The sequence below is a fragment of the Melopsittacus undulatus genome, chromosome 5 (genome assembly GCF_012275295.1).
Source record: "Melopsittacus undulatus isolate bMelUnd1 chromosome 5, bMelUnd1.mat.Z, whole genome shotgun sequence".
Taxonomy (NCBI): Eukaryota; Metazoa; Chordata; class Aves; order Psittaciformes; family Psittaculidae; genus Melopsittacus; species Melopsittacus undulatus.
Window position 1 is genome coordinate 39,735,627 of NC_047531.1, and position 72,089 is coordinate 39,807,715.

The window sequence follows — 72,089 nt, forward strand, 5'->3', positions numbered from 1 at the left end:
GTTCAAAGACCTGGCAGTAGCCCATTCGATGCCTGCCATAAGGACCAGTGCACTCCTGATTACTGCCATGAGATTTCCAAGCCCACAGATGGCATATATTCCAATGTATGCCAGTCATCAAGATAGACTGTGCACAAATAACAGCAGGATTCTCTGAGAGAAAGAAAAAAGCCATCTCCTATTTCCACTTTGAACCCCCCCATAACAGACTGCTAACTTGAGGACCTTGCTTTAATCACAGTAGCCACATAAAAGAGTTTATTCTGTTTATCTTGGTTCATTTAGAAAACCAGTGATAAGCCTGCCATGAAAAAAATCCATCTCCTCCTGGAAGCTGGCATACTTGTCCCAAGATATGGGCTTTGATTTCATTTTAAGTGCAGTTATTTACAGTCATACCACAGAGTGCATGAGTTTTCTCATTCTACCAGATGACTACTTTTCCCTAATAAGCAAGCTGTGAATACTTTAAAATTCCTCTCAAGTACAATGGCATCTCTGAGTGGAAGTGGTAGGAAGAGGGCAGCAGATCCTCCTACAGCTTCAGGTTAAGTGTGCAAGCTGCACCCTTGATGTGCGCATCCAGCCAGGCTGTAAGAGCAGCTGAAGGAAGAGCTGTGGCCCACACATAGGAGGGAACAAGATGTGCGATATGACTAAACTTTCTTTCTCCCACTAGGCTTTCTGAAGCAAATAAGACAAGTGCAATTGTAAATAAAGATATGGGGCTGGAGCTCAACAACTGAATATGGAGTATTAATTTGCCATGAAATAGCAATATCAGAAAAAAAAAAACCAAAGTTGCAGACTAATTTCGGATAAAAACATATAATCCTCTTCTGCATGAGCGAACTGCATTTTTTCAGCTGTGGAGTATTGTGGATAACCAAACAGATAATCTCATCCCTGTAAATCAGAGCAATATATGCACTTTTAAATTTTGCTACCATCTACAGACTGCTGGCTTCCCCCAGTGCTGGTTGTGGTATAGCCAGATTCTGTAGTGCTGTTGCTTTAGTTTTCTGGGCTCACTATGTACCTCATAGGGTTTCAGTGTCAGTGAATGCAATTCTCTCTCTGCTAATAAGAAGTTTTAGAAGGTGTGAAGTGGTTGACAGGTTCTTTTGAACCCAGTGGATGCAAGGTAGTGGCTGTTGATGATGGGAGTACGCCCTGGAGACTATTTAGGCTCAGGTTGCTAAAGGATTTCAGAAGCTGTGACTGAGTGGAAGACATTTATGAACATATTTGATTTCTGGACCCTACATGAACCCTTAACTTCTGGCAAAGACAGAAATGAGAATGAAGAGAAAAACTCTTCTTGTATTTGGAGAAAGATGTATTATTTTCAAATTCTGAAGGATCATTATCTTCAGCACAACCATTTTTCCTCTTGAAATGTAGGTTATATTACTACATTTACTTCTGACTTCTCAGCCCTTGGCACCCATAATTCTATTTTTCCATTTAAAAAATTGCTGAGGTCTCGTGCTGATATCTCAGCAAACACAATATTTCATCTCTGACTGTATCCTGTTTAGTCTGGATTTGTTCATATTCACAAGCAATAGATTTGAAATACAGCCTTGCAGAATAATCAGTAATAAACACACAAAAGTGACAGGCAATAAGTTCATAGTTTTCATAAGAGATAAAGTAAGATATTTTACAAAACTTAGCCATATCATGTGAATATGCCAATTTACCTCTCACAGTACATTAGATACATTTATATTGTGAGATATTAGGAGATGCTACTATAAATCTTGCAGTATCTTGCAAACGTACAATTACTCTTCACAAGTGCCCAGATGGGGATTATATCTCATTATGTCAAGTGCTACGCAAAAAACAAATGTCAGCTGTAATTAATGGGGTTGGAAACTTCAGGAACATATCTGCTGATGAAAAAAACAAAAACGGTCAGAGTATCTCTTTGAATAACAACTCAGATGACTGGCTGTTTACATTAACCTTGTCCAAAGCATGTAATCATCCTGAGAATGCAAAACTGGACTGAATCACAAGAGTCACATTCCTTGCAAGCTTTCTGCTAGGTGCTTTGTCTGTGTGTCTATGCATTACAATAATGTCCAAAATTGTTCTTTTCTAATGCTATAGTAGCTTTCAGATTTCTGACCTTTTAAGAAACAGAAATAAAACCTTCAAAAATAAAACAAAATTTCAATTGATTCACGCGAACACCTAGACCTCTTGTTTTTTCACATAAGTGTAACATGGCTTTCCCAAATTCCAAATTGTAAGCCCTAACCAAATTTTCCTCACGCGACATTCCTATTCCCCCTGCCTGGAACCTTAAAGCATGTCATTGAATAATCAGTTCCCTTCATGTACCACTGTAGTGCTTTGCAAATAGACATCATCCCTGGATTATCCTGCTTAAGACCTGCATGCAGTCCATTGATACACTTCACAATATTTCAATTTCACTTACCCCAGTAACTGATTTCCCCAAAGAAACATCCTTGGATGATCTCAGGTACATGCCAGAGATTGATAGTCAGCTATACAAGCTTGGGTTTTTCCCTCAGTTTAGCATTATTAGCTGAACAGGCTCAGCTGAGCATGTATTCAGATATCTTTTATTAAAATTGACTTTTAATGTTAGTCATGAACAGATATTCACACTAAATATTTTTTCCACTTTGATTTTCCTTAGTGGTACCCCTGTTAAAGAAAATCACATCTGAAAGAAATTATTCTCATTGTCTAATAAACTTTTTGATTAAACACACCAAGTATTGATCCATCTCTACAATATTTTTAAATGTTTTGAGATAGAAGTTTTCAGTTTTATGCTTCCAAAGGAAGCATGGAACAAGTCAGGTCAGATTTTTTAAGGTGTCAATTGAAAACAGATGAAGTTCAAGAAAAATGACTTTTTAAGAAAAGAAGGCTTCAAATTTATGATTCTACCATTTTTTTTCTCATTCTCAGAACTGTTGAGAAGCAAAGCCAAAAGCAGTTCCTATACCTTTCTAATGGAAAAGGAGACAAAATTCATAGTGAGGTAAATTCCACTTACCTACCTTTAATTTTGGCCTCAACAGTGCCATTTGCCAGCCAAGAACCAATGTCAGGATTGCACATTATTAACTGAGTTCCTTTTACAGAATCCTTGCAACCTTACTAATGTGTAAGCTGTAAAACATGAAAGTGTGCATTCATTCTGAGTTCAGTTCGTAGAACAAGTAACCAGGAGAACCGCTGCTCTGTCTCCCTTTCCCTACAGCTCCCAAACCTGTCTTGAAAATGCTTAATGACAGCAAAACTGTTGTGCAAACGGATGCCACTTCTTAAAAAGGCTGATATAAACGCATGATGAACAAGGGGAGCTGTACTGACTATTTTTAGGTGGATGGCACCAATTTCAGAGAAAACTAATTTTTCTGAAAAGAAAAAAAAAAAAAAAAAAGATTTCGGATTACATTTCCTCATATGCAGCTACATCAGTCCACCTCAGCTTCCTCTACAACACAAAATGAATGAGTGATGGCCAGCATCATGCATGGGCTTTCTTCTAGACAGAGGAAACATTCTGCAGGCTCCACAGACCAGCAGCTGCCACTTAGCAATGTCCTAGGTGACTGGGAAACTGAAACACATTTATTCTCTTGACTTACTAGTTTGTTTTTCTGACTTTTCCTTGCAATTGCTTCCATCAAATCTGTTAATGATCAGCTTTTCTGTCTAAACAGTGCTTAGGATGTGAACCTCTGGTTTCTTCTTGCTAGAATTCCTGCATACATAGTTCTGCTCGCTGTGAGTTTGTACTCGTTATTTCTGTCTAACAATATGCTCTTCTTAGAGAACTGAAACGCTTGCACTAATTGGCCATAATAGTTTCCCTTGAAAGACTAGTGCTGGTTTATGTTTGGAAATAGCAACTCTGACAAGATAATGCCAACATGTAATTTGCAATTGAACCATTTAGTAGAATCATAGAATAGTTAGGGTTGGAAAGGACCTTAAGATCAAGATCATCTAGTTCCAACCCCCCTGCCATGGCCAGGGACACCTCACACTAAACCATGTCACCCAAGGCTCTGTCCAACCTGGCCTTGAACACCACCAGGGATGGAGCATTCACAGCCTCCCTGGGCAACCCATTCCAGTACCTCACCACCCTAACAGTAAAGAATCTCTTCCTTATATCCAGTCTAAACTTCCCCTATCTAAGTTTTAACCCGTTACCCTTGTCCTATCACTACAGTCCCTAATGAAGAGTCCCTCCCCAGCATCCCTGTAGGCCCCCTTCAGATACTGGAAGGCTGCTATGACTTCTCCACGCAGCCTTTTCTTCTCCAGGCTGAACAGCCCCAACTTTCTCAGCCTGTCTTCATATGGGAGGTGCTCCAGTCCCCTGATCATCCTCATGGCCTCCTCTGGACTTGTTCCAACAGTTCCATGTCCTTTTTATGTTGAGGACACCAGAACTGCACACAGTACTCCAAGTGAGGTCTCATGAGAGCAGAGTAGAGGGGCAGGATCACCTCCTTCGACCTGCTGGTCATGCTCCTTTTGATGCAGCCCAGGATACGGTTGGCTTTCTGGGCTGTGAGTGCACACTGAAGCTGGCTCATGTTCATTTTCTCATCAACCAACACCCCCCCAGTCTTTCTCCGCAGGGCTGCTCTGAATCTCTTCTCTGCCCAACCTGTAGCTGTGCCTGGGATTGCTCCAACCCAGGTGTAGGACCTCGTGCTTGGCATGGTTAAACTTCATAAGGCTGCCATCAGCCCACCTCACAAGTGTGTCAAGGTCCCTCTGAATGGCATTCCTTCCCTCCAGTGTATCAGCTGAACCACACAGCTTGGTGTCATTGGCAAACTTGCTGAGGGCACACTCAATTCCATTGTCCATGTCAGTGACAAAAGATGTTGAACAAGACTTGTCTCAACACCAATCCCTGAGGGACACCACTCGTTACTGGTCTCCATCCGGACATTGAACAGTTGACCACAACTCTTTGAGTGCGGCCCACCCAAACACTCAAAGAAAACTCCATCCCCAAACCCCTCAAATTATAGACTGAACAATGTGAATAAATATGCTGAAATATCTCTGTATTCCTGAATTGTCTTAGCTTGCTTTTTGATCTGTGGAACTCCAAATAGCATAAGAGGCATTCTGTGCTATTTATATGCAATTTGTCCAGGAGAATCTCCCTGCAGCTGGAAGAATATGGAAGTGTATATTTACTAAGGAATACACAATACTGAAATGTTGTTCTGAATTTTTCATGGGTAGGGAGTTAAGAAGACAGAGCTCTGCCTACAGATTAACTAAGAAAGTATTACCTGGATCTAATGATATGCTCTTGCTTTCACTAAAATAGTATAATTCAAACCAGAATAAAACTTTAGCTCTACAACCACAAAATGTTGGTTTTTTTTTTCACCAGAAACTTGAATAGTTTTAGTGGTTGATTTTTGCATCCTTGTACACTCCTTTAATAAAATCAGCCTGGAGTTTGGAGGGCTTCGCCCTGGTATTTAAAAGGCATTAATGTCCATATTGTAAATTTGACCCTTTCTCCCTCCAGCCCTTAACAACAAAATATTACAGGAGAAAGAAAAGAACCAAACTGTGCTTGTTAACATACTTAAATAATTTTCAACCTAAAAATCCTATAGGTTTATATAGTCTACTAATTCTTCTACTAAAGCTAGCAGAACACACTTCTAGCAGCTGACTGAGGTTTCTTATCCAACAAGGCACTTAAATGCATAATTTAATTGTGTGTATGATCTCCATGTTGATGCTTTGACATCAACTGAAATATATAGGAGCAGAACAGAAACAGCAATACAAATATAAAAAAGTACCAATAAGATCTTCCAAAAAACTTATAAAAATTAATCCCAAACCTGTACCCCCAGAAACTCCCCAAAATATTTATTTTTTTAATAGAATTCAGAAACAGACAGAAAATTCTGGTCTCCTGAATGCATGCCAAGAAAGCTCTTCTCATCTGCCAGAAAGCTAACTTACACATTCTGCCAGAAGCAGGGAAAAAGGTGACTTCAATAAGCCCAACAAGGGAGCAATGAAAGCAACAAATTATTATGAACAGCCTGGTAGGTAGTAATTACGGCCATAAAACCATTGCTATTTACTCACTCTTTTTTATAGCTATCATGGCAAAAGAAATGGGAAGAGGATGAGATGGTTGTGAGAAGTTTCAATCGTTTAAGAAGCTCATCATGGTAAAGAGAGTTGTTATGAGTGAAAGCACGAAAGGGCTCACTGGGAAATTTGATAACTAGGCAGAGTCTACTCTGTTTTTTGAGGAAACCTGATAAAGACAACTTTATGTGCTGCATGGGGGAAAAAAAGTATTATTTTTTTCTGAGTGATGAATTTAGAAAGGCCTCTTGAATGAATTAAAACATCAGTAACGTTGGGGGAGTTATATAACCGAACTCAAGACTTGTATTGACACTTTAGACATACCATTACTATATCCTGATAAACACTCTGCTGTAAGCAGCTTCACAAGGTCAGGGTAGAGAGTAGTTTTTAAAATTTATGACAGAAATGTAACCATAAATTTTGTTTGATCCTGTGGTACAGAAACTATAAATCTGGATATTACAAATTTAAGTTTTGAAACCCAAACAAGGCCACGGAGTACAAATTCTTACCCATAAAAATTAGTACTTTGAAGACCAAAAAACTCCATTGAATATCTTAACAAATTCAGTACTTCTAATGATTCCATAACACTGTGAAAGATATAGATTTAATGGGAATTTCATGCTCAAACTTGCTCTGATATTGCATAGAAAGTTGTCAAAAATGAAAAATTCTTCCTAGAATATGAGTTGTGAAAGTTTAGATCAGAAAAATTAAAACATATAATTAAGAAAAAATAAAAGCTTATTAAAAAATATAAATCATAATGATATATACCTAAACCTAAATGTAAAATAAACCAAATTTACTATTATATTAAGATTAAATAAAAATTATATAGTTGTATCCTTGAAGCAAATCAAGAAAACAAGTCATTGAAATTTTCTTGTATTCAAAATGTTAAAATTAGTACCTTCTTGGGACCCTTTTAAATTTCTATGAGATTCCTTATTCTGATAAAAATTTGTTCTAGAATTTTGTTTTTGAATTTGCACTGCAATTTAACAAACATTATAGAAAGAATTTAAATGTTGTGAAATAGAAGTGCCAGACAGAAATTTTGAAACACCATCATGATGCAATGATAATGACCTGACACCAAATTTGAAAATCAGGTGCTCTCAGCTTATTAAAAATCCTGTGCTCATGTTAACTTCTCAGTTAGAGTTGGGCTTTTCAGAGGCTAATTTTCAATATAAAATGGCTGTCTAACTCTCTGAGATGAGCTCATGAAAATTAAAACTGTGTAAGTAAGGAACTGCTGAAAGTTTTTATTACAATAGCCTTGATGGAGACTAGCCAAACAATTAATAGACATATTACAGCACAGTGTGTCAAATGTATTAGTTACATGTTTCAATGGATTGCTGAATCCTTCACTTCCATAGCTCAGTTTCAAATACGATTGGATCAAATGCAGTCGCCACTGGTAACTTTACAGTGACTACGGAAATGCCTGTAAACTAGCACCTTGAAAAATAGAGCTAATTGTTAACTCTCTATTTTTTATTTATTTATTTTTTAATAATAATTCAACCAAAAGTCTAATTTTACTTTGGCAAGCTATATAGGTAAGAAGGTAGTGCTACAGGTTCCTTTTATTCACTGTGGAAATTTTTATTGCTTTTGGAATTCAAAACCAAAACGAATAATTAAGATACAACTGTTGCCTGAAATTGATGTTCAAGATTTGTTCCAAGGTAATTCAGCCCCCTTCTTAAATCTTTTGTTACAACATCTCACCAATTTGGTATGTTGACTTTTTTTTTCTGTCCACAATATGGTTACTGAAGCTACAAGAACTTGAATGTAAAGACCCATCCATATGACTAAATTGCTCCATGAACCTTGAATCATAATGATTCACCTGCATCAAGACCACCACATGCTTCCCAACCCAGGATAGACCAGTGACCAACTGCAGCTGCAAAGTCATCTTATATAGCCACTTTGCTTTTCTGTCTTTTAAGGCAGAAGTGTCCAAGGACTTTAAGGCTATTGCTTTGCATTCCTCCTTAGCTTGCCATAACTGAGATAGTAACAACATATTTTATTGTTTCAAGAGGACATTTTAAAGGACTACTCTTGTTGTTTCACCCAGAGGTGCTGGAAAAGATAATACATGAAAATAGCATACTTTTGTAATGTGTGTGGTTGAATAGGTTAAAAAAATAAATAAATAAATGTATACCTACCCATCTGATTAGATACAAATAACCCATGCATTCTTCCTGTCCTAATGTCATTACAGAGCTCAATGCCACAATAGAAGAATTATTTAATGTAACAGCCATATCCATAGCCAGGAGCTTCCTATGCCATAGTAGAGCTGTACTTGAATGCTTTGCTAGTAGGAGTAGAGATTAAAAGGAGATCAAGGAAAATGGTGCCCTGGAAGTATATACTAAGGGCTTCTTTTAGTATTTTTCATATATAATTAATTTAACTAGGAATTAGTCTAGAAACGAAAGCAAGCCTAGTTCAGTAATGACATTAATATCCAATAACTAGGTCACATTATCCACAATTACTATACAGACTATAGAGTTCCTTGTGAAAAACAACCTTATCTAGTATCACGGAACATGAATAAAATCTGGGATGTATCTAGTTCAATAATGGATTCAGTTAAGCAGAAAATCAACCAACATGCTGTCTAGCCACTAATCCAGTAACTCTAAAATTCCTTCAGTATGTCTGGTATCTTTTTCAATCAAACCAATGGAGAGAAAATATCCAGAGAGTTGTCTCATAGAGTGCTAGAAGAAAAGAGAATTCCACTCAGAAATGAAAGACTAAATATTCTTTCATCTACTAAGCAGTACCCAATGCAGCAGGTGGGCAGAAAGGATATAAGGGGCACTTCTTGACTCTAATGATTCTTCAGGTTATTCTAGATTTGCCAAGTGTGCCTCATGACCATTTGTTGGGCATACCCTCCAATGTATTTCCTAAGCCTAGTATGGGAAGTCTTGGCAATTAGCAGAAGAGCTCTCTCTGGCAATGGTTTCTGCATGTGGGCTAAGCAAATCTAGGAAAATGCAGATCACAGAAGTCCTTATTATTTCAAACGTCTTGCAGCTGTCAAACGTAGTACTTCAGTACACTATGAAATCACCATGTTGCTGAGAACCACCAATGCTGCAAAACATCTTCAGAATGAAGAGCAAGAATCTATTAGAAAGGATATACTCATACCCCTTAAGAAAAATTTGAAGGAAAGGCTATGCCTGATCTGTCTAATCTGCACACAAAAGGCATTATGGTCCTGATGTCACAAATTTACAACACGATCCAAGTCTACAGTACAGCCACCAGGGCTGCCCTGTTTTGCATGGAAACAATATATGAGAAGGAGGAAGAAAGCTAACATTGGTTTATTCCCCATCTGTAGTCATAAGCAACCAAAGTACCACAGTTCAGATAAAGCTAAGGATGACTTATCTGAAATGAAGGTATGGACAGGTATAGGTAAACCTAAGAAGCTGGCACAGGAATCTCATAAGTACATCAGATACCATACTAGATCCACCTAGGTATATAGTAGTCAGTAGCGCAAAAGACTTAAAGATCTGTTACAGTTTAGCAATATTGTATAATTTTTTCTCACATGAAGAGAAACAAACTTAGAATAACAAAAGCATCCAAAGCCAGCTATCACTAAGCGCAGAAATGATGGCACACTTACTTTCACTGATTTACATAGTAGACAAGACACCAGCTTCTCACTCAGTGGGAAAGAATTGCTTGGTTTTTACACTAACGTAAGATGTTATCCAGGCTTGAGAAATACTCCCTTCTTTTTGAAAAATATTTAAATAAGCTACCTCAACTTTTAAAAATAATTGTTATGAACAAAACAAAGAAAAAAACCCATAACTGAAATTGTTAATCTTTAACTGATTTATTTCTTTCTTTTCAAGGCCTAGACTACCTGTGTTGAAATGCCTAACTATGATATATGCAATCAGACATTGGCATGCCTGTTCAGCACCTCTGGGAGATTACGTTGTTATGCATTAGACAAATGTCAAGTCTGTAAATCTTCACTAAGGTACATTCCCTGTGGTTTCACTGCACATGTCTACCAGAGGCTACACTACAAGAGGCTTAAAGGTGGACTTATGTATTTATAAGTCTTTTCATTGCGGTTTACTCTTTCTTGCAATCAGCATTGTTAAGAGCTCTAACAATACATAGTTTCTTAAAAATAACCTTTTTCTTTGTCATCTTTGAAAATGTTTGGGTTTTTTGTTTTTTTTTTTGCAACTATTCCTTGTGTTCATAAGGTGGTTATAAGTCAAAACTGCATGCATCAGCAGCCTTTCAGAATAAAAATAAAGCTGTTTTTGAAGCTGTTTCCCTCATAGTAAAGCATAGTTTGAGAGAAATGTAGTTTTCAATTTGCATGGTGGAGATGCAGTAACCAATTGGAAAGCAGTTGCTGCCAGGAACATTTGGTGTCAATTACAGTAGGGCTGGAGGAAAAAAACACAAATTGAGAAAAAAAATATTTTAGAGAAATGTTTTTCTTGGGTTTGTCAGAAGTGAGCATTTCCTGCATTTTCTGTTCTGTCAAAAGGCAGTTTGTTGCAGAAAATGTCAGGATGTCTTTATCTAAGTAATTGCTCCACTTGCATTCTCAGCAGACCAGAAAGTTGTACTGTTTTCATGAGCAATAATGAGCATACTAGGACATGATTATTAAATGCAGACATCTGAGGGATAGAATTTGTAAAAATGGAGGACAATTTTCCATTTATTTAAATGGCTGTCACTATTATTCCTGAACCTGTCCCATGATTGCCTCTATTGGTGGCTACATACCCCAGAGACCAGATTTGGTTTTATATCATGAGTAACCTGTCCCATGAGTAGTCCAAACGATTTCACTCCCTACCCTTCCAACACAGCTATGGGACAGAATCAGGCCCTTATGATCTAACAAAACAGCTCTCACAGTAGACAAGTAGAGGTATTGCCTTTTTTTAAAGGTATTTTTTAAGCTTTAATAAAACATACATGGACTGGAGTTTTCAGTTCATAAAGAAAACTAGTGCTTTCTGGGTTGGAAAAATGACCTCCAATGAATAATAATGTCCTTACTTGTGGCTTCAAAACTTAAAACCCACAGGTTTTCACCTCTTTTCATTCCATAGAGCAATTCCTTCCCACATAAACTAAAGCTCCAGCCCACATCAGTTTTATTACATACCTTTAAAATGCCATTTTAGGCTAAAAAAATGCTAAATGAATTTTAAGTATGTTCTACCAATCATAAAAAGAAAACTATGTATAGAGGACAGAAATTGTGTCATGTTGGGAAAGAAAACAGTTATAGCTGTTCACAGACTGCAGGTGAACTAGCAGCTAGTCAATCAAGCTGTTCTTGGTTCCTTCGAAGAAAATCAGTGGTTTTCCTTTCACTCTGTGCCCTGGTGCATGGAAGCTGCATTGCTGTGTGTACAGCCAATATAACCCCACTTGACTTTTGGGCATGCTGGGTCACCCACTGTATAGCTAGGAAGGCACCTCCTGGTGTGAACTGGGAGATGAGAGGGTGTCACTAGGAGTTAGTTACTAGGGAAGCACAGGTTTCCCTGCAAATGATGAAAGTCTGTGGCCTGGCATTAGCAAACTCCAAGAAGATAACTTCTTGTTGAAAAAAAGCCTAACCGAACAAAAAAGAAAAAGAACACCAGATTTCTTATATTGGCACAGTCTCTCATGCAAGTGTTGCAATCTTGTCTCTCACCAGAGCTATAAACAGAGGCCCAGAACATGATCTCATTTCCACCACATCTGGAGTTTTTCCACTGGAGTCACTAAAATCCCTCTCTTGTGCCTCCAGAACAGACTGCAATTACTTCAAAAACCATTAGCCACCAGAAAGAGTGGTAGGAATTCTCCTCTTCTAGGTGCACATTTGGCTAAAATATGCAAATATCCTACATATCAGACTGTTAGACTTCTACCTACTTGAGCAGGCTACTAGGTTTTAGAGTTGTTACACATTCCCACCTCACTCCACTGAAATTCAGACAATTTCAGTTTTAGACGCCTCATGAGTTGACTGCAAAGTACAAAGTCACTGAAATGTTTGGCTCTTGCTTCTAGGCATAAGGTGCTCAGTATTAATGCAAAGCTTTATTACACATTAAAACCTACGGAGAGTAGGTTTCTTCACATTATTTCCTTCCCTATCAGACAACTTGGGTCCTAGAGCAACAAGGGAAACTTACAAATTCATTAAGTGCAATGTGACAAAAATTATTGCAAAGAACACCTTTTTTTTTCAGAAGTCCCTAAAATTTTCCTCAGAAGAAAATGCAATTTAACGTAACTTTCTGTCAGCTCTGATTATCAGGATTTCCACTACCTTCAAAAGTAATTGCTGCTTTTATTTGGAAGTCTAGCTAATGGGATACATTCTCGCATAGTAAAATAAGCATTAAAATTAAAACAGGATTCCAGTCTCCTATTTTACTGGCACAAATCAAGCACAACCAACACAACCCATCAGTCATCTCAAACTAAACACCAGTAATAAACCACTATTTACTCACACTATTTATGTGTGTTTCTAGAAAAACTTCATGTATTTCTCTGTGTGGGACACATTTCTTGGTTCAATTAACATCCCTTTAATATTTTCTGTTCTATTCAATACTTTATCAGAAGATGTGTGACAAAAACTTATTCTTGATTCTAATGTCTTAATGAAATTAAAAGTGCTAATTCCATTTACAGACAAGAATATTAAAATGACAGGAACCAACGTGACAACTTTTCTGGTTACCCACCGCCAAGATTGCCTCTAATTTCACCTTGGTGAAAGCTGGGATATACATTGTTAGCACTTCTCTGTCTCCTTCTCCTGGCATTATTAGAGAGGATCTGGCATAGCCTCATTTTATTTATTTCATTCAAAGACCTCCTTACCTTCCCTTGGTTTATTTTTTTCCCCTTTTTTCTCCTCCCACCCACTCCCAGTCATAAAGTTTTCTATAAATTATGGTAAGCTTCACAGCTCTGTGGGTTTTTAAAAAAAAGCCCTCATAAAATAAAGTTCTTTTTTTTTTTTTTTTAAAGCAAAACACATGCAGGGTGCTTAAGAGAGATGTGAAAATGCTCTCATTTAACTACCCTCATTTAAGGGTAATTTTTGGCAACAGATGAAATTCATAAAGAACACAAGGAATAAATTAACAGGTCATCAACATCTTTGCAGCCACAGAACATAAAGAGAAAAAAGATGAGGAATAGTTAGATTAGGTGAATCAATGGATAAGATTTATGTGTATCTATACTAAAAAAAAAAAAAAGACAAGAAAGTCACTGTTTGTTTCATCCCCCCAAAATTTTTAAGTTAAATTGTTATTTCTTTTTTTTTCTACATCTCCTAACTTTCAGTGTCTTATTGCTGAATGCCTGCATTGCATCTCCCAGAGCCTGCTCTCAGAGTTAAATACTGACAGTCCCAAACAATGTGTTAAAGCACTGTCTCACAGATTTGATAGACCTCCAAATCACCCAAAGTGTGTCACCCAGCACTAGTGGGAACATTCGGAAATTATGGTCTAGTACAAGACACTCTGTGAAAGAGAAAATAACATGAATTTTTTACTTTTAAATGATTGTTTGCATAAAGTATATTATTTTATAAGCTGTTGTATCAGATTACTAAAAATGTGAGGGATTTGTCCGTCCTTTGAGTAGAAAGCAATGTTTCCTGCTTTCAACTGTCTTATTGTTACCCGATCTATTATTGCTGCTGCAGAAAGAAAGTGAATACATCAACAAATCAACAAGAAAAGATTTATTTTTATTAATAAGTTAAATGAATAGAAAATGTCCCATCTACATTGGCCTCATGCCAAAACTGGGAATGAAAACCAACTAAATAATAGGAATATAACACCTTGGTGCTACAATTTAATCATTCAGAAATTCATCATGTGCTTGACATATGTTAAAGGTCACAGGCAACCAATGGCAAAACATAAGACAGTTTCTAGACATAAATTCTCATCTTCAAGCTAAAAAGGCACTGAACCCAACACATAATAGATTTTAACACTGGAAGGACCTAAACTATGGTTGTCTTCTAGTCTGATCTACCACAGTATTTGGAGTGGTTGTAACCCATAAAAGATATATTACCCAGTTTTCCCTATATCATCCAACCTCAGAAACCAGCATCCTCTGAAAGAATAGTATGCAGATAATCCTCAGATAATGTACAAGTTAATGCAGAAAACCTTGGTTCCAGACAGTAGGCAAGAGCTATGGCAGATTCCCTCCGTATCAGCTGTCTCCATAGGACCCTCTTCTCCAACCTATCACCCCATCTCCCACATGCTGTTCCCTTCACCCTTCACTCCTGACACTTACAGGTTAATAAATTTAGTGTAGAGAGCTGTGATGGCTGCTGGAGGCATGAGGAAGCTGGGAGCACAAAAAGAGGGAAGAGAGCCATGGAGAGGGTGGGGGAAGGCAGCACCAAACACCAACTGAGACAGCAGGACATGGAAAGGGAAAAGATTTGTCCCCAGAGGGCAATGTGTGAAATGCGGGAAAAATCACACTAACTTACTTTTGGTGGCATATGAAAGGAAACTCTGGAATCAAAAAACTCCTTGCTACTGTCATGTACATAATGACCTGTGCTGCAGTGTAACTTCCAAGTATGTTAAATACATACGTATGTGTGACCAAATTTATTTATATAAGTAAATGTCTATAAATATTGGTATTTCACATAAAATGTCAGAAATTCACATTTTCATAATACAGTAATTCCAAAATGAGCCCTGATTTACTGTTCTTTTGTGTGCAATAGTCTTCAGCACTTGACCCCATGTTCTCTCTCAGCTCGTTTTTTCCATAGTACTTTTAGGTTTCTCCCCACTTTCTAATTTTACCCTTTCTATACCTACAGATTGTTCTTTTTATTAATTAAAAATTGGTGCAGAGTTAATTTATACTAGTTGGCTGGCTAATATGGCATTTAGGTTGATCAGCCCATGAGACCAGTCAGACATGATAGCTGCTGAGATCAGAATCAAGGAAAAAGAAAAGTCTCTTTAAGCTCTCTCCTTTACATACCCACCAATTTTTACCTTCTAGTAAAAAGCAAATTTTCCTCTGAGAACTTTCTACCACTTTAAAATGTTCTTGAACCTGACAAACAGGTCATAGATGGATGAAGACAGATAGCCCAATAGCATGGAAAATAAATTTTGTTTCCTCTAGCTCTCACTCCTTGCCCAATGCAAAGGTACTGCCTTTTTCTGTTTTGGTTTTGAGTTTTTTTGTTTGTTTTTTTTTTTTTGTTGTTGTTTCGTTTAGTGTGGGGGGGGGTTCTGTTAGTTGTTGTTGTGGGTTGTTGTGGGTTGTTGCTGGGTTTTTTTTTAGTTTTTCTTTTCTCATATCTACCTTCCAGTCAGGAAAAAATCAGTCTGGCATGTGCTTTGCTCTTTATTTTGATTTAGCTCATCCTTATCTGATGAAGAACCAAAGTCCATTCCTGAAACACCTATTTTAGCTATTTTGAAGCTCAAAAGGAAATCATCTATGTTTAAAGGGAATGCATGAATTTTCCCACATCTTATTTTTCAGTAAGTGGGAAGGAGAAAAAAAAAAAGATGAAAATAGGAAATATATTTTTTTTCTCAGAACTTCTAAATATTTTTAGTAATTTTGGATAGCTGTATCTTTTTATTATTTCCAGTAGATTTAAATGTTTTTATCCTTGCATCCAAATTGCAAGTAACCTAATATCTAAAATAATCTTCTAGAATTCTAAAAGAAGGATTTTCAAAAGAGAAATCTGCTCTTCGGCAGTTCTATTGTTTTTAATTATAGCCCAGAGTAAGAGATAACAATTTCTTGCACCATCCCTCCTTTATGGGAAGAGGGATTGAATGAATTAGTTATGCTCATCAAAATAAACTGGTCATTGGAGCAGAAAAGGGCCACCTGCATACAAACACCGAGATTAAAATACAAACCAAACCAAACCCATACACATTTGGCTGTCATCTAGCACTGAAAATTCACCACTTACAGCCATGTTTGACCAGAAAGCGCTCTAAAAGTTTGACATCTGCCCAAACTCTGGGTTGACCTTTATCCACTAGACATCCAATAGAAACTCAAAAAACATTTTTCATAGTATAATGACAGGATACAACAATCCACAAATACAATTAATGGCCGATGCTGCTATACCACAAGTGTTATGCCACAGCCTGGGAAGGTGAAAGTCTCAGCCTGCAGTTTCAGAGCAATTGGAGACTCAGAATTGAAAGGATGAAGGATGCTAAAGGGCATTTCTGGGTACTCTTGTTGATGATTTATTCTATTGTGGCAGACAACTGAGAAAAGGAAAGCATACAGCTGGGATGGGGACTACCTGGCATCAACTCAAAGCCTATTTTTGTATCCTATCTAAAACCAGCTGGATGCTAAACTCAGAAACAGGCTTGGGGATGGGAACTAGGATGGGAACATAACCTTCCCATCCCAAAGTGCCACCACCACAATGCTGCAGAGCTATGCTCCCTTTTAAATGCAGTTCCACACAAATGCATACCCTTCCATGCTCAAATGAAAAATGGGCACCTATAGGGAGTCCACTCTTTAAAAATCAATTAAATACATAAACCCACATTTGACAGAATTCTAACTTCTGACCGAGTTCTAGGTGTCTGAAACTTAAGGGAAATATTCAGGGTCTCTGTAAGTGAACCGAAATACCTTCAACAAGAAAGAAACACCTAATTACATAGCATCCTACAAATTGGGCAGAGTGATACAGCTCTTGGGTTGCAGCATGCTTTCTTTAGAACATACTCTCAAGGCCCTGCTCCAGCTGATCACTGTGCTGAGAGCTCCCTGCTGCAATGACACCCTGCACAACAAGAACCTCTGCAGAGCTCCAAAGTCCTTTGTCAGTTAGCTTTTAATGAACATCCCTGGGGGCTCACAGCCAGCTGCTTTGGCTCGTAAATAAGTGAAGTGAGCTTATGAATTGCCAGCCAACTTTGCTTTGTCTTCAGCCACTAACTGACATTAATCTGGGAAAGAAATAAGAAAGGTCCAAGCTACATACAACTTCTCATTAAAAGAAATCCCATCTTAGAGTTCTCCAGAATGTGTCAGAACCACATTTCACATTATAGGCAAAATGTTTCTTATTTGCTCTACTACTAATGCATTTACCTAGCTGCCCACGAGGACTAACGCTTTCACACATCCACTGGGATAACTACTTGCATGTGCCTTTCTGATAACTTCAGTGAGGCATATGCTTTTGTAGAATTATGATTTAGTGATTAAACCTTTTTCTAGTTGATGTTGTTGCATTAATTTAAATGAGTTAGGAATTTAACATAACAAACAGCAGCTATTCAAACTTTAATTCTTAATCTAGTTACTTTCAAAGATCACTGTTATATTTGTTTTACTCTAAGTAAACATACCCCCCTCCAATTTTGATTTTCTATATCAGAAGTAAATTAAAAGAAAGTAGTTCAACATTTCCTGGTGGTCTTTCAGAAAATGGGCATTATTTTCATCATCCAAAATGAAAAGGCAAAAAATAGCTTGTTATTTTGAGTACCTTCATCCCATCCCCATTCTGATTTTTAGGCAGAGTTTTTATTGCTCCTCTTTTCTGCAAATTAGAGTAAGTGCTTTAGCAGCACAATCAACTTCATGTATTATGGAAAGTGGCCTGGAATACTGCCAATTTGATACTTCATTATAAAAGCAAAAGGACTTGTACAAATACTTAGTCCTCATGAACTGCAAATTAAACCCACATCAGCCTTTTAATACTAAACCCTATGTATTTTTCAATGCATCTTGTTGAAGCTGCATACGGGCTGCATTTTGGCACTGTTTTTCTGGTTTGTTTCATTTCATCACATATGTCACAAGTAATCATCCAAAGCTATGAAATGGTCAATAACAGATTACTGAAGGTTTTAAACAGTGGCTTTTAATACTGAGACAAATCAAACTCCCTTGTAAAACATTACATTCAGTGAAGAATTGCATGGGAGAAACTCCAGCAGTCAATAAACTATAATGAAATTAAAATCTACTGGAAATGTACCACTCCCTTTTTGATCTTATTTCTTTAACTGCCATATCCAGGACTATGTGCACACTCCTATGGATTAGACAGAATTCTGCTTGCCCCTCACAAAACAGAATCATTATGACATTTTTTAGGCTGGAAATGTGATTATGTGTAATTTATTCTTTTTCATATGTGTAACTTTTTTTTTTTCCTCATGTTAAAAATGGTATAAAGTGAGATCAAATTGGTAATGGTGTTCTTTAAAGAAATTATGCCATTGCATTAACTTTGCCCACCAAACGGACTTGATGTCCCACAAAGATCTTCCTCACTGACTCTGTTTTAGGCTGCCAATTACAGCCCGGCTGTATCTTGAAGATAATTGATGAGCACAAAAACTTCATTAAGCACTATAAGAGTTCTTCAAATTTGCATGTGAAATGTCTGCCAGCTGCTAGATTCAGGTAATTGCACTATTACCTCCCCAAACTAAACAAAGCACAGCTTTATTTTTCAGTTAAATCCATACTACTCTTTTAATTTGACTGTATTCAGAGTCACACACATGCAGCACTCCCACTGTAGCCCCCTCTCCAGCAGTTCACCAAAGTACAAAAACTGGAGTAAATACATTACTAGAAATAATACTGTACAGTTCTTTTGTGAAAGTAGATGTCTATATAATAATCTCAGATTTCTTAGTAGGTCTTAGAAAAAATAATTTTTTACTACTCAATGCTTATATTGTAAATCATTTTGACCCTCACCATTATTAAAACTAATTTCTTACCAAAAAATGCACATATTACAGTTATTATGCCATTTTGGTTTTTGTTTTTAATGGAAGATCTTTTTTTCTCAGTCTTGCTTGCATTCTAATAATGTATGTTCAAAGATATTCAAACTTTAACTTGGTTGACACTAATCCAAATCACTGTTTTTATTTTTGAAAGCTGCTTACAAGTTTTTAATCCTCAGAAATTCTCTTGACAGCAATGATGTGATGGAGGCAACCATAAGGACCTCTGTCTTCCACAAAGCAATTATTTACTCAGCTTGGAGAAGGATTTTCTTGTTCTATTTAAGAAGAAAGAGAACAGAAACCGAAAGCTAACAGTATATCATGGCCCAGTGGGATAGTGTTTACACAGCTTAATAAAATTCAAATCCATAATGTATCAGTATCTCTTTTTTTTTTTTACCCTGAGGTAACTGAGTTCCACTGAGGTTAGGGGAATCATCCTTCATGTGCAGCACTGTCACAACAGTGCTTCTCTAACCCTGCATTATGTGTGAGATTTATCAGCAATACAATTTTTTTCTTCAATCGCTTCAAGCACTTCACAATCATTAATTCTGTTTTCTACTCAAATAAATCTCTGCAAGAAATTCTGAAAGTGCCAGGGGTCAGATTTTCAGCAAGTATGAATGAAAGTAGATCTGCTGAAGCATCAGGGAGCCACGTCTACTTACACAACTGAAGATGCACCTTTTTCATGGCTCCTGTCAGTTTCCTGACACATTTTCTGCCCCTTGAATTATGAAAGCATTTCAAGTCCCATAAAACGATATCATGCTTTTGCTTAGCACATTCAAATTACACTCAAGATGTAGCTCTTACTACTTTGCCTTTAGACAGGCCTCGCTAGACAGAAATTTTGGCCAATATTACAAAAGGCATTAGTTATCAGAAATCTGTGTGGTTTTCTGTTTCCTAAACTAGATATTTATTAACTGTGAGCAGTCAATTCTGCATTATTAATTCATGCTCTGTTCATTTCTTGCATTTGTTACTATGATCTTTCTTAACTATTTTCCTGGTTCTATATTTTTATTTGGGAAGATTACTAAACTAGTAATCTAATTTAGGTTTGTTTTATTTCCATTCTATATACACTTTCTGCTGCTGTTTAAATAAAGAGTCATTCTTAGGAAGAATGTTGTAGGGGTTTTATCCTTATGATACCTAGCTTATCAAAGTCCATACTGATTGATAACTGTTCTTTAAAAAATTACTAGTTCCCCTTTGCCCCACCACAACTATCAGAAAAAAACCTTATCACTTTATAAATTCAACTAAAGCTCATTTTATTGCTGAACAGCTGCTTCAGAATGTAGCTCTTTTACATTACAAACTTAAGAGTGATTTATACTATTTAGCATTAAATAATGGGCTTATGTTACATCAAATGTATGGATTAAAACCTGAGCACAAAGAACTCATTTGACTTGCAAAAAAATCTTGGAAATCATATGTAAGGTGAAGCATGCTTGTTTCATGTTGTAGAGGTTTTAAATAAGAAGTGATATTCTAACTTGCACAAAGCTCTTCCTTAGGATCTAATATTTACAATAAGCAGCATGCTGTATATTCAAAGAATGTAAACTTTTAGCTGCAGCTACAAATATTTACTATATATATATAAGGAGAATGATCTAGATACTTTTTTTACCAATTCCTCTCTTTGCATGGTCAGCATTGACACAGGGCACAAACTTATCCTCACAAGTAATGTCACAGTTTCTGTCACTGTTCTTCATTACTGTAACAGAGTAGTTTCTTGCTGATATTATATACTCATGTATAATACAGCCTAGGAAGTGAGATCTGTAACTTTTCTTGACCATACTGTTACAGTAGCATGCAAGATCAGTAATCACATGTGGTGTGATTCTCACCTGAGTTGTACTGCACTTTACAGGCAGTAACACACTGTACACCAGGAGACTTGCTGAAGCAGAGAATTAGAAAGATGGCCACAGCAGTGTGAGAACTGTGCCTATAAAAAAGAAAGAGAAATGATAATGCGGACCACGGATAAGTAAGAGGAGAGCAGGCAGACATGCCAGCTAGCTGAGTTGGCAGGGCACTTGATGTGCAGCATCCTATCATATAAAGAACTATACCCACCACCTCATTTCCTGAATTCCTGTGGTGGGATAAGGCTCTGAGAGTAAACACACTCTGTTCAGTTGGCTCACATGCCCTGCTGTCTTACATCAATGCTTACTTGGATCAGGGTCCTTTCGCAAACTCACCACAGCTCCCTTCTTGCCCAGGTTTTCTCCCCAAGGATCCAGAACATTGTGAAAGGTGCCATGAGGTATTGCAGTGGTCTTATCCTGAGCCAGGTCCAGGATGTGAATCTACAGCCTTGGTCTCTTCTGGGCTTGTCACTAATGAAAAAAAAAAGATGAAAGAAAGGAAGGAAAGCAGCCTGTGTGCCACAGGTTAGACATAACCTCTTTGGAGCAATGCACAGGGCTATTGCTTCAGAAGGTACCACACTGGCTATAGTAGTGACATACCCAAATACATTAACGTTTGTAAGACACAGAAGGAATTATTGAGAGCGTAATTACCCTGACTTTCATGACTTCCCACCTTTCCTGGCACCCACTGGTTCCACTGACAAGCTTCAGCTGTAGTGAAATAAAAGCTTCCAGCTCAAGAAAAATTATGCTCTTCTTGTAGGTTTTGTTGCCCCAGTATGACCTGTAGGTAAACAGGAAAGAGGAAGACAGGAACAGGAAAATTTATACGGTTTTGTAAAAATCCTCTTACTAGGATTGTCCTTGCCAAAATTACACCACCCTGTCTTTCCAAAAGCTGTTTACAGCCATTTCCAAAGCTACTTACTGGATTTTTTTCTATTATGTCTACAATTACACTGTTCTTGCTAAATGGAAAGTTTGATTTTAAACATCTGCTTTCACTTCGTGGAATCTCTCATTTGTATAATCCAACTGCTTCTGTTCCTTGGAAAGCATCCTGTTGGGTTTTATTTTTTTTTTTTAATTTAGTGTCTCTATGTTTCACCAGATCTTTGTTGGAACAAAAGCTTGCAGCTGCTTTTGAAAGAAGGAAAGTAAAAGTAAAAGCCATATATGCTGAAATAACTGTGGAACAGAGCTGTTTGGTCTTGTTCCTAAATTCTGTTCAAGACATTGCCACATCATGACACAGACCTGCTCAGGAAAATTTTCATCACTAGCACCCAAAACCAACAAATAATGTACCACTTTGTGCCTTTCATTATGTCTGGTCTCACACTCTGTCAATTCATATCAGGCCAAAAATTAGGCCCGTAGGCCATCAGGGATTATTGGGCATATATGAAAGGTTCATGTAGATTTATCCAGAGATAAAGAACTCATCATGCAAAGAGATCAGGATTTTTTTATTTTATGCCATTAATTCTTGTACACATGAGAAAGCATAGAAATGAGTCCTCCTAACTCTGGGTTTAAGGATGTGTTTGTCTTTCAGACTGCTTCTAGGTCTAGACTTTTTCATGGAAGGTGGGGGGGAAAGCAGGTTGGGAAAAGGAATCTCCACTGGAAGTTCACCCCTTTTTTAGGATGTTTTCTGTGCAAAGGCAATGCAGCCTCTAAAAGGTGCCTGTATCTCACCTTTAATAAAGAGAAGGCTTTGATAAATGTCACAAATTTAGGTGGTCAAAACTATGTCAAATGTACCACAAACTAAAGCAGTACTGTGGTGCTCTACTTGTAGAGTAAGATTCATCCTTATGAAGCAACTATAGCTCTTAAATTCCATTTACACCTTTATGGTTGAGGACTTAGTAAGCTGATAATTTTTTCTTAAACTGCACCCTCCCACTACATCATTCCTCACACTGTGGTATACAGATAACTGCCTAACAAAGTTTTCCAGTAGAATATATAGAAAGGAGAGACACCTTGATATAAAAATCTAAGGTTCTTTTTACCAATGGAATAATGACTATTCCATAAATTACTTCAGTCCAATTGCAGTGCAATAGCTTTACTCCACAGCTGATCCAGCAGGATATACTTCTTTAAAAACCCCAGGAAAGCTTTTTATCTTGTATTCTAAAAATACACCAACTGCTTTCATAGACTGGAAAACAAAAGTACTCCCTTCAGATTTCAGTCACAATTTAGAAGGGTACAAAACAGCAAAATGGAGTCCCATTTGAAAACCACATATCTTTGAAGTCTGTGAAGTATTTCCTTCGTTTTAAAGGTTTTCAACACAGTGCCAACAGTCATCCCTTGTACAGCTACTTCTCTGAAGTAGCTCCAGTTCCAGTAGATGTAACTTCCTCCATATATCTCTCTCTGAAAAGTCTGATGAGGCATTCGCCAGAAAACCTCAGGAGCCAAGGGTCCAGATCCTCAAAGATGGATCAGAGGGAGTAAGACATCTTAATAGGAATTGGGTGCTTTTGCAGATCTGTGTCTGAATTGTTTATCATTTATAGTAACCACTTCTTGTGAAGAAGTCAAAGAAATTGTAAAAGAAAAACATCACACTGATATGAAAACTTCCTGTTTGGAGTAATCTTTTACTACTCAATACTCTTGTTAGGCAAAAACTTTTGCAGAGCATGACAGAAATAGTCAGGTTTGGTGATTTGTAATTTTTTTTAGCATGGATCCATTTATCAAGTAAAGTTTTCAGGTCTAAATTCCCATATGTCAGTGCAAGGCTAAATTTCTCAACTTTGGTAGCTGGTGATGGCATTAAGCAGGTAGAAAACAAGTGGAATTAATTCAGCTCAGAAGTTAATACTCCTTATACAGAAATATGCCTAGAGAGCAGAGTGGAACCCAATCGCAGCTGTCGAAAAGAAAATTCTGTTTCAGCTGCCATTACTTTATATCCTGCTTACATACACTGAATTGTTTCCTAGGGATGAGGTTCCATATCTAACTTACCATCATTTGGCACTTAAAGAGCATGCTGGTTTTAAACCATCCCTGAAATTTTTAATTGAATTTTGGCACTTACAGCAATAATAGAAATATTGATTTCTAAGCTATTTACATGTCACCATACTAGAGCATACAGTTCAAAAAACTCAGCAGACAGTCAAAAAACCAGGGTTGCACTGGTGCTAGGCATGTTTCATGCCATGCTTTCTTTACAGGATATTGCAGAGGAGTGCAGAAAAGACTACTACAGTGACTCCCACTGTCTCAAGGAAGAAGCCTCTCCAGGAGCAGCTGCAACAACCCAGACAAGTACAGTGGAAGCCTCTAAAACACTCTCCCATCATTTTTGGAAGGGCTAAAAAGACAACTCCTGTCTTCCACCCTTTAATTTACAAGTTAATTTCAGGGGGAAAAGAAGGATTCTGAAGGGTCTTCCCATCTGTCTTGTATAATTTAATTTAATTTTCACTTCACATGTGAAGTATGGCCAAACTCCTCACTTGTTTACAGCAGTATATTCCCCTGTTTACTCAGTTATAACTAAATCAAGGTTTTCTGCTACAGCATTCTGTTTACTTGACTCACTTGGCTTCCTTTACAGTGCCTTAAGTGACACATCCAAACAGTTTGTGGCTGGTAGCTGTTGTCTCCTAATCTTTAGCGACAGCTCAGCTTGATCCCTGGTGTTTTCCAGGCTTGGAAAGAAGACAGAAATGAAATAACTTATTTTCTAATCCCCATTGACGTTTTTCCTCTTTTGTTTTTCTTTTATTTTTTTTTTAACCAAAGGCCTTTTTCAACAGAGGCTTTCCATTTTTCACTTTTAATGACTGAGTTTTCTAACTCTGAATTTTAATTGTTCTTCTCTGTGTCCTGAGATCATAGAATCAAGTAGGTTGGAAAAGACCTTTAAGATCATCAAGTCCAACTATTACCCCAGGACTGCCAAGTCCACCACTAAACCATGTCACTAAGGGCCTCATCTACACAGTTTTTGAACACTTCCAGAAGCAGTGATTCCACCACTGCCCTGGGAAACATCTTTCAATGCCTGATCACCCTCTCTGTGAAGATATTGTTCTTAATATCCAATCTAAACCTCACCTGGTGCTGCTTGAGGCCATTATCTCTTGTCCTATCACTTGTTACTTGGGAGAAGAAACCCACCCCCACCTCACTACAACTTTCTTTCACATAGTTATAGAGAGTGATAAAGTCTCCTCTAAGCCTTCTCTTCCTCAGTCTAAATACCCCCAATTCCCTCAGCTGTTCCTCATAAAACTTGTGCTCCAGGCCCTTTACCAGCTTCATTGCCCTTCTCTGGATGCTACTCACCACTCACACACACTTAGGAGAAAGCTTTGTGGTGATATAGACTTTAAAGAAATTTTTAATGTATTTGATGCCTGATGTACTAAAACTGCTCTAAAAAGAATTTTTCCCCCCTTGTTTTGCCTCACCTCCTTTGCTTTCCATTTTAGAAGGGAAAGACAGCTAGAGACAAGGGAGCAACACTGAAGGAAAAACATAATAAAGAATACTCATAGAAGATGGTCTGAGACAGACCACCGGTGGTTTTGAACAGCTCTGGTCACTTGTACTCATACAACCAAGAAGAAAGGAAGAATTTATCAAGCCAACACTAGCCTCCTTGGTCCGAGTGCAGAGACCTATCAATTTCTGTCTCTTGGCTAGTCTTTGTAATAAATATAGGCTTGGTGTGTAATGAAAACCAGCTGAGTGTTTCTCAAGGTACAGATGCTTTCTTTTCTTCTGATTCCAGCTAAGATTGTTCTTACTTTTCATAATCTCTCACAGCTGCCAAAAATCCATCTTATCGTTGCATGAGGTGGAGTTTCCATTAACAGCTATTATGGTAGCAGAGGTCAGGCATCCAGTGTCAAATGAGCTGCTAAAGAGAAAACACTGTGCTAGAAAATGCTGTACTAGGGAGAAAACCTCAGCTGAGGTGTGTTTTATTATTAATTTGAATAGGTTTTATGTGCAGACATGGCTGCACTGTGATGCTGACAGGCTGGTTTCCGATGTCCCAGAAAAAGAAAGGGAAATTTGGGGTGTGGAGGAAGTGGAAATATACATCCACTTGGCTGATTGTAGAGATATTTTAATAATTCTGATGATGCTCTGATGATGTCTGCCCCTTCAGGTTGGAGGGCTCAAATGAAAGAAGCTCTGACTGTAAACACCACTTGCAATTTCAACACTCACATTGCTGTAGATGAGGTTCCTGACTCCCAGTCATCACAAGGGAAAAAAATAAAAGCAATAATAATAATAGTCCTTAGTTTCCAGTCACTTAATAAAGAATAAGAAGTTTCCAACCAGAAAAGAAACAACTCCATCTCAGATCTTTTCCTTTTTAAAAGATCTTCTAGCAAAAGAATCAGAACTGAACACATTCTTTGTTGATAATGAATGACAGTATTTTAATACCCATCTAGTATGATGAAAACATAATTTTCTTTTGAAATTACCTACCTAGAAATGCATATAGCCTGGAAGACATTTTGAATATGAACACTACGTGTCTTTAAAATTACCTATCTATATGATATCAAAGGTATAATCATCTGGGCGTATGCACTGTGCAGGTGCCAAATGTTAATTGTCAGTGTGCTACACTCTGAAGAACTACAGAAGAAAGCAGATCAAATAATAAGGGTCAATAAATTTAGGGCTTGTTTTACAAAACCCCTCAATTTAAAAATAATGAAATGCATAATTATTTGGAAAACCATTACAAAAACATTGACTATCATGATATATTTTAAAAATTAAATTTGACATTTGAAAACATAAAGGAATTCAATATTTGCAGAAACTGCTGCCTATTTTTCAAAGTATCACAATATTATTCTTTCTAAAGTACCTCAATATTGAAGGCCCTCTGTGTGTTCCAGCACGCAACAATTCCTACAAGCTCCTTATCATCCATGCTGAAGGCCTTAAATGTACAGCTATAGACAAAACAGATGCTAAGTTGGCAAACACTGCTCAGGATTAAGGGACAGAGCACAGAGAAAGCCACAACTTGTCTTTAAATTTCTTCTTCATTGTGTGGGTTGAGCAAAGATGTGGCCACTTTGCTTAAGAGTAATTTACAATTACTCTTACTTAAGAGTAATTATAAGCATTGTGCATGGGCACAACGTAGTGTGTGAAATACACATTGATACAAATGGGTATTATCTTCAGCCAGAGGGTCTGTATTTTTCACACAATGCCTGACTCTCTCCTTTCCCTTAATAGGTTGTCCAGGGAAGTGGGGGAGTCAAAATAGGCCTGGAAGTATTTTAAAGAGTGTGGCACTTAGGGACATGGTTTAGTGGTAGACTTGGCAGTGCCAGGTTAATGTTTGGTCTCAATGATCTTGAAGATCTTTTCCAACCTAAATGATTCTATGATTCTATATGGAACTGTTTCCCTCTCCCCCAAAGACTATAATTCTACATATGGACTCAACCAAACAAAGCCAAAAGCATCAGACACCAACACTATAACAGCATGTCAGCTGAGCCAAGGGCACCCTTCCCTTACCAAAAAGCCACCTTGCAAGTTTGTGGACCAGGTTCTATGGAGAATGGGACTTCTTTTATAATCTACTCGCATTTTTATGTAGTATATGCAGTATAGTAAATGATTTGACATACAGAGATGTGAAGACTGCACTGTATTATAAAATTCCATGTTATGCAGCTTAAAAAATCCCTACAATATTTAAACCATCGCAAAGTTTTTACAGAATTACTCACAAAGCAGCACATCAAAACTCAGCTTTACTGACTTCATCTGCCACTCTGTCAATAAACTGGAGCAAACCACTACCGGTACCCAAGACTTGGGCAGACATTACACCAGGACCTGGAGAGTAGTTTATGCTCAGGAGCAAATCCACAGGTACTCTGTGACGGTGCAATTCCCACAGCAACCCTGACTCTAGGGTTCCACAGGTGCTATCAGAGATGGGGTAGTATGTGAACTGGAGGATAACTAGGAAGTGAAGAGCATACCTGTAATATCTTCCCAGAGCCCCACAAGCCTAACTCTTACCCTGTATCTTCTGCAGTAAAGAAACTCTGAAACAAGACAGGAGCAGAAGATCCAGTATTAAGCTGGTTTTGCTATCCATCTCCCACAGAAGATACTATGCTGCAAGCAGAGGTGGACATTTCTGTGATGAAGACAAATCATCTCTGAAGTAATGTGTAGCCACTCCTTAGCACAAAGTCTTCCTTAACACTAACATTTCAAGAAAGCCATTAAGTCATGGATCTGAATCAAAAGGATGTTGATTAAAAATCTATAGTCTTTTAAATGTATTAATGAAAATGTTTTTCATTTGTGTCAGCTACACAAAACCTTGTTTTATAGAATGGGTGGCTGACTACAGACACCAAAACATTTGGTTTTATTTTTTTTCTTTCCCTAACTGGGAGAATTACATATATGTTAGGATTTCTGGTGAAAATCTGGTCTCTTTCAAGTTATATTGATTATAGGAATACCAGATTAATGAGCATCTCAGTTGAATTAATGGAAAAAAGCCATGAAAGTGAAAATGTACAGTGCTGAATGCATATACTCTGCCATTTAGAATGGCACTTTGAGTAACTGTGAGTGAGAAATACATCACTAAGAATATTTCTCAGGATGTTTCTTACATTAAAACCAATCTTTGTAACCTGTGTCCTACTTCTAAATCCTGAGGTTCCTCTTAAATGTAAGATTGAGATTATGCAAGAGTTAAACAGTTAAAATGGTAAAAAGGATTTAACAGTTGCACTTGATAACCTTAAAAGGTCCTTCCAACCTAAATGATTCTCTAAAGAATTCTATGATTGTAAAACATCAGCACTTCTACTGTCCTCTCAAAACTGCAAGCAAAAAAGCAGTATGTATGCATGCATCTCTAACAAAATAATTTTCAAGACTCCTGCAATATAGCACACATCTGTCTTCCAAAACAGGAAGCCAAACCCAGCCTGAAGACAGAACAAGATGGGACTAGGGTTGGCTGAGGAAGACTGCCACAGCCTTTGCCATCCAGTCACTGCTTCCTTTACTGCTGGCAATCTTAAAAGTTGCCCTTTACATCCCAAGAGGACAGAGTGAATTTGGCTTTGTTGCATTCTCTTCTCACCCTCTCATTCTCTCCCTTATCCCCTTCATACAAAAGGGAAGATTTTATCACCTTACTTGCAAACAGATGCAGAGAAAGGTTTAGGAAACAGCATCTAAGGTGAACAGGGCCCCTGGGAAACTGATATATAAAACAGTGATGGATGATATCAAACAGCAATAATACAAGTGTGATAAATCTTGGGCAAAAACTGCAATAAAAAAAATAAGGAAAACCAAAGTAGAAAATATTTCCATCAGTGAGATACAGTTTTAGACACTAGTGCCAGAGAAAGCTGTGGAGACAAAAACTGAAAATAAAAAGTTATGCAAGAAGCTTCAAAAATATAGAGTTGAAATTAAAATTAAAAATGTTTAGCTTTTATCAGCATCACAGTTGATGTAGCTTGTAATGCTTTCACTTACTTAGTATTATACATTTCTTTGTTGATTACCACCAAACACCAGCAGTTGTAGATGACAGATTTTTGGTCTGATTTAGTGTGGCAGCTCCTACATTCCCTCTAGTTTCTCTCTTCCTCACAGTAGGAATCCACCACATTCATATGCACCAGAGCAGAAATAACAGTATTTCCAGTTAAAACTGTTACACAAATTAAGTTCTGCTTTGTTGGCTACTATAATGTCAGGATTTTTTTTTTTTTCCTGAGAATTCTTTTATAAAAGCAAGATGTTTCCATCCAGTTTCTTAGCCAAACTTTTGATTTCATTAAAAATTAAAAGCATAAAATTAAAAAAAAAATACTACTGCAGTTTTTGTACGGATGCCTTAACAACACATCCTCTCTAGATTAGGGTCCTTGACCAAGCAACTTCTCTTTTGATGCTTTACAATCCCTTCTTGTTTCACCACCTGGTGCTTCATGAGATATGGCTGGGCCCTGGCCCTCAGGTAAATAGGGGTGTATGAAACATCCAATGTAGTTTTCACTAGTCACATCTTATCCACACTTACAGACAGATTTTTCACTGGCATACCTCTGGCTTTCTTTTGATAGAGAATTGAATTTCCAAGTAAAACATGGAATGCGCAGCCTTACATTAAAAAAAGAAAAAAAGGGAAATCCAGCTCTAATAACATGATTTTCAACCTGTCCTACACATTATTATACACTATTTTCATGTGTGCTGAGAAGATGATATTATACCTGGGTTGATCATATATACACTGAAATACGTAACTGCATCTTTAACATCTGCAAGATAGTTCTGATAGAGCTGATGGACAACCTGGGAGCTGTACCAGATCTTATTTCCAAGTTTAGTAACTGGAAAATAAATGCATCTGGTGCATCAGGGCAGTAGAGCAAAACAGTATGTACTGACAGGGGCTGAGCTGGTTTTATTCTTTATGTAAGTAAAATGTTGCATGGCTTACTTTGCTGTCAGTGAGCCAAAAGTTCCTAGGCCCTGGGACTAAGTCAATCCAGAGGTTACTGGAAGGGAATTTCACTCACACTGCAGTGTGTCCTCTCAGCACAATGCTGGCTCCTTCTACCACTACTTTCTTTTCCCCTCCACCTCCTTGATGCTTTTCATTATTACCGCTACACTCAATAAGGTAGCAACACATGTGTTATTTCTTCCCAGTCCAACAACAGTAAGTGTTAAGTAGATGATAGTTCCAAAATGCAATGTGTATATCATATTTTGTGACTAACACAATCTCCCAATCAGGACATTTTGATCTTCCAGTTATAGCTAGGGACTTTTTCAGGAAATGATCTTTTTACATGCTCTCATAAACTCTCAGAATGTCTGGTTTTGTTTCACTCCTCTGCTAAAGAACACCAATAGTTTCTCTTTGGTTTTCCACTGCATGTTTATTGAGCTGATAAAGATTGCGAGATGTATTGAAAGAAACACTTGGTTTGTTTTACTTTTTTTTTTTTTCTTGGCAGTGATAAGAGAGTGGAATCCATTTTATAACCAGAAGAAAAATAATTGCATGTCCCAGTTATATTTTATACATATGCATACATGAATGCACACACACACAGAATTTTTTTTCTTTAATTTTTTTTTACGGGTACCTTCCTGACTTGCAGCCAAGCCATGCAAACACTAGCCAGCTCGTGCATTTACTTGTATCAGCATATAATGGTAGACAGATTTTCTTCCTTTTTGAGCTGCAGCAAGAGAGGGAGCTTTCATAGGAAGCAGGAGAACGCAAGGTAAGGGGAGCAAAAAACCTTACTTCCATTCTACAACAGAGCTAGATTAAAATGCGTACAGATCTAGATGATATACTGAAACACAGTATCAGGCCCTCTGTATAATTTATAGAATACATGCCTGAAGTAATAAATGCTTAGGGAACAGTTAATGGTAGGTGGAGGCTTCGCTTAAGTGCAATAGTTACATTAAAATCAGCATAAACTAGGTAATGTTAGGTACAGGCAACAAAACAGAAGCTGAATTCAAAAACTCAGAAAATCTGTTGAACTTCCATGCCTCTTGGTGTCTGCCTTCGTTTTTACGCACACACACACACACACACATGAGTATCCACACCTCCGTAAATTCCAACCAGCAAATAAAGAAAACTGCTCAAAGAAACAGATATTACTGTATTGTCGTTAGAGTCAACACTCAGATGGGCATGCAAAAAAAAAAAAAAAGGCAAAAAAACACTTTATGCCTTTTAGGTTTAGAGCTTATGTTAAAGAACAAAAAGGCTTCAAGTTCTTTCTCCAGTACATTGAGTTGAAGGTAAGGTCATTGTTTGCCAGCAGGCTACGACTGACTCTAATTAAGCATTTTTATACCACTCATCTGCTGCTGGGGAACATGTCATTAAAACACAGGAAACATTAATCTGCAGATTAATGCTATAAAAAGAAAATTTTTACACAATTTTAACTTCCAATTAAAAGAAGCTTACAAAAAATTAACCCTTAGAATACTACAATATCACCACCTCATGAAAGCTCAAGGTGGATGTTTGCCTTACTCTCCCTATTCACCTAGTCACCCTAGTTCTGCCTCAGTATGTGTACTTATCTGAGTTGCATTCAGTCACAGCATGTATGCAGCATCACAGACCTTAAATTAGGGAATTGGTTATGTGTATTTACTACATTTTGACTATTAGGAACAGATTTCAAATACTTTTCAGAAAAATGGTGGGCAATGTCTCTATAAACCCCTATGTCTTAGGCTAGTCGAGACCACAGCATATACTAATTATTATTCATTACTTATTTTTATCAAGCACTGTGGTCCATCTTGAAGCAATTGCATTTCTGTTTGAAGGTATCTCCATGCTAACTCCATCTGCTTTTAAGACCAAGTATTGGTTTTGACTGAGTTTTAGGGTAGGGGGAAGAGGTGAAGAGGTATTTATTGATGGATGCATCTTGTCTATTTACCAGAAGCAATTTGCTATTGATTGTGAGGCAATATTTAGTCTCTTGAACCTCCAGTTCTCTCACTGAATCCCCCCATTTACTTTCTTTAATTTCTGTAAAGAGCTATGCTTAAATTTAAATCCTTTAAAAATGGCTTTACAGCCACAGAGATTATCAATACTCAATTGAGAAGGTGTAACTAGTAACAATCATTCCATCTTAGATTTTTACAAATAGCTATACATATACAATGCATTCAGTGTTTTTTCATAGAATTGTATCATAGAATGGTCTGGGTTGGAAAGGACATTAAAGCTCAAGCAGTTCCAACCGCCTGCCACACCTTCCAGTAGGACCAAGCTGCTCTAAGCCCCGTCCAGCCTGGCCTTGGATACTGCCAGGAATGGGGCAGCCACAGCTTCTTTGGGTAACTTGTGCCAGTGCCTCTCTACCTGCACAGTTAAGAAGTTCACCTTAATATCTTGTCATGGTTTAAACCAAGTCCGCACAGCTCGTTACTCACTCCCCCCCCCCCCCTTGCTCCCCCAGCTACCGGAGAGTTAGGAAGGAGAATCCAAAGAATGTAGCCCCCACGGATTGAGATAAGCACAGTTCAATAGCTAAGGCATAACACAAATCACTACTGCTACTACTACTACAAATAATGATGATAAAGCCAACAACAAGTGAAGAGAATACAACACGTCACCAGCCACCCACCCATAACTCACCCCACCCTGCCCGACCGAGCACCGACCGATACCTCCTCTATCCCCCCAGAGCTCCAGCCCTTCCGGGTCTCTCCCGGTTACATCCTGGGTATGGCGTGCTATGGTATGGAATACCTCTTTGGCTAGCCTGGGTCAGGTATCCTGTCTCTCCTTCCTCCCGGCCTCCCCTCCTCCCTGGCAGAGCATGAGCTCAGAAAAGGCCTTGGACAAACCAAACATTTGAGCAGTAACTCAAAACATACTTGCTGTCAGCAACCGTTCACAGCCCAAAAGTCAAAGCACAGCACTGCACCAGCTACCAAGAAGGAGAAAAAATGATTGCTACTGCTCAAACCAGGACATATCTAAGCTAAATTTTGTTAATATGTTACTAAATTTGATGAATTCTTTAAATTTTTAGAGCATTTGCTTCCTATTGGTATCTATACATGAATACATATAGATGAAGAAACAGAATATTTAACTCTATCTCTGTCTGCACATTTATTAATTTAGCAGTTTCAACAGTGGCATATTATCACTGCTTTTACTTTTCTGTTTTTTAAATAAAAACATTTTAATTTAAATGTTACACAATATGCCTCAATGTTTCACAAGCATTTAGTTAAACTAGTTAAACAAGATCAGATTGCTGCTGGAACCACAGTGGAAATATTTACAGTAAAACTCACCTGGCTTCAAGTATTGTTACAAAGTTGAAATTCAGCCCAGTCTTGAAAGTTCACAAAGGTTCATTAGCCTATTTGAGCAAAACCTAGGCTCATTTTCAAGTAAACTTTGGCTGGCATTTAGCTCTAGATGAAGGGCATACTATGATAGTAATATGATTAAAATGTCTTGAGTGCAAAACCACTGTTGAATCTTGTGAATTGGAAAAGAAACATTATTGTTTTGGTTACCCATTCAATACTCATAAAATTGGTCGCTTGCATTCAGAGGGAGATTTACTGCTCATGCTCACAAATACCATACAGATAAAGGATTTACACAGTCATCTAAGAAGGAAATACATAACATGAGCAAATGAAAGTGTTGCTGGTTGTTTAAGGAGCTAAAATGTCTCCTAAACTGAAACAAATATGCTGTATATTCTGCCTTAACAAGAGACTAAAAGGGAAAACAGCATTCTTTAAAATCTTTACAAACTTCAAAATCTATTTCACATCATTACCATTACTTAATGAATTTACAGATTGTTTCTTATTGTCCATTAACCCAATGACCCAGATTTTACTGCAACTCAGATCCAAAAAAAAAAAATCTTTATGATCCTATGGGAATGGAAGACCCTCTATGAAGTTTAAGGATATATTGTAAGCCTGGTTTGTCATACCACACCTGATTGCATGTTACTAATCTGCAGAGAGTTACAGCTAGTTTGTCGAGATTAAACAAGGAAGGAATGAGAAAGTATTATTACCTCCTCTGAGGCTTCAAATCAGTTCTTAGTCTGCTACGATGACCTGGCAACCTTCAAGATTCAACAGAGAAAAGAATGAAAGGAAATTAATAAATAGGGATTCATAAAGATGGCTGTGTTTCTAAACAGCCTCCACTCTCTTTTTTCACTCCTTAGTATACTGTGAAGAAAGAATGTCTCATCATATGAAAATATAATAAAATACATATGTTTCTTTTGTATATGGAAAAGGTATGTAATTAGTTTTATTTGAAAATAAGAAAAAATGAAGTCCAAATGAATGCCCATAATAAAAACCAGCACTTCTTTCTTTTCTTTTTAAGAAAGGTTTTTTTTAAAAAAATCTTAGTAAAACCAGCAGATGGACTAATTTCACTTAAGTTAAAAACAGTACACACCCAGAGACAGTTAAACTGAAGCCCCACTTTTTAGGTAGTGTAAATGATAGGAGGATTCACCTTCTCCTTGGCCAGTTGGGATGGTACATCATGCCAGACAGGTCACTTCATATTACAGCAATGTATTTTCTTCATCCCAGTCTCTTTTGGCATCTTTGCCTAGGAATCAAACACATACCTCTACAGTTTAACAAATCATTATGTTTTATCCATAAAAGAGGACCAGAAGTCTCATTTTAGTATCGAGCTTCTGATTGCCCACATAAATTTAGTTCACTCCTTGGCTTCACTTTGGACTCTCCCAGCCAGCTGCCTTCAAGACAAATGTGGAATAGAGGATTTTAATCCTACAGCAATGTGATACGAGGAGCTGCTGCTCCATGACTCTGAAACTAGGGCTCTTCCCTAGTTTGTGCTTAATGATTTAAATACAACTAAATGGATTTGTCCAAGGCATAGTAACATTTTCAGGAGTCAAGAAAACTGCCTTGCTCTGTGACCTTTTGCAGTGTTAGAAAACATGATGAAAGTTTAATTTGTACATTTTCATTGTATGATTGAGACCCATTTCTACACATACCACTTCTCGATCCTGCCTCTCCAATGGATATGTCATGACACATCAAGAAAATGTCACAAATTACATGTGACTGGGGATACTGTTTGGTAAACTGTAAAAATTACTGACCTTCTATTTAAAGCATGGATCTGCTCTATCTAAAAAGCAGAATCCACCAGTTTAGGGGAGTGATAGAGTGGATTTGGTAGGCACCTGGCATCCAGCCAGGGTCAACCCACCGCATTAACCAACTAACCAAAATTACAGGGATAAGCATGAGGAGGAAGTGAAAGGGAAAAGGTAAGGGAAAGGGTTAAGGAAAAGAAAGGGGAAGGGAAAGTGGGAAAGGAGATGAGCCTTTTGAGAGGTGGTAAGAAATTTCTCAAAACACTCCTTTTACTTATAAAAGATAAATCGAAATTAAAACAAGCTTAAAAATATAAAGCTTTAATTTTTCTACCAGGTTACCCTTTGAAATACGCTTACATTTTAAATCATGACTATGCAGGCTAAACAGTACTAGGTAGTCTAATTTGTATTTATATTTTGAAGTATTTCTGAAGAATCACTAAGTGAAGAAGGAATTTAAACTCAGAATGTGTTCAGCAACATTTACCTAAGTGAAAAATAAAACCCCCAAAAACCCCTGTAGCATTGCTACTGTTGCTCAATATTAAATCTGAGCAGCTGGGTCTGAATGATTTATGTGCTAAGTAATTAAAAGTAAATCAAATAAACACATGGGAACACTTGTCATTCCATTTGCTTTCATAAAATCTCCCTCAGGTTATTTCTTTTATATATCAGCAATTTGACAAAGCAGATTATAGGACTGTTCAAGTGTCATGCTAATATTTTGGTATGTCTAATAAGCAGTGATAGAGGGGAAGACTTTTTTTGCCACTCTCACAAAGTGGGTTTGAAGTGTTTATCTAGGTAATTATGACAAATTGCATTAATTAATACTGAAGGACCCTTCTGATGTGAAGTTCCTAAAATTACAGTAATCTCAGTGTCTTAAACATTTGCAGGACACATTTCTGAGATGCTATGAAATAAATCTATATACAAGAAACATAAAATACATTTTCAGAGTTGCAATCATGTAGTTTTGGTATATTTTCTGCTTCCAAGTTTCACAGTGATTACATTTCAAAATCAGTTACCTTAATAAGATATAATATCTGAGAGAGATTTTAGCATAATTCAAATTAAACAAATCTGAAATGTATCTTCAATCAAAAATGCTACAGGGATTGTCTGAGACTTTTTACCAATATAATTTCTTTGTAGAGAATGTTGGAAAGCATATATAAATGCCATTCATTTTTTCAGGATAATTTTCGGGTTATGTTCTCTGTTTTGCAAAATTTCCCATAGACAAAAAGGAACTTAAGTGTATTTTACTTTATTCTATTCCCAGTTATGCTTCTCAGGATTCGTGGAAATTAAGTGTTCTCATTCAAACTGTGAGAGAACAGACTTCAGAGGACTATGTCTCTACGGACTGTACTTCTTTCAGGTTCATCTATGATGAAATAAATAGTCTGGGTCCATGTCGTTTCTCAAGAAGGATTACAAAGAAATTGTCCATATGTAGGATATAAGCCAGTGAAACAATTTTCCTTTCATATTCTTTCTTACCAGACAGCCAGTATGGAAAACTTCATTGCATTTGCTGAAGTCTTACAGAAAGAAAACATTGTTTTCATATCTGAGTATGATCCCTGATTAACAAATTAACCAGTTCCCATGACTGTCATATAGACATATAAATATATTAGTGGTTTAAATCACTGTGTACTTCTTATTTCCTATAAAATCAGCACAGTTCCTGAACTGAAGAAGTATGTGAAGAAATCTATCCATCACTTCTGCAGACAGAGTTCATATTGCTTTTCATTGTGACCCAGTATCATGCAGGTCTTGAAAAAAACCCATGGAATTACAATAAGTTGTTTGGACATTATACTCCCACTCATGTTACCATTTTTCTTCTAATTCACAGCTAACATGCATGCTCCAAAATAGGTTATGAAGTTGAATAGAGTTACCACTGAGGACTGACACTGCCAAGCGTTTATGATATTTCACATTACTTATGAATAAACCTAGGAGTTTCACATAGAATATCAGCACTCTGTGTCTTCTTTCTACATGAAATGTTGGCTTTTTAAAAAAACCCAAATCCCATGAAAATCCCAACATCATTTTCTTTCCAGAAAACCTTTCCTGGAATTCCATGTAAGCCAAGTTGGTTGGTTTGAATTCCCAAGAGGTTTCAGCCACAATTTTTCAGGATTTGAATTGTCCTTAAATCAACAGACAATACCTTTCTTTTCACTCTCCTGGAAAAAATACCTGTTTTTAAATAGCTTTCCTTTTCATATTAAACAGAATAGCACTGCCATAAAACAAAATATTCACATTGAGCCTTCTGTACTGACTGGCAGGGAAAGAGAAAAAAACAAATATGAGATTATTCTTCCTTATTTCATTACAACTGAGCAATAGTCTGCAGATATAATCTAGAGGTAAATCTTGCAATAAAATTGTTACAAACTGCAGCCTAAGACCACCTTTGAGTTTAAAATTAAACCCTACTCTTTCCTATTTCCCCAAGTAATTTTTGAATTCATAAGAATAAATTTTAAAATCCTCAAAACACTAAGATTATTATGATGGTGAACAAAAACAACCCAACCATTTACTAGTACTACATCTCATTTCAAGTGCCAGCATTCTGAAAAAGCTGATTTTAATTAAAGGAAATTACTTTTTTTAAAAAAATCTGGGCATCAAAAACAATATATAGAAAATTTTAAGTTTTAAATAAAAAATATAAGGGTTTTGTCTCTGTAGGAGAAAATAGGTGCTATTGTTCCCCCTCTTCTTAATCAGAAAAGGTTAAGCTGTGTTCTGAGCAACTTATTTTCAGGTCAGCAAAGTAAAAGCACTGCTGTAATGTAAGGTTTCATCTTTCAACAGGAAATGTCTGCCTGGAGTAAGATTTACTTTCACAGCAGTTCTAAGTTTATGATACCAATCCTTTGCCCTACAGGAAAAGTGAAATATAGCAAATGTACTATGCACTATATGCAAAACTCTAAATAAGGCATTGCCCATTTTTTATTTGAACAACAAAAAAGTAAAAGAATTGTAGGCTATTTGCATTACGAAGGGAAAGCAGAGGGAGCTAGGTGTTCTCTGATGCAGCCTTATTTCTTTATGGAAATTTATAAAGTGCACTTTTTCTGTGCACAAGAAAGTTAAATGACAAGAGATGGTTTTCTTGCTCACTTTTCCAACCTCTGTAAGCCATAATGCTCTCTTTCTTAGGGGATACAATCTCCATGTTAAGCCAAGATGTGTCTGCTGTCCCTTTATAATCTCCTACATTAGTTTCTTTTGCCTTTTTCTCATCTCATCCACAGACATACAAACAAACCAAAATCTAGCAGCTGGGAGAACTGTTATTGCTTTGAGTTGCCTAGAGTGAGCTTTTCTCCCTGTGCCATGAGGAGTTCCTGTATTTTGGGTGGCAGCTACTACAGTTTTCCATCAGAATTTTATTTCCATTAAGGCCCTAAAATTACAGTGGTCTGCTAAGTCTCTTAGGTTTTAGAGAAACTCAGCTTCAGCTATAGATTTCTTGCTTTGTTTTGTGGTTTTTTTTTTTTTTGGCACTTAATCCATCTTTAATATATTTGCTTTAATAATTATTTTAAAGCATTGATGACTAATAAAAGAGGGTATTTCACAGAAAATAGGATGGTATTAAGTAAGCATAACACCTAGGGAGAAAGATGAATACGTATCGCTTGATACAAGGAAATAATACAAACTGGAAGGGATTGATATTATCTAAAGAGTTCAGATGATTAACCAGGAAAAGACAAGAACCTTTTTTGGGTCATTAAGATGAATTGTAAATTACTGGGGGTCTGCCACTTCATCAGTTTAGTGTTTTCTGATGCTAACAAATCTAGTGGCACTAGAAGTAAGGCTCAATTTTCATCATTCATCTCCAAAAAAAAAAAAAAAATAAATACAAATGGTGTTTGTATAGGCACATAATAAAGTAAATAATACCCAATATGCATCTGATCATTTAGTATGTACCAGGTTACATTCATGCTAAAACACCTGATTTATGCATGCAGGTTGGGTATCTGTACATGTAAACACTATATGACATTCCCTTGTACTTCTTTTTTTGCACATTTCTGTAGAACTGCACCATAGGTACATTTTCCAAAGTTAGGCATGATCACTGTTTGCAACACATCTCAATAGTTCAACATGCTGCTCTGAAAATTATACCTGTAAAAGTCCAGCATGAGACTTTCACAGGCAACGTTACTTCAGTTTTTTGACCCCTGAAAGCAGACAGTAGTCTTAACTTTATGCATATATCTCTAAGTTACAGCAGCAACAATATCATTAGATAATTCTGACGCAAAAATGTGTTAGCTGAGGTGGTTACCTCTATTTTAACATTGGAGGCCTTATATAAGCCCAGTTTGACTACCAGCTCATTTCAAGCTTGCTGCTGAATTTATATTGAGTGTTAATGATTTCCAGCTATTTCTAAATTGGAGTTAAAAGCTTACAACAGAAACTGACCCTTACTGTCCAAGAGGAAAAGTGGGAGTGAAATGATTATCTGGGCTATTTGTTAGGTCTGAAAATCCACTTAGCAGATAAATACATCAAACAGTGATTGAAGCTGGTTTTGAAAGTAGGTGTGTGGATTCTAGTACTGCATAGGTGTTTCATGTGTAGGAGCAGCATGGGCTACTGTAGACCGAATGAAATCAGATGAATTATATCCTATAAATACTCAAAGTGATGTGATGTTTGTTCTTAGTTTACTATCACCACTCCTTCTTGTAAGTATTCAGTAAAACACCCTTGCATGTGCCTTAAGCAAAATGTGCCAATATAATGTGTAATAATTGGTATGTTTTAATGCAGTACAATAGTAATATATAACTGTATGAGTGTTTATATAGGTAAAATATTTAAGTGCTGTCAGGAAACACCAAAGACAGCTTAATACCTGTGCTTAGGATATTTTATGGTTTAAGGTAGAAAAATACATCACTGAACTGCCACAGAAGAAAGATGGAGAGAGCAAACTGGAGACAACCTTCCTTGGAAAAATTAATAGAAAGTGAAGCCCAAAACCTCATATTTCCTGACCAGTACATGGCATAGCATAAGGGCACTATGGAGACAACTGCTTTTTCCAAATCATAGACAATACACCAGCAGATGTATACAAAATCATCATAAGAAATGCTCTACAAGCCACACACATTATCCCAAGATTCCTTTACTAACTCATCAGTCAATCAATTAACCATCTTCATTAAAACAGTGACATCTAAAGGGCTATCAGGACATCTGTCCTGGAGACTTTTAAAATGTTTTTTAAATGTTGGTGGTTTTTTAATTATTAAAGTATACCAGCTCATTTTTTACAAAAATGGTAGAAGTAGTAGACAAAATACATTTGCTCTCTGACAACATATAAGACTGAATTATGTAGTGTACTGCAGCATTCAGAATGTTCACTCAGCAGAATGACTGATGTGGCAAAATCACACTTTTTCAAACTCTCACTGCATTTACTTGCTTATGTATCATGTACAGCAGAATTACGTTAGAGCCTATTGTATTCAGTGTTAAATAAATAAATGCAGAACAAATAGGCAGCATACAAACTTATTTTTCACATCACAGATCTCTTAAAGGAAGTGTACATATATATGTTCCCCCATCCCAAGAAAATTTTGTAGCAAAGCAGTCTGGCATATGAGTCTTGAGGTAAAGCCAATTCCTAAACCATGCCCACCAACACTAGCACTATGACACCATCACGTCCTCCTTAAAAATATGTCCCTGTTCATCCTAAACAGCAAACTTTTGTGCTTAATCACAGGAATCATTCTCAAATAGCATCGTCCAAATATTTTACGGTCCATGGCAGTCAATTTCTAATAGTGCATTTAGTATAACCTCAGTGGAAGGGAACCTGTACTTCCAGTAAATCAGGACACACCATCCCAGAAGTCTTACTAAGCATTCAGAAGATATCAAATTCAGAGAAACTGATAACCTATTAGGAGAGGGTAAAAATTTACTATGATCTTAGACAACTGTAGAAGTAGGTTAGGATCAAATAACGTCAGGTGCAATATACTTAGTTTAGATCAGAAAAATGGTAGGCACAAAGGCAGAATGAAGAATTATTAAGTAGCAGTCATTAAGAGATTTTAAGGAGTGCCATGGATCACAAGCTGCTATAGAACACACTTTTGTTCTGTAGGAAGAGGCAGGCATCACATCAGGATGTATTTTACAATACTGCCTGTGAAAGACTGGAAAAGGAGACATTCCTGTGACTGTGCCAGGAGGCATCTGGATACTTGCCCTGGAAACACCAAACTGAGAAAGAGGTTCAACATTAGAGTCTGAAAAGGGGTGACAAGAACAAGAAAGGGTGAAAAATCAAGGGGAAGAGGACAAGGAGAGAGGTATGGGAGAGAGGAAGAAAGGAGAAAGGAAAAAAAGAAAGGCTGAAACTGAAGCTACTTAATCAAGACAAGATAGGACAAAGGTGACAGGGACATTCAAATCGATGAAGTAAACTGAAAAGAGAGCATGTATTAAACTATTTAAAGTTATGACAGTAAATATATAAAGCTATGGGCTTAAATTTCAGCAATGAGGATAAATTAAGCATTGGGGGAAAGCTAATATAGTTATCTGGCAAACCCAGGGAAAACATGGACCCACCATCACTAGAAGCCCTTTAAACAAATTTGTTAAGAGACACAGACATACTTGATTCTCCTGCTGTAGCAGAAGAGATCTCAGGAGGTATTTTTCCAGCCTTAAATTCAATTACCTTATGACTGTACAGTATTATTGCCATAATAATATTATTCATGTCTTCAGAAACTACACAGCCATCACAGAAGTAAAATAGAGGGAGAAGAGGGGTGATGAGATTTTAAAGAAGTTTCTTGTGATTGATCTGAAAGGCTCTGCTACGGTCCTGAGTGCCTATTAAGGAATGCTCTAGAGAGATACACTCTAATATTTACTATTTTGTCTCCTTTTTTACCCTCACTATGATTCTCCAGATTCTATTTTGTTTGTATTAGGGTTTGTATTAGCGTGTCACATCCTCCACAGTGATTTTCAAATACATCCCCTCAGAATGGTCCAAGTGATCCCCTGTATGATAAAGAAATGCCAGGAATCTTTTTCTTTTTTTTTCTTTATCATGTTTTTGAGTTAGTAATATGCTGAGGGAACAGCTGCACTCAGCAAAAACTCCAGCTATAAACCCCTGAAAACTTGTGTTTCTTTCACATCATAATGAAGCCAAACCAGCTGAGTCTACATCTGCCTCAAATCACTGGCAGGTAAAGTTTGTGTCTCACTGCAGGGATGTAGTCCCAATGGATTATTTTATTTATTTGAAGGAGAGCAAACTGAAACATTTGGTTTAACTTGAATTTGTGTTTTCTCCCAAAGTTCACATGAATTTCAATGGACCTTTTTTTGGCATTGTTTTGTTTCAATGTATCTATTTTGTTTCAACATATCCTTTTATTGTATCTATGCTGTACTTGCAGCAACAAACAAAACCTGTGAAACTCATACAGAGTTGCAATGGTCATTTATGTTGCCATGTGCTACAAGGACTGTGACAAAGTAACACAAAGTGTTCATATTCCTAAATTTGGCACAGAAACTCAAGCCTGACAGCACCGAGGTAAGCTTCAGAGCTCAAACTATAAAACTGGCAGGATATATACACATATAATGGCAATCAAAGTATCTTTGCTTTTCTCTCTACCTAGCCCTCTATCCTTCTAGCTTTTCCTAGTTACAACCTTCTTGTTGCCATTTGTGTCCACATTCCTTTAAATAATTTCTGCTCTCACAAATCCTTTCTGTATTGACAACACCACACCGAGTTTGAGTTTACAGATTGTCATTCAGAACATACAGTGTGAAAAATTCCAATGTCTTAAATTCTTCATGGGCATATCAAATGAGTGATTTGGAGAGTATTGCTTGACTAAATCATAATATTCAAGGCTAAGGATGCCAGCTAAGCAAAACACTGTCCATATTTTATATCATCTATTAACTGCCCAGCAGCCCTCCCTGCTTACCCTTTTCTGTCCTTCCTGCTACCACTTCTCCTTTCACCTGCTCCTTCCCATGACTCGGGATCTTCAGTCACACAGTTTTAAAGGCTGGCTGAAAGAAGTTTCTTCCAGTGACCCCTTCAACAGCTCTGTCTCCTACTCTGCCTTCTCTAACTCTGACGCCTCTCTTTCCTCCCTCACCAGACCTCAGACAAATTTCTGTAAGTATAATTTACTCTAAAATCTCAAAACTGTAAATTTTACAGTTTTGAGGTTATACCTTGTCCTTAGCTTTTTACATAACAGTACTATGTTCTGAAGTCCTTGAGTCAGTGTATTTAGCCAGAATAAATAGTATAACAAAGGGATTTCTACCATTACAATAGAGGGAATAAACATCAATAGGTACTCAGATCAATATAAAAATATTAAAAGACACTGATGGCAAATACTTGGTTGTTCCTTACCTGTTTTGAGAGGAAAAAGATAAAATTATTTGAGAAAAGGTCTGAAAATAATGAGTTAATTTCACTATATGAATGTAAGGACATTAAATGCTCAATAGCCCAGTGGAAAGAGGCAAATAAAACACTTGCACATAGAAAGAGAATCCATTTTGCTTGTGTTTATAAGTGAAAATGCGAGCCAGAAAGTGTGAATTAATAACATCACATGTAGGCACTGACCTACCTAAATGAAAAAGACAACTTGACACGTTGTCAAGAACAAAAGGCTACAAATGAAAGCAAGAGAATGAATTTTCTACTAATTTTAAAGTGTGAGTATGATCTGTTTTCAAAGACCTCCTGCAGCTTTAATTTGACTTTCATGGCACAGTAATTTATAACATGGTGATGAACTACAATTTCCTGTTTTTCTCACAGCACTTTCAGTACTTTATAACATGCTTTCCTATAAGGCCAGCACACCTGTGACCATGTAGTCAAAATGTCATGGAGATTACAGCTCGATTGGCATTTGCTGTAGACATTATTAGGAAAAATAAACAACATACTGTATGTATAATATGCAACCATAAGCATAAATTTCCAAGTGCCTAACAATCTTTCACTGTTGCAGATCTACAGAGATGTCAGGGATGCACAAGTCCTATTCTTCGCTCAGAAATAATGTGAGGTTTATCTAGGTCATCCTTTACACATACTTACCTTCTGAAAAATCTCCAGTGATTTCAATGCTGCAGTCTCTCATTATGGCTTGTTCAAATGCTTAATTATATGCATAGTTATCCAAACTTCTGCAGATCAAATAAATTCTCAATTGTTCCATTTCAAGTGGACATGCAGTCCTTTAATGAATTTTATGTTGATTTCAAAACATTTCTCCGGTTCTCAAGCCCACTTTCATATTTAAACTTATTTTCTTCTCCTAGCTATGAGTCTTATACACATTTTATAAGTATATTCTGTAAATTAATCTCCAAGATATAACCAGAAGTATTAAATTGCACTAAGAATAGGAAGCCCTTAGCAAAAGCTTATCAACTTTCATATCAGTGTGGTCTTGAACTTACTGGAACTGGGTGATGACTATGTTAAAGCTAGTATCAACTGCCCTTCATGTCATCTGCCTAATCTGTTTTTGACAATATGTTACAGGACCATTATAAATGCTCCTGAAATGAAGATGGATTGTATTTGCTATTCTCCCCCAGTTTTTGGCAGATGTGGTGGACAGAAATCAAGGTGGGAACTACCTTGCATAATATTATTATAATCTACAACATGCAGGATCCCTTCTGTTCCCAGAGTGTTCCAGAAGGTAACTACTCATAATCCAAAGCACACTGTAAGCATTCACTGTTGATTTTCAGACTCCTCAGAGTACAGCCAAATTACCTTTTTCCCAGTCTTCTTCCCTTGCTCCTCATTGATATTACTGCATTAACCATAAAGTCACAATAATATTTGTTGATAAAGAAAAAAGCCTTATCACCCTACTTTGTATCCCATATTATCACCTTCCGTAGAAATCTGCAATAAATATTAGACTTGTCCTTTTTCTTTTTCTTACTTTACCTTCTGCTATATTTATAGAACCATTACTTAATATCTTTTATGTATGTTTTCCTGATTAATTGACTTATGTTAGCACCTCCAATTTTGTTCCTATAAGCTTGTGCTATTTTTGCTTTTATGGTATTACGATTAATTTTGGATTATCAGGACCTTCATCTATTGACAGCCACTTGTTCTTGCTGTCACTTTTGTGAGTAAGGTTTGTTTGCCAGAATATTTATGTTCCTCCTCCTAGTTTACCTTTTCCCTTAGATTTTGCTAAAACAGGCTTTCTTGAATCCCTTATGACTGTCTGGTTCTGATGATTTATATTTTTTTATGATATCGATAAATAATATTAAGGATGTGGCTGGGGAATCGCTGTATTCATTTTACAAATAAAACATTTCCAATGTGACACCTTGTCTTTTAAAGTGAAAAATGGTGACATGTATCTCACCACTTGGTCCCTTGAATTTGTAAACCCCTCTTCTTTTTTTGCTGTAACTCACATGTGTTGACACATAAGATTTCAAATGTAAACCAAATAAGCAAATGCAGAGATGCGTCAGCGGCAGTTCCTAGAGATATGAAAGGAGAGAGGGCAAGGTAAATATTGCCAGACAAATCCTTCCCTGACTACCACCAGCAGATTCATGGTGGGAATTCAAGAGCATATGCTATAGTTTGCTTCTTAACTTTCAAAAAAGCTTCTTTTAATACTTTTAAGTGGATTGTACAAAAGCTTCACAGTATTTATTTGCCTTTATACACTGAAAATGTACAATTGCACAGATGGGCAGTTTCATGTGCTTTTCATTAACTTTTTTCTATTTTAAGCACACCTTCTTTACTCAAGCTAGTTTATGCTGGTTTTGTTTTATGACATGATGATTTATAAAATTTCTGTCAAACTGTGTTACTGTTTGATCATTATAAGAACAATCAGAATAAGTGCTGCCAGTTAGTTTTTCATCCCAGCCAAGTCACAGTGTACATGTGGTACAAGACATAAAGCAATGCAAAGACTGATTAGTGTGCAAAATCAGTGCAGTAGTCTTTACTATTTATCATTAATGTCATAGTGGATTTTAAGAAGCAAGAGACTTTTCCAATAGCCAAAGCAGTCTTGCACATAACCACAGGAAAGAAAAGCCAACCAGAATTTATGCAGCATGTATGAGCATGGTCTTTAGCTATAGCCTCCTTTTCAGAACCAAAAAGACTGTTGCTATCACATTCTGCTGCTAACCTGTTCTAATAGTTCAGGAAACATATGTCAGAACTACTTTCCTTAAGATGGAGCAGTGAAGTTTTCTATACATATCCTAGAAAAGCTTGACTTACTGAGAACATTGCAGCATCTGCACCCAGAATGCCTGAAGCCCTATCTGAAGTTCACAACAAACAAGGTGAAGAAGTTCACTGCCATCTTGGGATTTCATGTTATAGACGGATGTGGATATTAAGGGAAGATTAGGGTGGCAGATAAACAAGGCTAGCAAACTAATCACCTGAAGTTCCTAGCAACTTTCTTGTTCTTTCTTTTTCTGTGTTTTATAGCGAATGTTCAAGGGTACTTTGTGATTATGCTTTGCCTTTTTTTTTTTTTTCCAAGTGAATCTAAATTCACATTAATCCCTACATATTAAAGACTCATCTAATTTGATGCCCACCTGAGAAACTACTTAACCAGAGGAATTGTTTGGAGAGCACTTCAGCAGGTACAGCTCCACCACAAAAAGCGTGCATGTTGCAGCCTTCCTATAGGCAGTGTGGCTATCTGAAATTGTTTAGGAGGCACTCAAGAACACTCATGACGTTTGGGAGTAGGTAGAGGAAGACAGAAAGGGTAGCTAGCACAGATCATAGTATCAAATGCATGATATTTATACACTAGAAACTTATTTCAAATTCCATGCTGCACCAAGTACTGTAACATTAGAGAAGGTGAAGTTGGAGAATACTGATTGCTACCATAATTTATTTTTAGCATTGTGTTTTTCTTCTTATACAATTCTGCCACCTCACATACACACATATGGATCTCTAAAACATTATCTAATATTTTAAAAGACTGCCATAAGGAAGAGACAGAAAAAGAATAAATGTATGTATGGTTTACATCATGTTAGGTGTATAAAATGTATTGGCGGTGGGGAAAACTTATTCCCTTCATTGATTCACTGGATCAGGTGTTTCCTCTCCACTCCAAGGTGCAAATTCAAAATTTATTTAAAAATAATAATGGGCTGTCAAGACCTTTGTCTCAATATTCCAGAAATTGGCAGCCTTCAGAAACAAAAAATGAAGTAATTGTCAGTACCATTAGAGGACTTCTGCTCCTTACAGCTATGGCATTGAGTATGCTATTGAAAACAAAGCTGCAATGGGATGGCAATGAGAAGGGAAAAAGACAGCTTTACCTTTACACCTGAGTTTACTGATGGTCATGTTAATTTATGTTTTTTCATTAATGCAAAGGCCTTATGCAAGGGTTGTGGGTGATACATGTAAAAATATTTGAAAAGCAGAAGTAGGATATTCAGTTTTAAATTCCTGTATTTGGTAGTATTGCTTGCATCTTTGCAAATTCCACTAAGAGGAGAGACCTACTGGAAGAGGAAAACCCCCAGTCATCTGCTCAAAAATTTATAGCAGAGACTCATAGTTCTTTTTGTCCATTATCTACCACTTGAAATAAAATCCTTGTCAAGACATAGTGATAAGCCCCCTGTCAAGAGAACAGCAGCATGCTTTAATCCAAACTGACTTTTGCTTCTTAAATCTATCTGCAATCAAATCCTTTTAATTTACTGAGACCTTGGGAAACTCATTGTTTGGATGAGCTCAGCAAATCTTTGAGGCACACCTTCCCTACAGTAGCCACAGCTGACTCTTACACCTATGAGAAAGTGATGATCGACAACCTATATAATGTCTGAAACATAACTGCTGGTTTCACTTTCTCTGATTCCCAAAATAGTTATTTAAACAAAGAAAAAAACTGAGCACAGGTGACTGTACATTGCAGTAGCTACCTATCTTGTGAAAACCCAGCTTCAAATATCTTTTCTTACATTCATTATTTGAACCAACAATTATGCTGAAAGAGAACCTTTTTCACATCTTGTGAAAAACTGCAAAGGTCTCATGACACTCATGGGAGAAAAAAAAAATCTGCCGCATAACCTCCATCTTTTTTCTTTATTCTTTTTAATCCCTGTTGTGGTTTAACTCCAGCCTTCAACTAAGTACCATGCAGCCACTCATTCACTTTCCCTTCCTTCCCACCCTCTCCCCGGTGGGATGGACAGGATAATCATTAAAAGGTAAATCTGTGGGTTGAGATAACAACAGTGTAATAATTGAAATAAAGTGAAATATAATAATAGTATTGAAAGGGGAGATAACACAAAGAGACGAATGTGTAACCTACTCTAAGTGTCCCTCTCCTGGCAGGGGAGTTTGGACTAGATGATCTCCAAAGGTTCCTTCCAACCCTAAGAATGCTGTAAATAGTATATTCCTGTGAATAAAACCGAAGACAGACAAGTGTGCACAATATAGTTTCTCACCACCTGCTGACCAATGCCCATGCCTGAGTAGCAATCAGCCCATGCTCTATACTCAGCAGGACAGTCTATGGTAAGAAATATCACATTAGACAGTTTGGGTCAGGTATCCTGTCTCTGCTCCCTCCCAGCTTCTTGTGCCCCTCCTCACTGTCAGAGCATCAGAAACTGAAAGTCCTGGATCAGGGTAAGCGGTACTTAGCTACAACTAAAACATCAGCGTATTATCAGCATTATTCTCAAACTAAAGCCAAAACACGGGATTAGGAAGAAAATCACAGTTAAAACAAGAACAATCCCCTACCCAAAATTTTTGTTGTGATGCCCTGGAATGCAGCATCTATTCAATATTTGCTCCAGCCATACTGAAAATCTGCACAAAGAAGACTGTTAAAAAGGTAAGAGAGAGGATTTTGGCCATCATTATGTTCAGCAAAATGGTGAACTTCTACTCTAAGAAAATGCCATGGGAGCTTTAATCATGAGGCAGACTTTGTCTGCTTTTTATGTTTGTGTTTGCTTTTGTGTTTGTGTTTGCTTTTGTGTTTGTGTTTTTATATGGTTTGCTTTTTATATGGTTTTGTTGCCTTTTGGAGGAGGAAGGGCAGAGTCAATGTTGCCAGAAACTGATCTTTCTGTCCAGGTATTGTACATATTCTAAACTTGATGACTAGGTATCTCCAGGTATAGATTTTTAAAAGGCCATCATGTTTTCTGCCAGCTGGTAATGTCAGAAACAACAATATTGCAGTTGGAGTTTAAAAGGTAATACGACCTATTTCATGGTGTGGTTTGTTCCAGATTGGGATTGAAATTGATTTGTGTTAATGATTTAACTTGTTGACAAATAAACATTTGAGGGAAAAAGATATAATTCTGGCAAACCAAAACATGCCTTCATCTTTGCCTTAAATTTAAATTCAGCTATTTATTACATCACCCTTTGCCAGAATTGGACAGTAAACTAGTTACATATTCAGAAGACTGTTTCCATTTAAAATTTACATTTAAAATTGCAATAAGATGCTGGATCTCATTCTTTTTGAGGAAATAGTATTGCGTTACATTAGCCACATTGCTAGAGAAATGATGTGTTATGCTTCCTGTATCAGTTTCAATTAGCTGGGTGCATTACTCACCCATTTTATCATGAGATGTTAAAGTTAAAATTAGTGTAATTCTAAGTGTCACAAACCACAGTTATAAAACAGATTGCTTAGCTGTTAATTATTAAATACTGCATCCTGTGCATAATCAATTTCTTACCTACAGTCATGATATATTATTGACAGTTTGGAAGACTAACTCTATAGCTGTCCAACATAATTCTGAAATATAATTTATAGTGGTTATTTGGAGAACTATATTGAGTACATTAAAGCCATATGGTACTGTGGTTTCATCCCCAAGAGATGCCTCATCAGCTAAGAGAAGCATTTTGATCAATACGTATATTACTCATTTTTAATAGAGTGTACTAAGCTGTAGAAGATTACTGTTCCTGCCAGTTACTTGAAAATATGAGGTGCAACAATTATTTTAAGATTGTTGGAGAGTTACAGTATTCTCAAGATATAGAAAATATGTCTTTGTTTTATTATGTTTAGAGCCTGAAACATTCAATAGCAGCTGAAATAGCATAGAAAATAGTATGTCTAACTAGACAAGCTGAAACCTATAAAAGGTAAAACCATATTTTGAGTTGTAATGCTCAAACAATTTGCTAAATATGGCTCCTCAGAAGGAGGAAAATAAAAAAAAGAAAGATGAGAACATTGTTTGTCATTTATCTTGGCAGGAGGACACAGCATCTACCACAACTATGCTTGTTTCACTACTAAAAGTAAAAAGTGGTTAGCACTACAATGATTGTTTGAGCCTTGGCATTACAGGGAATGTTGTATTTTTAAAGAGATTCATATTATGTACACTCATTCCTCAATACACTGAGAAAAATGCCACATAAATACCAAGCATTACATTAACCTCTGAACTGGTAGAAACATTAGCAACTGCAGACACAGAGTAAAATTGCGCTGCCTAACTAAAGATGCAAAGTCATAGGCAGGAAAGATGAAAATGAAAAAAAAAAAAAACCAACAAAACAACCACCCACAAAGTCAAATTTCAGTTATTCAATTAAATGAAGCAAATGAGGGGGGTATGTGGGGGGGATGTAATTCAGAAAAAGCAGAACTGCAAAAGCTACAAAATTGGGTGGGAAGAAGATGAAACAAGGCCACAAAAGGGGCTGAGGACAGGGAGAGGGGAAATAAAGAGTCAAGGTCTGTGCACCAGTGATGGCCCATGAGGATAAATGAAGGGGTCAAGAGACCAGCTCTGCCAGCAGGCAGCCCCCCAGGACAGGTGATATCCCATCCCTCCCAGAAGTGATGCTCCTTGTCCACTCCTCCTGTGCAACTGGGGTGAGCTCAGCTGCACCATGAATGCTTAAGGGAGCAATTCCTTCAAGTATGAAGACACGGGCAAGAGGCAGGTTACAGCTGGAACAGAGATCTAAGGACCAAAAGGGGAGTTCAGATTTACAATTGTGTCTAGAAATGCAATTTGCACTGTGTAAAACTAATAAATCCTTCAGTGGTGATTCATGTCCAGCTCTTTGAATACTGTCTGGAACTTTAACCCCTTTCTGCTTTAAGTATCTGATCCAATAAAGGATTTTTAACCTGAGTTACATTACCTTGAAATGGGGAGGACTCAAGGCAGCTCAGCAGTCACACAGGTATGCTTAATCAACTTTAAATTTCCTTTTTTAAAAGAGAAAGTTCCTTACAGTGAGATGTCACTGCATTTTCATGGATTGATTCATGTATTTATTCCAAGCATTTTTTTCAGTGCTTTTTTTGAATGCTTGCTTCAGTATTTTCTAAAAACTAACTACCTGAGAAAGAAATTACTTTCATTCTGAAATATTGTCATAGAAGTATGGTACTAAAATATTGGAAAAAAACCACCATAGATATACCATAGATGCACCACATCCCCTTTTTTCCTCTTAGAGTTCTCAGCTGGACTTCAGTTCTCATGACACCCAATGGCCCACAGGTTTTTCATGTGTGTTTGTATGAACTTCAGTAGTCAGTGGTCTGCTATTTATGACTCACTTGCCTGACCTCTGATAAACTGGGGATGCCATGACTCCCTGGGCAGTTCAGCAGACACAAAGGACAGGACTGCCAGATACCACTGCACTTGTGTGAAGGGATGGCTGTAGTTTTTTTTTTTTTTTGAGCTATTTCTTTTATAGAGAAAAGCATTCTCCAAACCATCCAATTTAGAGATACTAGAAACCCATTGAGCAACTGGAAAACCACTCTTACAGTGAGAGCTAACGTTAAACAGTTTCTACACATGCACGTATTTTTTTCTAACCAATTTATGTGCTCTCCCATAACCCTCATTTTATCTATTTCCAAACCTTCTCTCTCATCTGTTCTCTTCTAAATGATCTATATATTAGCTTACACTATTTATCTCTAACAGATTTTTTCTTCCTTTCTCTGTTCCAGTTAATGATGCCAATGTTCTCTTTGTATTTCTACTCTATTTTCTTTGTCATGCATTTAGCATTCATACAGACTTTCAAACACTTATCACTCTTTCTGACCCTTCTGCAACAGTCCAAGCTTTTATTCCTATTTCACAAATGTTCTCTCAATATTTTTTCCCTTCCTGCTCCTTTAGACCCATATTGCCAATTTTAGTGTTGAATCACAGTTCTTCCAATACTGTCAGATTCTGCCTACTTTCATTTAGCTCTCTTCATCCCTTTTGCCCTTTCTGGCTTTTATTTGGCTTTGTTCTTTATTCCTCAACATTTATTCCTGCATCTTAGCTAGAGGTTCTTTATCAAGATCTGCCTCCTGAGACAGTTTAATGCACTAGTGCTTCTTTTTTCTTGCAACACTGTGTGTCTTGTAAACTATTCATTAAACACATCCAAATAGCTACTGCATTACATGTCTCTTCACACCACTTTGAAACACATTCATGTTTTAATCTTACGTCCATGGTACCAAATTTTGCTTGTGTCCCTACAAAAGTTCCTGCAAAAATTGTTTCTGTTGCCCTTTCTCAACATTAATTCATGAGTAGTGCTATATTTTGGTTTGGAAGAAGTCCAGGACTCTTATTTTTAATGATGGAGCACACGTTCTTCCTTTGGGAGATAAAATAATCCAATTATAACAAGCTGTTTTGCCTTGCTGCTCCAGGCTGCCTCTCGTCCAAAAGAAGAAACCATAATAAAGCAAATTCCTCATCTGCCTAAATAATCCGGTGTATCACTTCTTAGAGAGGGGAGTACAAAGCTGTGTGGTTGAAGAATAAGAAAGAAATTTGCAAAAATCAGCCTGTGTACATATGGCAGCAAGACTACCTGAGGTTTCCAGCTCTGTTTAAAAGAGGTACAAGCCAGTACTACAGACAAACAAAACCTGATGTGCAAAACACACTTTAGAGGCCTGTTTGGAGATACTTATGGGGAAAGACAAAATTGTCATGGATAGACAAGCAAAACGTCGCAGAGATAAACTCCATACAGGCCCTGGAATCTCATAATTTCAGGGATACCAAATTTCCAGACAATCTCTTTCCTCTCTTCCCATATCTTTCAGTGGAGGCAACAGGTGACTCTTTACAAAGAGAGATGACCATACAGCTGACAAAACTAAAGAAAGGTCTTTATATTGTTACACAGAAGAAAAAAGGATGAGACGAGAAAGACACAGCTGCAGACAGTGGTAATAGCTTAGCTGCAGTTTTACTAACAGTGGACTATAAGAGTATGAGATATTTGACAAGTCCTCAGAGTCCGAATAAAATGCTGAAATGCACATTTTTCATTATTAAGAAATTAAAGTATTTCACATTAAGAAACCAAACTGCATCAAATTTAAGACTGGAAAGCAATATCCCAAAGACCACCTACACTTGCTGTGACACTTCTACAGTCAAATTTCAAACTATAGTTAAAAAATTCTGTCATAGGAAGAAGAAAAAATGAGATACTTTTGTTAGCAAATAACTTGTAACTCAATGGTAACAAATACCACAAGAAACTGCAACTGAGCAGATATGCTGTTGAGCTGCTATATAAAAAGGCAGTGACTCTACCTTTTGAGTAGCTGCACCGCAAGGGCACAGTTGAGTTAAAGGTAGTACAACTAAGAGCTACTAAAGCGAAGGAGGATGCTCAATGAGAGACTAAAAAGACTATGTTTCAGTTTGAAGAAAAGAGGGCTGAAAGAGAACATGATTAATTTTTTGCAAGTTCATGAATGATAAATTGAAAATAAAACTCACTAATCAAATCCTCCTGTCCTTGTAGTAGGTGCTTACTCACTGAAGCTAGCAAGAGATCAGTTCAGAACTAAATGATTTACAGAGCAGGTAGTGAATTTGTAGGATTTGTTGTCAGAGAAGGTTGTGAAAGTAAATAGGAGGAGATTCAAAAGGGGAGCAGACAAATTCAGGCACAGCAGGTCCACTAACAGGTACTGTAAGAAACAGGCATGGATGCATCCCCTAATCCAACTGTGAATGCTGATGGGATAGGAATAGCATACAGAGAGAGGTCAGGTTCACATGACCTTCCCAAGCAGCATCTCTTCCTCTACTTTCAGAATTAGATGGATCACTGATCTCACCCAACAAGGCCTTTCTTACACTTTTACATGTAACAAGTGAATTAAAATCAAATTACTATCCATACATGAAAAGCTGATACCCTTGAAGTGACAATGCCATACTCAAAAACTTCCTCTTTATCAGCTGGTCTGAATTAGCAAGTTCAAAAAAATATAGTATATGAGCAGGACAGAGGACTAGTGGAAAACTGCTGAACAAGGCAAAGGCAAAACTAAACTTTGTAGGTCTCTTCTCACAAGCCAGATTTTAGCATCTGAAGTCCCCAAAGGTCTCAGTGTGTCTGAAGTATAGGACTTGCCATCATTCACCATCTTCCCAGTCCCAGATGAATCCTGACTTGGCTGTGGCCAGGATCCATGTCAGTATGAGAGTCCACCACATGCCACCTGCCTATCAACATGATTTCAAAGGGAAAAAAAATTAGCAAACCTTAACTCAAGGCTTAATACAGATCATATTTTCCCCCTACCTAGACAGAGCCTTTAACTGTAAGAGTTTGGTAAATATCCTCTTCCTGTGACAGGCAACTTACCAGTGAACAGCGAGGCAGCAAACACATAAACCATGTGACAATAAAGTTTTTGTTAGAAGGAAAAAAATGTTATGCATTGCAGTTTGAACAAAGCACTGAGAAATCAAACTATATTACCAGGTAGAGCCATGCCATTGAAATAGCTCTCCTAGTAAAGAGCCAGTTAATTAAATAAGCACAGAGTCTTTTAATTACTGTTAACCAGCACACAGAATCATAGAATAGTTAGGATTGGAAAGGACCTCAAGATCATCTAGTTCCAACACCCCTGCCATCAGCAGAGACACCTCACACTAAACCATATCACCCAAGGCTCTGTCCAACCTGGCCTTGAACACCACCAGGGATGGAGCATTCACAACCTCCCTGGGCAACCCATTCCAGTACCTCACCACCTGCACAGTAAAGAATTTCTTCCTTAGATCCAATCTAAACCTCTGCTGTTTAAGTTTCAACCCATTACACCTTGTCCTATCACTACAGTCCCCAATGAAGAGTCCCTCCCCAGCATCCCTGTAGGCCCCCTTCAGGTACTGGAAGGCTGCTATGAGGTCTCCATGCAGCCTTCTCTTCTCCAGGCTCAAAAGCCCCAACTTTCTCAGCCTGTCTTTATATAGGAGGTGCTCCAGACCCCTCATCATCCTCATGGCCCTCCTCTGGACTTGTTCCAACAGTACCATGTCCTTTTTATGTTGAGGACACCAGAACTGCACACAATACTCCAAGTGAGGTCTCACAAGAGCAGAGTAGAGGGGCAGGATCACCTCCTTCGACCTGCTGGTCACACTCCTTTTGATGCAGCCCAGGATACGGTTGGCTTTCTGGGCTGTGGGTGCACACTGCAGCTGGCTCATGTTCATTTTCTCATTGACTAACACCCCCAAGTCCTTCTCCGCAGGAATACAATGAATTTCCTTTTTGCCCAACCTGTAGCTGTGCCTGGGATTGCTCCCACCCAGGTGCAGGACCTTGCACTTGGCATGGTTAAACTTCATGAGGTTGGCATCAGCCCACCTCACAAGTGTGTCAAGGTCCTTCTGAATGGCATTCCTTCCCTCCAGTGTATCAACAGAACCACACAGCTTGGTGTCATCGGCAAACTTGCTGAGGGCACACTCAATTCCATTGTCCATGTCAGTGACAAAGATATTAAACAAGGCTGGTCCCAACACCGATCCCTGAGGGACACCACTCGTTACTGGTCTCCAGCCGGACATTGAACCGTTGACCACAACTCTTTGAGTGCAACCATCCAGCCAGTTCTTTATCCACTGAGTGGTCTACCTATCAAATAGATGACACTCCAATTACTACTAGTATGGTCTCATTTATTCAACATGAGCCAATCTATGTCTTGGCTCCTGGCTGCAATGAAAAAAGAAAGATCCTGACAGTCTATAATTAATTATCTCAGGTACATGTGCATGAATCTGGAGTAAATTCAGGGAAGAAAGTGGAGTTCTTTCTGACTCCAAAGTATACAGTTGGGGTGGTGAGGATCTGAACACCTAGTAAGCCTGTAGAGAAGCTTTTTGCCCACTTAGGCATGAGTTGCATGCATGAAAGAAGCCAGTTTGCTCATGGCTTGTCTACAGTTACTACCACTTCATTTCTTACCCCTGTCAAATCTTCCTCCCCTCAATAAATGCACTTCATGGTGTTTTGATGGATGGCAAAAGGTAGGTTAAATTATTGTCCCGGTTTTGTGTATAGAGTTGTTAAGCATCAGAAAGGAGAGTGGCCAAAAGAGCACTGCATATCATTCTGCACATCATTAACTGGTAATATAATCCGCTCCACTGTAGGTGTCACATCCAAGAAAAGACCACAAAATTAGAAACGTAGTGCTCTGAGCAGGGGAGTACACAGTGTTCCTCTCCTTGCTTTTTGTGCAAGCATTGCAGAGAGCAGCCAAGCAGAAATCAGCTTTTTATACAAAATGTCTCAGAACTTGATAGCAAATCCAAACAACTACTCAGCATCATGCACTATGATGTGGTCATGCAATTTATATATTATCATAATCTGGTTTTCATCTAACCTACTAATTCAACCATTGTTTCATTCAAATAATTGGCTATCTAACTTCCCACCCATGTTGAAGAATGTGCACACTACTTTATTGCAAGGATACCATTAACCTAGACAAAATATCATTAAAAAAGAACAAAGATAACTTTCCAAGGGAAAAAAACCAGCCATCTCACAAAGTGGCTGTCGTGGTTTAAGCCCAGCCAGTAACTCAGAACCACACAGCTGCTCTCTCACTTCCCCCCACCTCCTTCCACCCCCGGCTCCTGGAGGGATGAGGAGGAGAATCAAAAGAATGTAACTCCCACGGGTTGGGATAAGAACAGTACAGTAACTAAGGTATAACACACCAACCACTACTGCTGCCACCAATAATAATGATGATAAGGGAAATAGCAAGGTAACAGAATACAACCGCTCACCACTCACCAACTGATACCCTGCCCGACCCGATCAGTGATCTGACCCTTCTGGATAACTACGCCAGTTTATATACTGGGCATGATGTGCTGTGGTTTGGAATACCTCTGGTTAGTTTGGGTCAGGTGTTCTGTCTATGCTTCCTCCCGGCTCCCCTCCTCCCTGGCAGAGCATGAGACTCAGAAAGTCCTTGGTCAGAGTAAATATAACTGAGCAGCAACTAAAAACATCAGTATTATCAGTGTTGTTCCTAGGCCAAAAGTCAAAACTACAGCACTGCACCAGCTACTAAGGAGAAAAACGACTGCTACTGCTGAACCCAGGACAGGGGCATAAAGAAGTCCCTGTCTCATTCAACACATACTCAAACCATTCTCCACTTCTCTCGGTCTCCACCAATGCACAGCTATGCTATGCTAGTCCTCACCATGGGATGCAGTGCTGTGTCCCTTGATTAAGGGAACGATACAGGCAACAGTCCTAAAGAAGCCAGCTGCAGAATCAGAAAGCTCAATTTCACAATATGATACCAACTATCAAAAATATGAGAAAGTTGACTTTGTAAATAACAGATCTTTTAAAAGGAGTATTTGCCATTGCCTCAAAGGACTATAGGAATGAGAGCATATTACATTCAGAAGCAAAAGTTGCTTATAAACATCTGAGAAAAATGGCCTAAGAAGCAGTTGGGACTTTAAGTATAAAGTCTTGAGAAGTACAAATATATTCCCTATTCCAGTTAACTAGTTAATAGTAAATAAATTGTAAGAAAATAGAAGTAGTTAGTGAGAATAAGTTACTTATTCTTACTCAGTTAAAAAGGGAAAGGTATTGATTATGGCTTTTGTACCTCTTCCTTATGCTTTAATTAAAAAAAAAAAAAAGGAAGAAGAATGTAAGGGAAAGAGAAAATTGGGTCCTACTCTGGCAAAAACCAGCTTGGATTTCCTAGGTGTTTATTTAGCACAGTGTTATCTTCACAGATCATTAAAATTTTATAAATGGTCTTTTACACTGCAATTTTTCAGACCAATTCTGTTAAACACAGAAAACTGATAAACATGTTAAACTGAAAGTTTTCCATATACTTACCGATTTGAAAAAGTTTTTCTTTTCCTCTTCAAAATTTTCTCTTTTGCCTTTGCTTCCTTTCCATCCCATAACTCAAATAAATAGATGGAAGTCTGCTCCTAAATAAATATTATTTTCCTATTGCTTCCAATATCACATACATTTTCTACATAGTCAAGGTATTCATGTTTTAGATGGTTTTCTGAGGTTTTTAGTTAAATTAGATATTACTTTCTTCAGTCACCTCAACATTTTAGGCTTTCCTTCATATCTTAGACTCAGATCTAAACATGCTTAGAAGCCAATCAGATCCTTCAGAAACCCTGAACCCGTATCTTACATACAAATGGTGCAGTACATTTACCTGAGTCAGAAATGACTTAAAACTGGATTATCATAGGAAGGTGAAATTTGCTACTTACTTTAGTAGAGCTTCAGCTAAACTTGGAACTGATCTGAAAAAAAGCCTAAAAATTTGGAGTACCAGGTAAACACAAACTGCACCAGTACAGAAACTTAATAGCTTTCAGCACAGGAGTTTGCAGCAAAATGTTTTCAGTTTTGGTACCTAAAGTATCCAGACTACTGTGTTGGGGTATAGAATGGAATTATTTATCATACTGCTTTGTAAATCTGGCATGAAGTACAGATTAGGCAGCAAAGACAATTGTGTAGACATGCCCCTGGTAGCGGTGCCAGAGTTGAAAAATCAGACATAACCCAAAGATCCTTCCTTGAGGAATTTTCTAATGCGAAAACTGCTGGAGCTTGAGGGCATTTGGACCGAGACTGAACTCAGGTTTCCATGGAAAGCATTATGAAACTCAAGTGCCAAACCTGTAAGAACACTATGGGCTCTGATATCTCTTGGGCATAGCCATACCACAGAATCATTTGGGGTTTAACATAGCCTGGGTGCTGATGGTCTCTGACTGTCCTGCAGCCTTTCCATGGGAACTTCAACTTCCAGTGCCCACACAGTTTATCTTTCACTGATTTCAAGCCCTTGAAATCCACTAGATATGAACACTAATGAGCAAACTCATTTATCTTAGAAAGAAAAACCAAAAGCAAATATCAAAATAAACCTTCATGCCAGGTAAAAGTTCCCTCTCACATCTCTCTTTGGGAAAAAAAAAAATTGCTAATTATTCTTTCCTATTCTTGTGATCTAAACTCATTTTTCTCAGTCACATTTTTAAAGGACTTAAATGGGCTGTCAACAGAGCTTATTACCAATATCAACTCTGCTTCCTGCTACAAAAGTTGAGATGAAAAATAGTTCATTCTTATCACAAGGATCTGCCTACAGCTTTTTGTTTGCTTTACTGTCTGCAACATAACAGCTTGTTGCCATGGTATTGCATCAAATAAGCAAATACTACTCCTTAATTCCTTGGTTCTAAGCCCTCTGCATCCTCTGCCTGAGCTTAGTCCTGAACCATAATTGCCGATTTCTGTAAAGTACACAGTCAGCTGCTGCAAATGCACTCATCTTGTTTACTCAGCCTCTGATCTCCTATTTCCTGAGCAAAAAGTCACTGCCCAAAAGCTTAAATTGCAAGTCTGTGTTCACCTGCAAGATAGCAACAGCAAAAGTACTTGTTTTGCCAACTACCATGTACTGGAAACTACATACAGAGACTATTTCATTAATAGGATTGGTTAAGGTTGGAGAGAATAACTAAAACAACCTATAATTTCTTTGACAATTCCAGCTGAAGTGCAAATTTATTCTGCCTCTTCTACCCTGTAGAACTTTAAATGTATACACTATTTCCAGAGGGCCAAATTATACTCTCAGTTGCCATGATATAATTAAAGCTAATGGAGTTGTTCAGTTCTAATTGAGGCCATAATTTATTGCAGTAAATGATACATCACAATATATCACTGAGAAGGATTCCAAACATGAGCTTCCAAAAATCTGAGTTAAAATCTTTAAATAAAGCTCCCAGTACAGTTAATGTTTGTCCTCCCCAGAAATCCATGGCTAAATAGTAAGCATATGAACACTGAGCTAGCAGAATCACCTCCTCTGTCAGTTTCAATCACTATCTTGGGGGTTTTATATAGCTTGTTTGGGTTTTTGATTTTGGGGTTTTTTTGTTTGTTTTTTTTTGTTATGGTGTTTTCTGTTTGGTTTTTTGGGTTGTTTTTTTTTTTGCCTTTATTAAAATTGGTATCATGCAAGGAATGGTATTAACAGTGCCATGTACATTATACATGCTGCACACTACAGAAATGGAAGTTAGTTCTTGCCTCTGTGTGTATGTATAGCACAGAGAAATGGCTTGTCCTCATAGATAGGTAATACTGAGATTCAGTGCTTTAATGTAATAATAACAACAACAATAATAACAATGGCTTCGGATCAACTCTATTCTTTAAAATTAGCTGCTTGCACTCTGGCAATTATAAAAGATTGGGAAGTCATAACAGAATATTTTTAGCTTTCAGATTATACAGTTTACGCTCAGGAAAGCTTCTACCTTTCATTTAATTTTGCTTCACATTTCCTTCTTGCTTCACCATGCATTTTAACACATTCTGAGACAGACTATTTAATTTCCAGGTCTGAAACAGCTAGAAAAACATTTTTTTTGGGGTGTTTAGCTGTATGATGTCTTTATTCTCTTTATCTTCAGCTTTCTTTACATGCTTCTGGTTTGCACAAGATGTTTCAGAAATCGCTGTTGTCAAAAAACACTCTTTCTCCTCTGGGCTTGCTCGTACCACAGGGAGTCTCTCGAGCTGAAACCTTGTCCCCAGCTATTAAATAAGTCTTTCTTTAGCTCGCCATTTTTATTCTGTAAGCATAAGTCTGAATGGATGGATTATTTTTTCCCCTTTTTTGAAGGAACACAAAGTATAGGCTTTTAAAAGCTAAGCAAAGGATTATCTTCTGTGACTGGGAGTGATAACTGTGCCATTAATAGTCGTTTGTCCCAGGCTTATCCAGTGCCTAAGGGTTTCCAAATTTCAAGCTCCAGTTCTTGTACTTTTCTGTTTTACTGACTGAAGGGAGAAAAAAAGGCAGGTCAAAATGCAGATGAGATGAACAGTTTCAAGCTCCATTTGGCCCTACTTGTGTGAAAAAAGCATGGGTCCCTGTACCAACTTTCTCAACAGGAGCAGACAGGCAAAATATTTAAGGATCCTTTCACAAGGGATCTGTCTTCAGGTATGCTGCTGGCCAACAAATTGGAAAAGAAATCATGTCTACTCACCCACTTTTGTTTTCCTGTTGATATTTTGTACTGCCTCACATCACTGGAGCTTTTGAAGATTTTGACTTTCAAGTACAGCCAGCAGCTGGAGACTGCCTGTCTGATTTTACCAGCACTGAGCAATTTTTTGGTCCTCAAAGGTACTTTAGTGCCTGTATGTACATAAATGTGTGTGTGTGTGTATAAGGAAAGAAAGATGTAACTACAGATGACTGAAAATGTATATAAACAGAAAACTGAGGCATAACTTAAAATTATGCTTTACACTGCTTTCTGTCAGACTTTATTTTTTTTCTGCTTCAATTTGTTTTTCCTTTCCAAGTCTACCCTACCATACATTTATGTACCATTCACCTTTAGTACTTCAATTGTCGGGGTTTGTTCAGCTTTGCACACATCACAGATGGCTTCCCAGAGTTTCCTGCTTGCTTCCTTTGGTCTTCAGAAAATTGATCAGTACAATTAGAATCACAGAATAGTTACAGTTGGAAAGGACCTTAAGATCATCAAGTTCCAACCCCCCTGCCATGGGCAGGGACACCTCACACTAAACCATGCCACCCAGGGCTCTGTCCAACCTGCCCTTGAACACTGCCAGGGGTGGAGCATTCACAACTTCCCTGGGCAACCCATTCCAGTGCCTCACCATGCGTGCAGTAAAGAGCTTCTTCCTTGTGTCTAACCTGAACTTCCACTGCTGAAGTTTAAACTCATATCCCCATGTCCTGCCACTACAGTCCCTAATGAATAGTTCCTCACCAGCAGCCTTGTAGGGCCCCCTTCAGATACTGGAAGGCTGCTATGAGGTCTCCACACAGCCTTTTCTTCTCCAGGCTGAACAGCCCCAACTTTCTCAGCCTGTCTTTATATAGGAGGTGTTCCAGCCCCCTCATCATCCTTGTGGCCCTCCTCTGGAGTTGCTCCAACAGTTCCATGTCCTTTTTATGTTGAGGACACTAGAACTGTACACAATACTCCATGTAGGGTATCATGAAAGCTAAGAGGCAGGTCCACTTCCTTCGACCTGCTGGTCATGCTCCTTTTGATACAGCCCAGGATACAGTTGGGTTTCTGCACTGCAAGTGAACACTGAAGCTGGCTCATGTTCATTTCTCATCAACCAACACTCCCAAGTCCTTCTCCGCAGGGCTGCTCTGAATCTCTTCTCCACCCAACCTGTAGCTGTGCCTGGGATTTCTCTGACCCAGGTGTAGGACCTTGCACTTGGCTTGGTTAAACTCCATGAGGTGGGGATCAGCCTATCTCTCAAGTGTGTCAAGGTCCCTCTGGATGGCATTCCTTCCCTCCAGCATACCAACCGAACCGCACAGCTTGATGTCATTGGCAGACTTGCTGACGGTGCACTCAATCCCACTGTACATGTTAACAACAAAGATATTAAACAGGATCAGTCCCAACACCAACCCCTAAGGGACGCTATGGTCTGTAGTTGGACATTAAGCAGTTGACTGCAACCCTCTGCATGAGGCCATCCAGCCAGTTCTTTATCTAGCAAGTGGTCCATCTATCAAATTGATGTCTCTCCAATTTAGAGACAAGGATGTCATGCGGGACAGCATAGAACACTTTCCACAAATCCATGTAGATGACATCAACTGCCTCGCCCCTATCCATTAGTTCTGTAGTCCCACCAAATTGGTCAGGCAGGATTTGCCCTGGGTGAAGCCATGCTGGCTGTTACCAAGCACCTTGCTGTTTTTCATGTGCCCTAGCATGGTTTCCAGGATAATCTGCTACATGATCCTGCCAGGAACAGAGGTGAGACTGGTCTGTAGTTTCCAAGGTCTTCTATTTTCCTCTTCTTGAAAATGATGGTTATATTTCCTTTTTTTCCAATTGGTACATTTATATTTTTTGCAAGGTCACAACAAAATGCCCAACTTTTCATTTTTAGTAAAGGGATATTTTTTATTTTCTCACATCCTCTTTGCTGCAGGTACTTATCTGGATACCTAAAAGCTTCACCAGTTGCACAGCAGCAGCCTAAACCCTTCTGGAACTGCTTTCACATCACAGCATGGCCCTGCATAAATGGTTAAGTACTGGCCCAAGCTGATAACTGAATCACATGGCTAGTCAGAAAACTCTGCTGGCAAAAAAGGAGGAGGAATTCAAATGTCTGGCCATGAACGGAATTGAGCCAGCAGCAGCTGCTAAAGCCAAAATCAATGGGCTGCTTGGGGATCCAGCAGCCTGGCTGGTATAAGCTAGACCTGTTCTACCATAAATTAATAGCTCCTCTGGGAGCTGTTGTCAGCTACTGTCTGTGAATGACTCCAGGACCTCCCATTCTCTTCTGTAGCTGGTATGCATCTTCAGTGGCTCTTGATCACATAAGATTTTGGTACACAACTCAGAAAAAAAGGAGTTAGGCCAACCTCACACTAGCATCCAAATACCACACATGACTTCTAGCATATGTATGCCTTTCACACTAAGACAAAAATGACTGAAATCAGACACTTCTGTGTTTAGATTATTTCAAGCAAAAGCATTAGTATTCTTGAGAAGTTTTAGCTCTATTTCACTTGCTAATAACAAGCACACAATGACTGTGACAGCACTCTTTCTAAATGCCTTGAGTAGCTGTTTCTGCAGAACAGTTTGGGAAACAGAAAAGCATCTTTTAAATCGATGGCTTATTTCAGCAGCTTTTTGAGGAATCATCTTCATCACAAGTCAGTGTGCTTCGGTGAATTCTACTGAAGATTGGCATAAGTCACAAAATATAAAGGCATGAAAATACTGCTATTGGTCACTAAAGTCAATTCAATTGTTATAGTTTAAACTGTATAGTCTGGGACGCAACCATAGAAGACACTGAAAAAATTAATGGTAGCACTTACTCTGTATTTGTGAACTGTTATATAGTATTTTTTAGGAGGAACAGATGACACTAGAAGTCACTACAGACAGTACATACATAATGTTTGCTGCGTAATGATTTGATTGATATTTTTTTGAGACTTAGTAAGAAATAACACTAAGTATAAATGGATTGTACTGGGCTTGTGAGATCTTACATGGCTTTAGAAATGCTTCAGAATCCCTTCCACTTCTACAGACAGGAACAGATTACTTGCTTTATTTATTTTTTAGTAACCGTCTATTCATGCAGGATTGTGCCAGACTGTCACTGTAATGTCCAGCTATTTTCCAGGGAAATTATGTATGAGCTTGTAGTTTTTTTCAACCTTTAAACATTTTTGAGCTTTTCATAGTCTTACAACCAGAGGAGCATTTAGTCTAAGGCTGCCTGAAAGGACTGTCATGGGAAAGCTAAGTTGAATAATTGGCTCTTCCACTGAGAGCTTAGTGTGGCACACGTGCTGGTCATTCTTATTTTGTCTGGCAACAAGATCCATAGCCTTAGTCCAGCTTCTGTGAACATTTTGTTTCCTGTGGTTACAAGTCTTTTCCTATGTTGTTGACAACTTCATTTTTCCAGAGAAGCAAAGCTGTAATAGGAGGTCATCTTGGTTCATCTGCTATCACACAAAAAAGAAGGAATGAAGGAATGGGAAGATCTAACGTACTACAGAAAATATTGCTGTATCTTAGGACATACTTGGAGACATTATATGTGACATATATAAAAAACATATTTACTCATTTTCTAGGAGAAAAGTTATAATGCACTAACTTATAACTATAGAATTAACACATGTCAAATTATGTGATTATTCTTTCCAATTTTATACAAGAGGCAGAAATTTTTTTTTTAAATAAGGAGTTATAGAATGTATAAACTAAAGTGCATTTCTCATCTTTATTCTAAGGCATTGTATCACATATCTTAAATCAACATTCTTGGGGACAACATATATCTTTTAATTTCGCTTGTACAAGACCTGCCTGCACAGACACAGTATCATCCAAGTTTCCAGCTAAAGCTCTTAGTCACCACTGTGATTGGAGAAATTATCATTATTGTTGCCACTGGTGTTATTATTACTACTGGCAATGTAGGAGAATTTTCCACAAGTGGATGCTCCTTCCTTTTATTTAGGCTGCTCGTGAGCCTTTCTATCTTGAGTAAAATACATATATGTAGCAAGACAAAGAAAAGTGTAAGGAACAGGAAAACAGACATAGTTAGTCTGAGATAAATTCCTAAACTCACAATATCAGTGTTACCTGTGACAAAATGTTACCTTATTAGTTTGTCTAGCGATCTACAAGGCCAGTTATAACACAGCTCACGCCAACTTCAAACATAACATCTGCAATTTAATGGTGCATTTCAAAGCACCATGATCTGTGGACCCATGTGTTGAGAGTTAAGGAAAAGGCTGAGTCCATTCCATGAACAGATTCACTGATTTCTCTTCCATTATGCACCAGTGCAGGATGGAGATGGAGGTTATAGAGGGAAGGATGTACACATCCCACAGAGCTGTGAAGAGTTATTTCCAGAAGCCCAGCTGAGCAATCAGAGTTCAAGCTGAGTGGCCAAAATGAAGGTGGATGAGATGAAGCTGAACTATTCATAGCATACGAGGCTGCATGGTGCCCTTTTGGCTTTCATTTCAATCAAAACAAACACTTAAAATATGAGTAACTGCCTTGATTATTTAAACTGTTAACTTTTTCTTAACGTCGCTGTTTATAATTAGATTTCACAAAAAGCTAAACTGGGGGTTTTCTCTGAGCTTGACATTTTTATCACGTGAAACATGTTGGATCAGGTAATCATAAGTCCTTAAGGTCAGGTAACACGACTGAATTGCTGTTAGTAATGAAATGTGCGATAAATAACACTATCTGCTGTAGCTAGAAAAGATCATGTAGGTAGCTTCATGTTCTGTTTTATAAATCATGTTAAAAAAAAAGTGTACGGGTTGTTTTATATTAAACATGGTGGTTACATGTGCCAAAGATTTATTAGTGCAGTCTGTCTTATGGTGAGTGGCTGCAGTCCAGATTCATGTGGTCAAATAATAAAAAATTTTAAATGGCTGTAGAACTTGACGGACCAAAATGGAGACAGTTACCCAATTGGCTGCCAGTGATGTCATTGCCATGGCTGCAGCTCCATGTATATTTATGAGGGGTTTATTCCCCTTAATTTTCACCCATATTGTAATAGCAGACACTTTAAGCAGCCCTTTTCTAAGAAATCACTGAACTTCCCTAGTGATTGGAGTCTCTCAGCCCCATCCACTTCGCCCTGAACCTGAGACCTGAAACTGCACCCTTGAAGTTCTGTCTCTTGGGGCTGACACACCATTGTGTCTAGGTGCTTTGCTGTAGAGGAAAGGCTGTATTTAGGGCTAGGCAAGCTATGGAAGAGCTTTCTATTCCAAGCACTTTGCATGAGACTCTGCGAACACTTAAACACATATATAATTTTCCTTTTGCAAGTAACAACTCACTTGAACATCACTATTATGTGAAAACAGTTATAACCCTACTTAAAAGTTTTCAGGAGACTTACTATGTATATTTTCAAAGACCAAGAATGCTGATAGCTCTTTTAAAGAAAATAAAATGAAACAGAGAGATGCATGATGTGGACTACATTCAGAATTTTCCCCTAATTGCTGTAATCAAATTCCCACTAGGCATTAGAACTAAATTGTCTATATTAGTTGAATTCCACTGGTCATTACTGGCTGGCAGTGGTTGATGTATCAGACTTCATTTTCCTTGTTTTTCTTATGCATGAATGTATCACAAACAGGCATTAATGGGATGTCTGGTAACCTCCCAGAGAAGTTGCCTTAGTGACAGGAGTATTTTTAAATGTGTTATTTGATGTTTCAAATGGCTGAAAATTCAAATTTTCTACCTTTTTTTTAGTCTAACTTTTTAGATTATTCATATCATGCAACTTGTTGCTTGAATTTTGAATGGTACTTTGCATTTCTATCTGCCTACCATATAGGCTCTATAGTACACAAGTACATCAATTTGAGGAACTTCCTTATAAATTCAAAATTGGAGAATCTAGTGTGCACTAAGCACAATACTATATTGAAGGACATACCAAATTTCTACTGCTAAAAACTCTAGCTGCTAAAAAAAAAAAAAGTCTTTGGATTATTATGAAAATAAATAAATGTATAAAATCACATGGGCAGAAGTTGTCCACATTCACAATTTCTTTTTTTTTTTAAATCTCTTTTATTTTATAGAGGTATTATTGCCTTCCCACTAGCATTCCTTCATATAAACAATACTTTAGATATTTCTTTTATTAATCTATTTCTTAAAAACTTCTGAAGGGATTTTGGTATAGCTGTTTTTTCCAGTAGAAACAGTTTCCAACCATAGTGACTACAAAACAATTTGATTCCCGTGTCCCAGTAGTAAAGAGCTCTTGTGTCAATACCACATCTCAGCATTCCCTGAGGAGCAGGCGCTTTGTCTAAATTGAATTATAAATAATACTCTGATGCAGGAAGTAATAGTCTAGTAGCAGTTTACTCTTAATGCCATAGTTTTATTAGTTTTGGCTGCTCGATAAATAGAGAGAGGTTTTAATTTAATGTAATAGTTCTTTGCATAAATAGAGAGCCATTACTGGTGCAGCCAAGTAATATCCCTTCCCATGGGATACCCTGTCAAAAAAGGAAACAATATCAATTTAACTATTTTCCTTTCTGAACACACTGCAGTCTTGGGTATTGACTTCATATTTTTCTTCAATGAATGTAGCATATATTATCGTACCAAGTTTAATGAAGCTGTGCTTTTTTTTCAGCTGAGAATTGAAGGATTCTTTATTAAACAGACATGTAAATAGCTGTATTAGCTTTATTCTATGTAGTTATGATTCTTCTTCCAGCCCTGTAATTTCATTGTAATTTTAGACCCATGCTGGAGCAAAACTCTTGGGATTTCATATACAGGGGTGTTAAATGCTCAAAATGTCTTTAGTTGTACGTTACTAATCACAAAGGATTTGATTTTAAAAGTGGTTCTTTAAGCAGTAAAATATTTTCAGAAGTTATCAAATGGGAAAAAGAAAAAAGAAAACTGGCTAAGAAAAAAAAAAACTCTCCAAAATATATTTGAGCATCGTAGTTATCACGTATAAGCTCCTATTAAGAGGTTTGTAATAGTAGTAGAAAATTACTCTTGGATTATTGCTTCCTGTGCAATGGAGTGTTGTGCACAACATAATGGAGACAAATCCATTTCTTGGTGAGTGCTGAAATATTTGTGACTGGAGAAGGCCAGGCATTGGACACTCACCCCGCAGTTGTTTAAAAGCCTCGGTGAGGCCATGTGGTAGCTATGCTGAGTGTGTTTTCTGACAGTACTGAAGAAGTATTCTACAGAGCTGGTATGCCAAGTATCTTGAAGATAAATCTGTATTTATGTTTGCAAGGATTTCACATTGCATTGATAAGAGGACAAATGACAGCCTGTGATGATATGGTAATCTCCATGATACAAGCACTTACAGTTTGGAAACATTTGTGTTTTAAGTGTTAGCTATATCTGTAGTTATGGCTGCCAAAGAATTCTCTTTATCTGCTATGCTTTCAGTGGCTTATGAGTTTTTCAAAATGGCTATTTTAGCCCGATATGTTTCATGTAATTATTTTGCTTAGACTTGGATGCTCTGGAGAGACCAGTGACATTTTTGAGAAATATCTTGTTACCCTTATTCTCTGCCCCAACTACTTTTTGAAGAGATGTACTATGATGTTGTGAAGAAATTTATTTTCTGGGCCAAGATGAGTAGCACTCTCTTAAGCTATTGCCTGAAAATCCACCCAAATTTGAATATGTCAGTTTAGGTTTAAGACATATTCAGTAGAGCTCTTAAGGGCTTGCCACTAGAAAGTTTTCACAGAAAAATTGCTGAGAGCAAGCTGCAGCTCCCAATAGTCCCTTGCATGCCAAAACAAACAGGAATGGACCTGGGCTACACTGGGCAGCCAATGTGAGCAGCACGAACAACAAATTTCTACTAAGAAATGCAACAGAAGGTGCTACTATTTACTTTCACCTCAGAACAGCGCATGAAAGTGGGAATAGGAAATTACCTTGAGCTTTGATCCAACCCTTTTCTACTAATTATACTTTCAGTACTATGTAAGAAGCTCTCATAAAAAGATCTAGCAAGTATTTTTATTATTACTACTATTATTATTATTTGCCTACAGTTCTGCAAGCCGAGAAAATGATGACCTTCCAGTGAAAAGCCCAAGGGAGAGTGGGGCACCTAATACAAACAATCACATCAAACATTTTTACAGAAGCTAGATTTCCAGTAGAAATTTCATTTGGTTAGGAGAATCAGCTTTCTCTCACACAACTATTATGAAAGAACAAGTTTTAATCAACTCTTCTTACTTCCTTTTGCTAGAAATAGATAAATAGCAGCCACCCAGTTTTACTAAAGGGGCGTCTGAAAAGTTGCACAGAGAAACCAGCAGGACTGTAAGCTGAACCCATGTTTCTAATATGGCCAATGACTGCCATGCGTTTTTCAGCCCGTGTTCTCCTGATGAGTTTGATGTATCATCTGTATAGATCACCATGCTTCTCTAGTCCCAGAACAGAAACTAGAATTTCCAGTTCACAAGTTATTTCTTACACAAAAGGGTCCACATTTTTGGACCACAACTTCTCTTCCACTCTACTTTATAGCAAAAATAATTGTATTTACTATGGAGACCAAAGAAAAAAAAATAGAAGGGAATTCAGCTTATTTTCAGGGTTTCTTTGTTTGTTTATTAAACAAACATTGTTAATTATTATTTGCTTATACCTAAAATTAAGAAGCTCAGCTCTAAAAATCTTCATCAAAAGAAGTGTTCCACTTGCAAAATCCAAACCTCAAAGCTTAAAAATTCTATAATTAACCTTCCCCTGCATCCACTGGGGAAGAATCTACAAAAACAGTCTCTACCTCAGCGAATTTCAGATGATGAAAAAGTAGGCATAAAGTCATCTAAGCTTGTCATTTGGCTCAGTGAATAGAGAAGATGAAAGATGTAGGCAGGGCAGATGAATTGCTCTCCTGTGGAATACTTTTCTCTTACTAACTTAGGCTGCATTGCTAACTTTAAAACTAAAAATTGAAGTGAAATTATTCCCTACTTCCACAGTTTTGTAGGAAATGGCAATTAATCTGTGAGGGAAGGAAAGGGAAATGAAATGGAGAAAGATGTACTGTAGAATGGTTTGAAAAAGTTAAGTTTATGGAATAAAGGGAAATTCTATCTGTACCATATAATCCTTTTCACTACTGGGACAGGTTTGGTTTGATGGACTTCAGGGCCTGATAGCAACTGCTGGGGACACTCACAACATCTGTGTTGTCCCCCTCTGAAGTGCTGCAGTGAAGGCACTCCACACTGGAGCTCTGCTTTGCAGGCTGCCAGGCTATCTCTAGTGCTGTGTAGGTGCACCTCTACTGCCTACCTGACAGGAGCTCACCAGACCTTGCTGCTTGCTAAGCCAGCAACTTTTACCCCATGACATGCTGCACTGAATTAGTTGCTTCCTTGATTTTATATGGTTATTCCTGCTTTCTCATGTGAACAAGCTACTACTAAGGAAGCTATTGTCTTTCAGGAAGACAATAACTGACTGCAGTCCCACTATCACAACTGGACACTACAGATGTCAGAAGAAGAGCAAAAACTCAGGAACATCACTTTCTACAAAAGAACACAATGAACTCCAATCTCTAGATGTCTTAGAGGAACTGATTGCCAAATGTCACCAGGAAAACTAACTGGAAACATCAATCCACATATGCACCACAAATCACCATGTATGTTACAAAATCTACTCAAGTTACATTTAAACTG

At 37.6% G+C, this 72,089-nt stretch overlaps 1 long non-coding RNA gene across 1 annotated transcript; it reads right to left on the reverse strand.

The window, feature by feature from the left end:
* Positions 1–21,658: 21,658 nt before the first annotated feature.
* LOC115946690 (uncharacterized) lies at positions 21,659–35,124 on the reverse strand. Its single transcript, XR_004080739.1, has 3 exons — positions 35,073–35,124; positions 34,615–34,665; positions 21,659–21,746 (listed from the first exon to the last, which is right to left on the reverse strand). It is a non-coding gene; the product is annotated as an uncharacterized lncRNA (long non-coding RNA).
* Between the last annotated feature and the right edge of the window lie 36,965 nt (positions 35,125–72,089).